The 54,647-nt window shown below is 34.4% G+C and overlaps 2 protein-coding genes across 2 annotated transcripts; both read right to left on the bottom strand.

Moving 5' to 3' along the window:
- Positions 1-369: 369 nt before the first annotated feature.
- Positions 370-34,001, bottom strand: LOC136987174 (legumain-like). Its single transcript, XM_067284863.1, has 13 exons — positions 33,751-34,001; positions 24,158-24,255; positions 22,770-22,851; positions 18,155-18,240; positions 17,917-18,016; positions 17,762-17,827; positions 17,340-17,406; positions 15,015-15,133; positions 12,430-12,519; positions 5,718-5,792; positions 4,981-5,097; positions 4,689-4,853; positions 370-589 (listed from the first exon to the last, which is right to left on the bottom strand). Exons 1-13 carry the CDS (start codon positions 33,904-33,906, stop codon positions 464-466), a joined length of 1,347 nt encoding a protein of 448 aa, XP_067140964.1. The 5' UTR covers positions 33,907-34,001; the 3' UTR covers positions 370-463.
- A 1,182-nt stretch (positions 34,002-35,183) lies between these two features.
- Positions 35,184-40,673, bottom strand: LOC136987168 (potassium voltage-gated channel subfamily B member 2-like). The gene is made up of 4 exons (XM_067284857.1): positions 40,166-40,673; positions 38,293-39,123; positions 37,650-38,228; positions 35,184-35,228 (listed from the first exon to the last, which is right to left on the bottom strand). Exons 1-4 carry the CDS (start codon positions 40,670-40,672, stop codon positions 35,184-35,186), a joined length of 1,962 nt encoding a protein of 653 aa, XP_067140958.1. The 5' UTR covers position 40,673.
- Between the last annotated feature and the right edge of the window lie 13,974 nt (positions 40,674-54,647).

The following is a 54,647-nucleotide window of genomic DNA, read 5'->3' as shown; positions in this document are numbered from 1 at the left end:
TACCTTTTCTTTTTTTTTTTTTTTTTTCTTTTCCTTACGCTTAATCAGTTGTTGCCTTAACTGGGCCCGTAACTTGGTGTTTAACGGAAAGATTAGTAAAGAAAAGCAATTGGACTAGCGTAACCGGTTATGTAACAAAAGAACAAACTGCACAAAGATTACACACAGTCTTGACTCACGGAAGGTCAGCGCTAAAAAGGGAGAGTGAAATCAGGTCACCTACCCCGAGGGGTCAACGGTGCCACCAACTTTTTATTACGTCAGAAGAACATCTACAAAACATCACGATCGTTGATTCCAACATAAACCCATCGACCAATAAGTGTATTTTAGAGCTAAACCGAAAGATTATATTTATCAAAACATACATTTACCATCTTTTCCAGCCATTTTTATTTATAGAAAAATAGAAATCATAAAATCTACATTATGCATTACAGATGACTTTTTCTTGCATTTTCTTTTATTTTATTCCACATACAGGGGGATGAGTGCATACCACATCCATTGCTTCTTCAATTTTACTAAGGGGCACTCCTTCATTACAGATATTTGCCAGTTTGTAGAGATGACGTAAAAGGTATTCATTCTATATAAAATAAATATTTATCAAAATGATATCTTTTACATAGGAAACGACAAATAATATTCCATATTAAATTTACATTAAAATATGTGGGTAATCAGAAACAAAGTTGTGTAGAAAGAACTAGATAATAATTTCACAAAATAATGAGGAAAATAAATATTGAAAACATATATTTATGGCTCCTCATTCAAGTATTGAATATTCTCTTTATGATAAACCTAACAACAAATGTTTCATGATACTAAAATAAGAAAGCTGGCAATTAAGTGCATCATTCCGAGAAAGCCCGTCACTAGTTCACTTTTGTATCTGCCGATGAACTTGATTGCCCAAATTGCCTCAAAAAACTGTTATTTTTTAATGTGAATGAGCTCTAAGAAGGCAATTTTTTGTTATTAATTTAAAAAACTTGAGTTATATTCATAATTTTATTTTTTTTTATATGCAGAACCATGGTGCATGCTATTTGTGGATGATATAGTCCTAGCTAGAGAAGATAAAAAAAACCTTTAGAGGAAATATAAAATGTTAGAGATAGATTAGCAAACAGCCAGAATAGGTATAGGCAGGGTCGATTTTGACTGTTAGCCGCCTGTGTGCTACAGGTATTTGGCGGCCCTATCAATGCTGATTGAGAGTAAATTCATAACCTAATCCTACTGGTATGTTTTAGGATAGTTTCGTATAGTTGACAGGGGTAAAAAGATCCATTAAAATATTTGATATAAGTTATATTTATTTTCATTTTATTCAAATCAAGACACCCTGTAGATAAAGGGTGCTTTTGATCAAAATTACATTTTAACTTCTTCTTCTTCTTCCTCAGCTTTTCCCACTCTATGTAGGGTCGCTGTTTCTGATGAGTCGTCTCCACTGCTCCCTGTCTTGGGCTGCCTCCACATTCAGATGCCTTGCTCTCAAGTCCTCCGCCACAAGATCCATCCACCGTTTCCGCGGCCGTCCCCGCCTCCTCCTCCCCCTCACTGTCATCTGCATAATCCTTCTTCCCACATACTCTTCTTCCCTTCGTATCACATGACCAAACCATTTCAACCTTGCTTCCTGTATCTTTGCTTCTATGTTCGTAACTTTCACAGTCCCCCTCACACATTCATTTCAAATGTGATCCCTTCTCGTAACCCCACACATCCAGCGGAGCATCCTCATCTCCGCCACCTCCATCCTTTTGACATGGGTTTTCCTTAAGCTCACAGTCTCAATAGCATACAGCATAGCTGGTCTCACCACCACCCGATAAACTTTCCCTTTCAACCTAAGCGGCACCCTCTTATCACACAACACACCTGACATATCCCTCCAATTCCTCCAACCAGCCTGAATCCTGCCTGTCACCTCCTTATCCACATCTCCATCCTCCGCCACAGTTGACCCCAGGTACTTAAAGGTATTGACTTTGCGAAATACGTCTCCCCTCAACTCCAGATCACTCTCCCGGGCACCATCCACCTCCCCACTACACATATACACTGTTTTACTCCTGCTCACCCTCAAGCCCCTCCCTTCCAACACACCCAACCACCTTTCCAATTTAACCCTCAGCTCCTCTTTAGTCTCGGCGCACAGAACGATATCATCTGCATTCCTTGTATCCAACTCCTCGTATAAATTCGCATATGCTCCTGCCTTTGCCTGTGCCACTACTCTCTTAGCTTCACGCTTTGCCGTTTTATACGCAAATCTATCTTCCTCAGTACGTGTCCTGTCCCACTTCCGTTTTGCCTCCTTTTTTACCTTAACAACTTGTTGCACACCTTCATTCCACCACCAACCTTCCTTTTGCACCCTAATCTTTCCAGATGTTACACCAAGCACTTCCTCTGCACAGTTCCTGATAGCCTGAGCATTATATGCCCACCAGTCCTGCACCCCCTCCCAATCTTGCGAGATTTGTAGCAGCACCCTCTCCACATAATCCGCCCTCACCCTCTCCTCCCTCAAACGAAACCACTTAATTTTCTTCATCTGTGTATTTCCAATTTTCCTATACATTCTTGACTTCATGTCTATGCACATCAACCGATGTTGCGCCGATACCTGATCTGTTGGTATAGCCTTACAGTTTATCACCGTCACAAGGTGCTCTCTTCTAGTAAGGATATAGTCAATCTGCGAACTATGAGGCCCACTGTTGAAAGTTATCAGATGACTTTCCTGCTTGGTGAAAAACGAATTCACAATCCCCAGGTCGAAAGCCACAGCAAAACCCAATACACTCTCCCCCTCTTGATTGAGTTCCCCAACCCCATGGCCTCCATGAATCCTTTCATAGCCCATGCCCTGAAAATGGCTGTTGCCGGTCCCAAGCCCGGATAAAGGAGGAGGGTTGGTGTCAGGAAGGGCATCCGGCCGTAAAACATCTTGCCAAAACTACATGATGAGTCTCAGAAACTGTGATAGAAAGAGAGCTAGGGCGTACCCTGTAGGCGACGCGCAGCTAGATCGCCCTAAAGCTGCGAAAAGTGGGCAAGGGCTACCTCACCAGGGGCAGATGAGGTTAAGGAAGCAAGCCCTACTTGAGGAAAAGGTGTTGAGAGTGGGAACACTGAATGTGGAAAGTATGACAGGAAGAGGAATGGAGGTGGTGGATATGATGCGGAGAAGGAGGATTGATGTCCTGTGCGTGCAAGAAATGAGGTGGAGGGGAGACAAGGCGAAGGAACTTGGAGATGGATGTAAATTGTTTTATAGCAGTGCAAACAGGAATGGAAGAAATGGGGTTGGAATAGTGGTGGCTGGCAGGTGGAGGAGCGAGGTACTAGAGGTGTACAGGAGAGGTGATAGGATGATGCGAATGAGGCTGAGTTTTGGAGATGATCTACTCGTGGTGTTTAGTGTGTACGCACCCCAGGTAGGATGTGCAACAGAGGAGAAAGAGTGTTTTTGGAATGAATTGGATGAAGAAATGAGGACACTGGAAGGAGGGGAGAGAGTAATTGTGGGAGACGACTTCAATGGGCATCAAAATTACATTTTAACGCTGCCATTAAATAGAATTTACAAATTAAAATGAAATTATTTTAAAGAAATTATTCTTATTTAGTATATAAATACATATATATTGTATGTATGTATAAAAATTAATTTAAATATGAATATTTAAATTAATAACGTTCTTGCGCATCTCTTTGTTTATTTAATTTTCTTTTGGTTCCATCAACAATTAAAACAAAGGTGTAAGTAACACTTTAAGATTAACAGTATATGGGAATAAAGGAGCATTCACAATGAAAATTACGCATTAATGTAAAACTTCACATCTATTTTATTTAATGCAACCTTTCACAATGAGTTATGTAAGCGTAATCTTAAACTTAATCATAAGACATTAACATAAATAAAGTTTGGAGTTTGCAAACTTCAAGTTTTTGTACTTTTTACATGGTTTAAAACAAGAAACAATCGTAGTGGTTAAAATATTAAATTATATTTGAATTTTATATTTTAAAGTTCACTATCGGCTGCACTAATAATTCGGCCGTCTGCACACACACATGCACTGCACACTTATCAGAACAAGTTCTTGGTATAGGATGTCAAAAGTGATAATATACAAATGGAGTGCTACATGATTAAAAAAATACCGTTTACATCAAAAGGGAAAGTTTTACAAGAGAGTTGTTAAGATTGCAATGTTGAACAGATGCTTGCACCAAATAATGGCAAAATCTTGGATTGTGCCATTATTTGGAAAATAAGGACAATCAGTGTTACTTGTAGGATTGCCTTTACCTGATAGTATTAGGAATGGGCATATAAGAGTTAAGAAACATTACAGAGAAGTTTATGGAAAATAAACTTAGATGGCTTGGGCATGTGGCTAGAAGAGGAAAAAATAAATTGATTAGATGAATTAACAACTTAGAAAAGTAGAGATAGGGCAAAGAAAAGTTGAGAATTAGCTGTTACAAAAGATTTAAAGGGTTACATCGAAACTATAGATACTCAATTAAAACAAACAATCTGTAAAAAGTACCATACTTTGAAAGTTAAAAAACATATAGCTAGGCATTCCATAATTATCTAAAAAGGAAATTGCAAAAATCAAAGATCATAATCATATAATTAATGAATATCTTACCTTGTTAATATTAAAGCATTGTTTTCTAAAATATTTAATTGCTTCGTTATAACAGTTATGTTTGATTCCATTTGGTCTCAAATGCATTCGATTGTACGTGTCCTCATCACCAAAAGAAAGATACCAGACAATTTCTTTCACCACATTGTCGGCAAATCTTCGATTCTACGGAAGATATCATATTTTATAATTTTGATCTTATGACAAACAAATATGTTTGTTTAATTACATAAAAAGTTATGTCCAAAATGAAATGTTTAACTGTAATTAACAAAAAACATTAAGTATTTACTTTAAGTAATTTGTAAAGCTGTTTCTTCAGTTCATGTTTTTCTCTTATTGAATTTGTTCTTTCTATTTTCCTTTTTAGAATTTCCACTGGAACTTCATTGCTTGGAACTGCATCAAACTAAACGTAAAAAAATTTCTGAGAATTTAAAATCAAAAGCTGATTATTATTACATAAAACAAATTTTCTTCTCCATTCTTTGCTAAAGCCAGCCAACCTTACTGTGGATCTAGTTGAGTTATAAGCAAATGAAGTTTACATCATATATATGATGTAAACTTGATTTGCTTTTGACTCAAGAATACTGAATTATTATATTAATATCAACTGTTTTTTGAAGATTTAAAATCAAATCTAATTGGGATTCATACTGTTTGATATGACTATCACAATCAGAAATTTTCGTTCTCACTTAAAACGTGCGTATCAATGTCGTCAAAAACATTTGCACGTATTTTGAAAAATTGCCGAATTATAGGTTTTAGAATTTTTAATTCAAGTATACCCAGTTTTGAGTGGTCGTATTATATTTCATTCACACTTCTTATTGTTAGATTTATTAGTTTATTGTAAGACAGGCTGTTCGATCTTGTAAATAAATCAAAAGAAAATTATTACAAGAAAAAAATTTTTTATTTTTGCATAAATTATTTCTTTTTATCAGTTATAAAATGAAATTATATTTAAAATATATTAAATCCAAATTAATACATTTGTATAATTTATAAAGGAATACTTACAGGAATTTTTGGATATGTAATTGGTTTAGCTTGCTTTCTACCTTGGAATTCACTAACAGGCATCTTTGAAATTGTCTAAAATATATAAAACTATTCAATTAATAATAACTTTTTAGTACTATATAAAACTAGATCATTATTAAATTAATTTTCTTTTTTTTAAATAAGCTGTATCTTATAACAATATGAATAAAGTTTTCTTCAAAAATAAAGTTAAAAACTCACGCCAAGGTTTAACTAGCTTCCGGTAAAAGAAAGTTCACTGAATAAAGAAATAAATTCACTAATAAAAATGTTGCAACAATTGAAGGCTTGTGTTCATCTGGGAAGCGCTACTCACAGCTACTACGGAAGCATGCAATGTTTCCACCCTAGATCTACCCAGGGTGTGGGTAGCATTGTATCGGCGTTTAAAGAACGAAATGCGCCTAACATCATATCGCCATCGCGGTGTCAATTCCACGCGTGCGCCGCTTGTGCTGTAGATTTAAGAATTCGAACATGTCAAAATCTTTTTGCATGTTCTTAACGGAATTACCAGATGCCTGTTTTGAATTCAAAAATTCTGTTCTCCTTGGAACATTCTGCACATTCGTTTTATTAAAATCGCTCTTTTCACCTGAAGATGACGTTTATAAACTCGTCAAAAGTGCTTTTGTTAGTGCTAAAGGAACTAATTTAATGCCGAACTCAGTGAATTTTCTTTTACCAAAAGTTTTCTTCATTCAATACAGCCAAAATTATTAATAATAAAAAACAAAAACCAAGTATTTATATGTTAAAAATTAGTAAAGATTCTGTGAATTAAAATGAAAAATGAATTATTTAGAATATTTCTCATCGATGCACTTCAAAACCATTAAAATTAGACTTTCTGACTATCAAAACAATGTTATTATTGAAAGAACAAATACATATCCATCTACATTTGCAAGTTTTAACCAATCTTGTAAACTGGAATAACATTAAAATAATTAACAATACTGCGACATTATATGTACAGTACAATGTGCTAAACTCTGCAAAGTTTGTAAGCATTAATTAATTATCTCAAACTCCAAAAGATGCTAAAAAATTGCTATATATATAGTAACGTTTTAGCATGTTATATGTGATTATGTACATGATTTATTATAATATATATATATAATAAAGATGCTAATATAATATATATATGATACTGGCCAAACTAGTTTATCCTATGTTTTATATCGAGTTTGTTTTCGACACCGTTTCACATAAAACACATAGTTAATTAACAATTAACTTTATTCACTCTCGGATACAACTGACTGGGGTGACGACTGCACAAGAACTCAGCTCCCCGACCACGAAAGTATGTAGGAATTTTCACCCCTGACCTGACACTCAGATCAAGTTACACCCGACCGTTACAACAGATCTTCCCCCTCTAAAACGAAGTCTCGGAGATGTGCAGGTAGTGTCCGTGTTCTAGAGCTCTTTCTAACAGGTGGTCCTTTGTCTTGATGTTGATTATTCTGGGGAGCTGGATGTTGGTTATTCTGAGAAACTGGATGTTGCCTGTTCTGGAGTGGTTGTTCTCTTCGAGCTATCAGTTGATCAATATGTCTCCTTTCTATAGTTCCTTCTGGTGAAGCTATCATGTATGTATATGGTCCGGTCTTCTTTGTCACCTTACCTGGTTTCCACTTCTTTGCGTCTCTATAGCATCTGTAATTGATGTTGTCTCCTATCTGGAATTCTCGTATTCTTGTTTCCTCTATTCTATCCTTATATAGGTGTGGATTTAGTCGATCATAGATGGTACGTAGTCTTCTTCCCATCAACAGTTCTGCTGCCGTTTTACCTGTAGTACTACTAGGTGTTGTGCGTAAGCTAAACAAAAGTCTGGGGAGCAACACTTCAGTTTTTTCTTGGTTGTGATGTAATTTTTCAATTCTCCTCTTTATAGTTTGCACTTGTCTCTCTACTTGTCCGTTGGAAGAGGGATGATATGGAGGGGTAAATATGTGCTGTATCCCATTTTTACGTATAAATTCTTCCATTTCATGGGATTTAAAGCTTTGGTGATTGTCTGATACAATTGTATTTGGTAGTCCATGTGTACTAAATATTCTCCTCAATAATTTCACGGTTTCCTGGGTTGACTGCGTTTGTACTTCTTCTACCTCCACCCACTTCGAATAAGCATCCACTAGAATAAAATATGTATGTCCATAGTGTGGTCCTGCATGATCAATGTGTACTCGGTCCCAGGGTCCCGAGGGTGATGGCCAATGAGTATCCTTAACTGGGGTTGGGTTTGACCTCTGTTCTTGGCATTTTCTACACATCGATACAGTCTCTTCAATTTGGGAGTCCATTTCAGGCCACCAAAAATAGCTTCTGGCTGTTCTTTTCATTCTAGACATACCCTCATGTGTGGAGTGTAACAGGTGTAATAGCTGTGGTTGCAAGGTTCTAGGGATAACTACTCTTTGTCCCCATAAAATGCAACCGTGGTGAATTGAAAGTTCTAGTTTTCGCCTAGAAAAAGGCATAAGTTCTTCTGGACTACTCAGTGGCCATCCGTGTAAGATTGCATGTTCAACTCTTTTTAACACTGAGTCTTTGTTTGTTTCTCTGCTTACTTCCTGAGATGTGATGGGCAATTCTGGCTGTTCAAATATAAGGAATATCTCTCCTGGTTCAGGGATAGTCTTGTCTTCCACAGTAGTTGGTATACGAGATAATGCATCGACATTAGTCATCTCTGCTGACCGACGATGTTCAATCTTATATGAGTATGCTGCTAATCTTAAACACCAACGAATCATTCTGGGTGAGATTAAATCAGGAATTGGTTTAGCAGGGTTCAGAAGGCCCACAACTGGCTTACAATCCGTATATATAGTAAAATTTCGGGCAGCTAGGTAATTATGAAATTTTGTAATGCCAAAGATTATAGCTAATACTTCTCTCTCGAATTGTGAATAATTTCTTTCTGCTGGGTGAAGTGTCCTCGATGCAAAGTATATAGGAGCTTCGGATCCATCTGGTAATATGTGTGAAAGGACTGCTCCCACTCCATATGGTGAAGCATCACAGGATAACACTACTGGTTTATTTAAATTATAATGGATTAATAATGTTTCTGGTGTTAACATCTTTTTTATTTTCACGAATGCTTTGCTGTGTTCTTTTTTCCAGATCCATTGTTTGTTTTTATCAAGGAGTCTATATAAGGGTTCAGCTTCGGTTGCTTTATCTTTCAAAAATCTATCATAGAAGTTTACAAATCCCAAAAATGCTTGTAATTCTTGTTTGTTTTTCGGTTCCGGAACCTGTTGGATCGCCGCAATTTTCTCCGGTGTGGGCCGAACGCCCTGAGCATCTATCAAATATCCTAAAAATTTAAGTTGGTTAGTCTTGAATAGGCATTTGTTTTCGTTTAGTTTTAGTCCAGCTTCTGAAATCCGGTTAAGAATTTTCCTCAACTTTTGATGTAGGGCTTCTTCATTGAGTCCCATGACAAGTATATCATCTATCATCACAATTGTCCCTGGAATACCTCCTACGATCTTTTCCATCTCTCTCTGGCAAATAGCTGGACAACTACTCACTCCAAATGGTAACCTTTTCATTCTGTATAACCCCTTGCATGTGTTGATAGTCAGAATCTCAGACGACTCCTGGTCCACAGGAAATTGGAAGTACGCTTCCTTGAAATCAAGCTTGGCAAATACCTTTCCACCAGATAGTGAAGCAAGTATATCGTTAATGGCCGGCAATGGGTATACATCTACTTTTATTGCCTCTCTGTTTACAGTGCAGCGGTAATCTCCACATAAACGTACACTTCCATCTGGTTTTGCAACGGGTACCACAGGAGTGGCCCACTTAGAAGTTCTAACTGGTTCTATAACTCCTAACTGATGAAGTCGATTCAACTCTTGTTCTACCTTTGTTCTCAATGCAAAAGGAACCTGTCTTGCCCGCATAAAAATAGGCTTAGCTTCTTTATTTATCGCTAAACTGACTGCCTCGCCTCTAAATAGACCCATTTCTGAATTATTGAATAAATGCTGGAATTCTTGTATCAGATCGTCTGCATCATGTTGGTGATAAAGTCCCTCTATTCTGATTCCTAATGGTTCAAACCAATTTCTTCCAACAAGTCCTGGTCCATTTCCTTTAATTACTAACAATGGCAGATTCCTAATTTTTCCTTTAAATTGTACCCTCACCATTGTAGTACCCACTACCTCCAGATTCTGATCAGTCCATGTCTGTAATTTGACTTCTTCCGGCTCTAACTTGTCTCGCTGGATTTTGATTTCTTTTAAGGTCCGTTCGCTCACTACAGTGTACCCAGACCCTGAATCAATTTCCATCAGGATTGGTATATTTTCAATCTTGAGTAAGATTTTTAAGGGTGGTATCTTACTTCCCTGTATTTTGAATAGAGATGTATATTCCTCGACCTGGTTAGACATCAAATTTTTATGTTCCTCAATTCGGTGTACTTTGGCTCTCTGGCTGGATATCTCTTTCCGTGGTGCCCCAATTTGGTTTCTTCCCTGGTTTGCAAATTTTCTTTGTCCACTCTTTTGTTTCGTGATACACGCCTTTTCTATGTGTCCCTTGTTTCTGCAGAAGTTACAGATTACCTGAGCAAATCGGCAATTATTCGGGTTATGACTTCCGGTGCATCGAAAACAGCGTAATATGGCCGGCTGATTCTTTCTCTTGTAGTCCGCCTTTAAGTTATACACTTGGGTGTTGTTTCCGTCTGACCCAAGCTGGCTAACATCGTTAGACGCTGCCTCTGCTGCCAATGCTGCATCCAAAATGGCCTTATAAGTAGTGTCCGTTTTCGCCAATAACACGTGTTGTATTCCTTTATCCCTTAAACCTGCCACTAGCCTATCTCTTAACATACGCTCTAGTGAGGCGCCGAAGTTGCAATTCATTGCAATTTTCCGTAGTTCCGCGACATAGTCGTTGATACTCTCTCCCGGTTTTTGCGACCTCTGGTTAAATTTGAACGATTCGACGATTTCACTAGGTTTCGGGTTAAAATGGCTATCAAGAGCAGTAAGTACTTCATTGAAGTTAACTTGTGTCGTTTCTTTCGGCGCTATGAGTGTGACTACAAGTTCATATAAAGTTTCACCGCATACAGTAAAAAATAAAGCACACTTATCTTGGTCATTTTCAATCTGGTTTGCCTTCAAGCAAAAATTAAAGCGGTCCTTGTAAGTTTTCCACTGGCTGTCCATCTTGAATGGTTCGAAACGAACTCCACTGGTTGATGTTCCTGGGAACGACATTTCTGGCTTTTTATATCGAATTGTAATTTCTGCTGGCAAGTCTGTAAATTATTCCTCGTCGCCAATTTTATATCGAGTTTGTTTTCGACACCGTTTCACATAAAACACATAGTTAATTAACAATTAACTTTATTCCCTCTCGGATACAACTGACTGGGGTGACGACTGCACAAGAACTCAGCTCCCCGACCACGAAAGTATGTAGGAATTTTCACCCCTGACCTGACACTCAGATCAAGTTACACCCGACCGTTACAACACTATGTGTGTCAGGATATACTAGTTTAGACTAGGACAGTCTAGTTTGTCCTAGGCCGAAATGATTTAGAATTATTATTCAAGTATATTAATGGTTAAATAAAATTAAAAGGCAATCAATTAGATGAACAATATTTATTCAAACATAGTCTACTTAATTATAAAAAACAGTATTGATTAGAAGTGACACAACACTTGTACAAAACTATAAAATAAAAATAAGCTAATCAGTACTTATCAGTTTGTATTTTTTTTATTAAGCCGCCATGCACTTTTAAAGGTAATTAACTTTCAAAAATATTTTCAAAAATTCAAACGAAATAATGAAAATAACTTTTAGAGTCAAACTAAAATTAAAAATGAACTTGTTTGTGTTTATTAGTGTAACACATAAAATATTTAATCAGTTAATGTTACCCTAGGTATACAAAATGACGGCTCGTCTCTGATTCCAGCATATGGAAGCAAGGAAACGGTGGGGACGCACATTTTTCTAAACTTAACCTATTCTAATAATTTAGTTGTTAATAATTATGATAATTTATTAGAATAGGTTAGGTTTAGAAAACGTCTGTCCCCACTTTTTCCTTGCTTCTGTATGCTGGAATCAGAGACTAGCCGCCATTTTGTATACCTAGGGTAACATTAACCATTTAATCTTTTATTTATTTTTACAGGGTGAGTTAAAGTGTATGGTACATAGGTAACCCCAATGGCGGTGCTTCCAACCGTTCGTGCTCCCGACGGACTCCTCCCGGAGGGGAGTTGCTGGCAGGCCGTCCGGTGTTTAACGTCACTAGTTATTGATTCACGGTCGTTCTTGAACAAAAGAAAAAAAGGGAGACGTCTACTGAAAATGTAGTTAACCTAACTAAAGCACCGCCATTGGGGTTACCTAGGTACACTTTAACCACAGGGTGTACTGTGGGGGCATTTTGAATTACACAAAATCATTTTTTTTTTACACTGGCACCTATATGTAGTACATAAATCAGTTTAGCCTAAAGTATTTAGGCCAAACTAGATTGTCCTAGGCTAAACTAGTATATCCTGTCATGCATAGGATAAACTAGTTTGGCCTGAAATTGGGTTTGACCGGTAACATATATATATATATATATATATATAACTTTTTCTAAAAAGACAATTATATTACTTACAAGATCTCCAAATTGTTTTACATGACTCGTATTTGTTTCTTCTTTGACAATTCTAAACTGTTTCTCTAAAGATTCTTTTAAAAGAACTTCCTGAAAATACAAACAATATCTAGTGGTAAGTCTGCTGTAGAAAGCACTCGTATAAACTCTTATGTAATAATTTCATAGAATCTTCTGTAAAAACGACAATTTTAGTCAATAATATGTTTTTTTATATATGGTATTTATATTATATAAATATTATAATTTTGTAACAATTTTGAAATTAGAAAAACTTGTATTTCGGAACTGCAATATATTGCTGTTTTGACATTATTGTGTGAGACGAAATATCAATCCATACCAACACTCGCTTTGTTAAAATATTTTTGTTTCACAAACAGGTGAAATAAAAAGATTTTGACAAGGTATTGTCAAATGAATTAATATTGCTTACTACAGAAATAATTTACAAAATTAGGGAAACTAAGTACAATTTTTTGCATTTTTCTATGTAATAAGAAGTCAAATTTGTGAAAATAATTACAGTAGAGCATCAATTATCCGACCCCCAATTAACCGACCGTGTTCTAGTCGGCAAATTCAAATGACCGCTAGTGATGTGGCACTACAATATTTGGTTATGTCTTGGCTACTTTAATATTATTTTTGTTAAATTTTTGCATGTTTTAGCCGGCAGCACTGGCTCGACCATGAAAGGGAGGCTAGTATATTAAACCAGGCCTAATACACTATACTAATAATGTATTTTTTCATACTTTTCGGTTATCCGACCAACCCCAGTCCCCAATTAAGTCGGATAATCAATGCTCTACTGTATATTAAAGCCTTATAATTTTAAATACTATAAACAAACATATTGTAACATGTATTATATATTATAGACTGTTTTACTTTACATTTTCAAGTATGGGCTATTAAAATATTAATTATTTTTTTTTAATATGAAATTTTTATTATTGCTTAAAATTAAAACAATTTATGAATGACTAGTTAATATATGCAGTATACAATTTTTTTCATAATTGAAGACTTGAAATTTTTGAGGTAGTGTGTTAGCAAAGCCTCTTCTATGTGACATACATAATTGCCTTCATTCTCAAAATATGATCAATTCATTCTGATAAAACTTTGCCATTTTCCATTAATTGCAATGAGGAGTCAAGAAATGTAATAAAAAATGGGATCCATGACTTTGTTTTCGAGATACAATGACAATGTCCATGCTTCCTAATATAATTGAGCATGCCTAATGGAATTAACGGACAAAAATATAAAAAAACAGCATTCAGTATGCTTAATGGAAAATAGACACAAAAAACAAATAAAACACAGGAAGAAAGCAAAATTGCTTTGTTGAAAACAATCTTCACTAATGATTACTGGTACATATAAGATTAAATACATCTTCCTCAACTTTCAGATTTACGGTACCAAACGACAAAAGTTAATGAACTAACGTTTTCGATCTTCCACTGAGATCTTCATCAGCTTCATTGACGCTTGCAAAATGCATTCCATTTTTTGTAAAGAAATTGATATTTAAACAATATAAAGAAGCAGCACCATCGATATTACATAGCTGCTACTTATAGAAAATGATTTCTATTTTTCATTATACTTTTTCAGTGTGTTGATATTAAAAATATATACATATATGTGTATAATACAAACTTAAATCAAAGAAATAAGTATGTATGCAAGATGCAAAAGTATCTTCCTATTTCTTTCATTTATAACTTTTACAAATATAGTAAAGAGTACAAGGTAAAAATAGCTTTGAATTCCTTACATAATAAAGTTTTATTTACACTATTTATGAAAAATTAAATGTTGTATAAATTAGTTCTGAATTTTTGGAGAGAGCTATAAATAATATGCTGGAAAGACAAGAATTTATACAATACTTTTAAATATATTTGAAAACTAGCAGGTAGGCCTGGCGTTGCTTGGGCAAAAGTAACGATAGCAAAGATTAAGATTATTACATTATAGTCAACCTTACCCATTTTCACAGAATGCAAGAATTGGGTCCCCCTGTTTCCAGACTAATTAGAGAATTTTTAGATGGATCTAAAAATATGTTTGATTTCCCGCGAAAATGAAAAAAGCTGCATCTGCGTCTTGCACGTTGCTTTCTCTTAACAATTCCATTGTTATGTAACACTTCCATTGTTACTTGACACTTCCATTGTTACTTGACACTTCTATCAACAATGGAAGTGTGAAGCCTTAATCCTGTTCCTCTCCTCCGTGGGGAGGAATTTCGAAAAATCCCTTCTTAGTGTGCATTCTCGTGACGTACCCTAACTGTGTACCAAATTTCATCTTTCAACTCCTAACTGTTTGGGCTCTGCACTGATTATTAATATTATCAACTCGTCTCGATTATATATATAGAATTTACATTTGTTACTAACACTTCTTTAATCTCTGAAGAAATTAGAAAAATGTGTTTCGCAGTGGTAACCCATTTATAAGAATGTTAAAATGGAATCAGAATGATTCTCTTTTAACGTTGTATCATGTATATATGTACAAGAAGTATATACAGTATATTCAACAATACAATTATTAAATCTTACTTTGTCTGAATCTTCCATCCAATTAACACTATACACATCACCCAAATAAGTTACTAGATTTTCATCAAAATAACAAGCATACGAAGATTCATCTTTATTCGCTGCAGTTGTAGCAAAGACTGAAAAATAAAATATTTTAATGTTTAAGCATTAATATATTTTTATAATTACAAGAATGAGTGTGAAATATGTGAAAACATACAGTATATGTAAGAAATGCAGGAAATTCAATCTTATAAATAAAATTAATTTGCCAAATTGTATTTTGTTTCTGAGTTACATAGCTGCTGTAGAAAGCTAATATACCGAGGTATATTATTTTCTGTGATATGGGTATAAAATGAGGACTTCACAAAGAAATTTACAGGAAATTAACACGTTTATTTATATATATACACCGAGAATCAATTTACTTATATCTATATATTACAAAGGTTAATCATACGATTAATTAATTACAAGATTTTCTGTCCTTCCGACAATTGGAGAAAATTAACGCTCAAAAAAATGAGTATGTAACCTCACGATAATTATCCGACGTGTACCTCCGTCTTCCTGGCGCAGAATCGATGACCCTTCTCGTTAACGGTCCTTCCTTTGTCTTCCTGATATCGTGTCCGTCCAAACGTCCGAAGCTCCAGTCGTAGGAAAAAAGGTGCCTTCTCAGTTCGTACATTTCTTTTATACCTCCCTCCATCCGGGGAATTTCTCTATCACGTGACACAGGGTAAACCAATCGGCAGAGCGTAGCTGCATGACGCGATACATGGTGAAAACCCGACACGGTTAACGGAATACAAAAATCACAAAACAATACATAAATCAAACACAATAGTCGCGTAGCACTACACTGCATTTAAGAATAATAATCAGATGATTAATATATATTTGTTACTAAACTAATCATTCAAATAATTTTATTCGAGTTTTAAAAGTCAATTAGTAGCTTTTACAATCTTCACTTGACTATTAAATTATTGATAATTTATATGCTTAATTTTATTTTTCTAAAAACAAATGAATATCTTTACTCAGACCAACTTTTTTTTTTAGAATTTAGCCAAAACTGATATTATTGATATGCACTAGAATATAATAATACTAAACCAATTGCTTGACATATAAAGACTTGATTTATTAAATCAAAAAACACTAATTTTACTGCTTATAATAAATTTAAAGCCCAAACATTTCTCATAGATACAAAAAACCTATGGTTGTATTCCAAATTTAAATACTTGTTGTATTACCTAGTAAAGAGGTGGGGAAAAATTTCGTAAAAAATAACATAATTGATAATTTAGATGAACTATGAAATGTAATAAAATAGAAAATTGTTTTAATATTAAAAGAATTAGAATCTATAAAAATGAATAAATAAATGGAAGTCTTAAATTAAGTATAAAAGACACAAACTGGGAGGAAATGTCACTCCTGCATGATTTTACAAATTCTGTTTTATTGATATATAATCTTTAAATTATATTTAAAAATTTGATGGACTAGATAATTAAGAATATAGTACTAAAAATTCAGATGAATGAATTAAAAAAACTTAACTGACATCCCAATTGATTGTCATACTACATTAAATGTGTCTAGATGTAGTATGTATCAATCCACATTCCACTCCAATATAATGAAAAAGTTAAATTGAAATAGTGTTAATGAAATTCTAAATGAATTTTGTTCGTAAAAGCAATTTCTTTTTGTATGAGTTGCAATGGAATCAGCAATTGAACTAAAACTTGATGAAATATGTAATATTGATAAACAGATATTGAGAATTAATGGAATTGTATGAAAATAATGTAAATGATTACACAACATTTTACAATGCATCAAAAATAATATCAGAAGAAATACAGGATTATATAAATACTCTCAGAGATAGTATAAAATTTCCAAGTGAAACTGAAGATAATATAATGTAATTTACATGTAACTGTAATTACATTACATATTTTTATACTGTAAATATAAAGTATATTATAAAACAATTGTTCTTAAAACAACATAATTTTGTTCTAATATGCCCTTGCATATTAAATACATTGTATTTAAATTAATACTGTCAAGATAATTCTATTACTAATTTTTAGATTATAACCTGGCTGATTCTTTGTGTTAAAATTGTCTTCAAAATAATTTAAATGTAAATTATTTTGAAGAGCTTTCTGAACAGGTATTAATAGATATTTTCCTACATTTTCCTTACATTGGCATAATAATCATGTTAAAACTAAAGCAAAATTTCTGTTTTAATAAATAATGTTCAAACTAATAATGTGCAGAGGTGATTAATATGTTTATTTTTATGCTCACCATTAATATCTTTAGGTAAATCAATAAACATTGACCCTGATTCACAAGCTTCTATGTAAAGCACCATCTAAAATCAATGTACAAACAATTTAAACTTTAATTTTTATAAATTGGTTTTAACAAAATAACTTTCAGAAAAGATTAAATGCATTAGTTAATTAAAAGAAGATTAAAGCAAAGTGTTAATAATTATGTTTATTAGATAAAAAGCAAGTTCACAATATTCATAATACACAATAATTAAGTTATTATGTATACAAAATGAAGTGATATCATGCATTTTTCTTAGAATTATAAAAAACAATTTAGGTTTAAAGTTGAGTAGCGTACTTAATAAATTATTTGGATTCAAATATATTGAATAATGAATCATTCTTAGCAAACAATTAACTTTTAATTGATTTTATTATGCAAAATCTCACCTTTGAAAATTTTTTAGCAGCATTATACTTTTTTAAAAATGAAACTAGTTGATCATTTGTAATGTCCTGAAAAGTTTCAAAAATTAATTTGATTTTAAAATCGATTTACAAAAGTTAAAAAATCAATTTGTGAAATAATTTTCTAAATAACCTACCCCATTGTCATAGTCATTTTCTCCATCATAACCAGGAAAACAAATTAAACCATATCCTCCATGATCAGCAAAATAAACAAATACATGGTCATTAGGATTACTGAAATGTATTCAAACTATTTATGTATAACTTTTTAGATATGTAACAATAAAAATTATTGCTTTATTTCAAGTAAAATTCATTATTTTGATGATCTGTAAATTAAACTTTTTTCCAATTCATATAAAATTGAAATACCTTTTAATAACCTTTCCCGAACCGACATTTTTCAAAGCTGTTTCATTTCCCCATAAAATGTTGAAAAAATTTTTTGGTAGAACATCCTTTAAAAATGTAAAAAACCAAAATTATAATCAAATAATAAAGTACAATAATAATAACACACTAGGAACTATAAACAATTCCAGTACAATTTTAACACAAGTAAAGTGTGTACTTGTATCTAACATGCACAGCTGTTCCAATAGAAGTATACAAGATTCTTACCCTAACAACAGTGGAACATCTGATAAAAACCATATCAACCAACACATGCAACCCTTAGCATATCATTGTAGATTATAATCACAACATGAGCCTGTCTAACGGAAACTGTTAATTTTCAAACACTATCCTACTATCTATAAGATACTCGGGAATGGAAAAGACAACATCAGCAGACACAGTTTCAAGGATATACAGGAAAACAGTGAAAGACAACTGTTTCAGTTATGACTTGGGAGTGCATTGGTTCCACCACACAATCCCTCTGAATTAGACTTGCTGAAGAAAAACACGATATTGATAAAAAAACACTCTATTGTCCTAGTCCTAGCACTCTGAGAATAATGTACAGTATATAATCCAACTCAACAAGACTACCCTTATCAGATGTTCTCAGCAATATGACCACATTAGAAGGCCCTCAAGATATTCAAATGTAATAAAAAAGGATTTCAAAGAATTAACATTTATCCTACATGCCTGGCAACCTCTATGTGACAACCAAGGGCAAGATGCATGCACTTCAAAACATTAAATTAAGATCTGTCCAATCCTACACCAGCTCAGAGTGTTATGAAATTGTTACTCATTAACAGATTTTTACATGTATTATTACTGTAAATCATTGTGTACTTTTATTTCATTTTATTTGTATTAATGCCTCATACTAATTCATATTTTGTACTACAATTCTTTTTTCAAATTTCATAATTGTTCCTTTTCCTTGCACTTTATTTTAGAATGTCAATCTGATGATGATTTCTTGAAAAGATCAAAAACAATCTTCAACATTTTATTTGCATTAAAATTATACTGGAATTATTTATTGTTCCTTAGTGTGTTATTATTCTTGTATATGTTTGTTCCAGTCTTCCATGGAGTCTGAACTTTATTAAATAATAAAGTTTTCAAAGCATTGTAAATAAATAATTTTATTTAATTTTATAATTCCTATTTCTCTGAAAACTGCACTTGGTCATAAACCTCAGTACTACTAATCAAACTTTTAAAATGCCATTTAAGAGAACCAAATAAATTTGGAAAAGGTTTGAGTAGTAGTGCCATGGTTTATAATTCCTTATAATTTAATTCTTAAAAACAATTGAGTATTCTTCAAGAAGTGCTATATTTTAATTTACACTATTTGTTATTTCTGATAGCAAATCTCTTCATCTTCAGAACAATAAATTAAATCTATATATATATTAATGAATGTGTTTATGTTTGTCCACTCTAGAGATTAAAGAAAGGTGTCTACAGGGATGCAGAGGGAACTAACAGGTGTAACTTTTTGTGAGAAAGCTTATCGTGTGATCAAAATTTCCAAAATGATACTTGTATAAGCTAAATGTACTAATATATGATTGATACCATCCCCTTCCAAAATATAGAACCAATGCATTCTATTACATTCCAACTTGAAATTATTTCCACAAATTGTTGTGTATTCCTTCTCCACCACAATTCAATGTCCTTTTGAGGTCACTTTTGAGACTGACAGCGAGTTATGTTGAAAACTATGAGTGCCTCAGTAGTTATAGTATGTCCTTGACACTTTGCCTGCAATTCATCACTTTTGATTTCCTTTAAAACTTTGCCATTAGCAACATAGTCACTTCATTATCCAATGGCAAAATGTTCTAATTCTTGTTTTACAATATGATTACTTACTCCTGAATCCAGAACAAAGATAATACTACTTGAATTGCATTTCTGGTTACAGATGTTTACTGCATATAGTGAAATTTGCTTCTCTTTACCACAGATTTGTTGTTTGTCACTTTGAACTCCAAATCGTATTCTTTGTCCTGGCCTGTGTAAGATATGCACGTGGTGAGTGATTCACAATGGAATATAACACAAAATTATGTTCTCGTCACCCGTGTTTATTTACTTTGCAGGATTCCTTTACACTTCCGACACTCCTCGTTTTTACAATAATAACCCTTTCCACATATAATTCCGGCAGATGCTCGGATAGGATCGTTATGCGACCTCGCGACAAAAGAATATTCAGCGCGTTACAAAATATAAGGACTAAGACTAATTACTTAAAACTACTTATATGACTAAAAAAGATAGGGAAGAAAAGATAGACAATAGGATAGTTGGAAGTATGATAGAAAAGAATGGGTACCCAAAGTGTCGACGATCTTGGGGTGATGGTTGCGAATACTAGATTGATAATTTTCAGTGTTGTTGATTTTGGACGTCTCTCCAATCCTCCCAATAAAGTTTTTCGAAGTTCCTATATCAGAATATACTTCGGATTTCTCACGAACGTTGGCTTAGGCTTACCGTCCTTTGTCCTCCAGTTGATGCTAGAACAACCTGGAGGTCTTCACAATATGTCCTGTCCCTTCGACGTCTCAGTCAAAAAGTGACCTCTCCTCCTCCACTTAGCCCCCAGGCTACCACCTCTTCTTTGTATTCTAATTAGGTAACCCCCATTTGAACAGGGAAGGGTTAGGGAAGACAGAAGTTTCTAGAAAAAGATGGACAAAAGAACTAACGAAGAGGAAGAAAATGGACTAAATACTAAGAGTAATATATACAAAAATATACAAAATAAGGCGCACGGCCACGCCTGTAATGAAAATGCATTAGGCATTGTGCCTGAAAATATGATTTACTCTTAGATATGTAGCAGCAGCCTCTGCTGTTTGCCTTGAAACTTTGTTGTTTTCCATGTATGAGTTATTTTCTTAATGGGATTTTAATTTTATTTCCTTGTCTAGTAGTCTTTCTTTGACAAAATTCATTTTGACTTCTGCCACTGTTTCCAAAGCTGTCACCATCGCATCATACTTGGAGGGCAGGGAAAATAATGAATGACACACACGATCACCTTCTTCAATATGGAATCCAATATTTTTAAGATCTCTTATGACTGCATTAATCTTTAGAAAATGGTCTTCCAGGCTTTCATTCTTTCCCAAGTGTAAGTTCAACAGTCCTCCACAATGATAATTTAGTGAATGAGCTAGTCCTGACGAGTACATCTTTCAGAGCTAGTAATTGAGCTTTTGCAGTTTGTACAATACTGAATTTATATCCAAATACTTATCAGAGATTACTTTATTATTACTGACTGTGCCTTGGCATCTTGCACCATATATTTCTTCTTTTCAGCTTTTGCATCTGGTGGATCACTATAAATCATGTCCTTACACTGTTCTCTTTTTAGACTAGATATAATTGTAAACTTTTAGTTGTCGAAATTATTTTCTTCTAATTCTAGCACAACTGTTGCAACTCCCATTATTTTTAACTATTATATTAAATAAAGTTACACTAGATAAAATTTAAGAAACTTAATGGAAGCTCTGGGTCCATAACCTGTTAAAAGTACAGAAAGATTATGCAATGTACATTGCTCTACCAAAACACTGTGTTTAATATAGGAACAAATATAGAAAGGACAGCATAAGCCTTCTGTTCTATAAAACATGGAAGAATGTGGTAAACAGAGCACAGGAAGAAAAAAAAATGCACTTTGGTTGTTGAGTGGAACACAGTGTGAAATTCCACAATGGCAACACCAAAGGCCACAGACAATTGCTTATCAAACATTCTTCTATTATAACATTTTGTTAACATCAAATAGTGGTCCTGTGGAGGAGTTATAGCTCTTGGATCCACTTCCTGGTTTACATCCAACATTTGCTGTTCTTTGAAATCTGGCCAAAATTCTCAGCCTGGATATCATGCTGTACAGCATATTCAGAATTCCAGACAACTACCTATGCAACTGACCTGCTTCTAGCTTTCAATAACTCTTCCTTTTATAAAATTGTCTATGTCGCAATATGGTGGCATTATCATTGTCAGTATCATGGACTAAAACAGTAACAAACTGTCCTAGATGGTTAAACTGCAACAAAAGCAATACCATGCTATTATATCTATACAACCTGCATAAACTAGTGTTTTTTAATGAAACATTCAGCCATTATCCTGGATATTTTTATAGTCTGGAAACATTCATACAAATTTTCTGGTGTTTATTTTATGCTCTATCTATGAATTGGGCAATAATAATTATTTTAGGACGTAAATATATAAACATATATTCATGTAGGCTACATATAGGCTCTATATATTTATATATAGCCTATATGTCACTGTATACATCCAAATTATAACAATAAATTTACTGAATATAACAAGCAAAATTATTATATTTAAATCTTGTTTCTTAATAACTTTACAAATTCTGATCATATTTACTTCTTGTTTTTCATTCTCAGTAATTTTTGTTTTTAAAATACATTTATTATTTCATATAATTTTATTTTGGCACAGTAACTGTCATTATTTTATTATTTAAATTAAATAATTAAATTTTCATTGATTTGTAAAATCTTACATCTTTTGTATAATCCAATGGTACACCTTTGTAAACATTTGGTCCATTAAGGTGATTTATTATAACTCCGGGATTTGGATTGCTAAAACAGAATAATTTTTAAAATAAATCTTTGCTAAAGGAATTAGTTTTTAATATGTTACTTAGATATTTAATAAACCGTAAAATTTTACAACACAATCATAAAAAAAAATCTATAAATGAAAATAAATCTTTAATTTAATTAGAACATCTATTTTAAAAAAATGGTTAATGTTACCTATGGTTCCAAGATGGCGGCTCGTCTCTGATTCCAGCAAATAGAAGGGATGCACATTCTAACCTAACCTAACCTATTCTAATAAATTACCATAATTATTAGCAACAAAATAATTAGAATAGGTTAGGTTAGGTTAGAACGTGCGTCCCCACTGTTTCCTTGCTGGAATCAGAGATGAGCCGCCATCTTGGAACCATAGGTAACATTATGCAGTTTAAGAGTCCAAAAAAGGTGCTATTCCAGCATTATATGCTAAAATCTGTGATTAAATTTTAAGTGACCTTCATTCATGGACAAATCTTCAAAGTATGTCTTGCTGCATGATGTATGATACTTCAAATGGCATACCTGAGAATATGTCATGCAATTCTATGCATGACTCATGCATAAAACTGCATGACATATTCTCATGTATGATACTGATTGCATGATAAATTTTTCCCTTAAGATTTTCAATATTTTATGGATGAATAGCATATTCACTCTTCATCCATGCTACCATTTATATCAAAATAGCATTAATCAAATTCAGTTGTACCTCATACTTGACTGAACAATCATGACCCATTAGAACAAATATTCGGTTAATAACAAATATTTTGATTTAAATTTTGTCATCTGTAAAAGTTTTCTATGATTTCATTTTAATTTTAAATTAGTTATAAAATGAAACCTTAGGATTAAGGCAAAGAAGAGCATGTACTGTACCCCAAATGCCCCAATGTACGGGCACCCAAAATGTAGAGCAGGGGTGGCCAACAAGTCGATCGCGATTGACCGGTTGATCGCCAAGCCAATTTTGGTCGATCACTAGTGATGTCTTGACTTAATGTATTATATTTGTAACCGAACGCAACTGTGTGCATGCAGTTATGACTCGACTCACAAGCAGTGAGTGCACTTCGTACTGAAACAGTGTGTAAACATAGTATGTATTTCACACTTCCCCCTCCCCACTTAGACTATGCCTATGACAACAAGTCGATTGCGACACATTTTTACGATAAAAAGTAGATCTTATGTGCACAAAAGTTGGCCACCTCTGATGTAGAGCATGCAAATAACTTCAAACTAGTATGCATAGACTTTGTTATCATTTTATATATTGATTAAAAAGATTACAACTTACATTGAACTGTATGCTATGTCATTATACATCATGACAACAATCTGTTCATCAGGAATACCATGATTATGTAAAACTTGATATGCATGACAAACATCTGCCTGAAATCATTAAAAATAACTTTTATTATATTAAAGAAAGAAAATGGAAAAATTATTTTAAATTTTGAACATTGATATCCTTATTTATAAATAAACATGTTTTTTTCATAAAAAAATAAATCTAGCATTATACCAAAAGAAAAATAAATTTTCCAAGATTTAAAGACTTCTTGGAAATTGTTATAAAACTAAGTGTTTAGTATGTGAAGATCGCGAATGTGGTATACAAAGAAACTGGTATAAATATTTACAACAGGATCTTTTATTCGCGTATATAGATACAGGAAGGGTTGTGGGATGCCAGCTATAATATCTCTATCTCTAACACAGGTAGTATTAGTACGGAACCCGACAAAAATATAATGATATAAGCCTCAGGTCTCGTGACGACTATTCCGATACATAGATAATTATTTTACAAAGGGCGATTACAAACGTATATAGACCTTAATTCTAAACTTATAATTAATTACAACTAATGAAGAATGATAGAAGAATTTATGACAATAAAATAACTGATAGGAGAAGAAAAAAAAAAGAATGGGTACCCAACTATTTTGGTGCTAATGCAATGAGGTGCACATAACGGTACATATAACGGTGTAGATGACGAATCTCTTCTTAATCACGAGAAAAAAAAACAGTCAACACTTTCACTACACATAAAGTTCTCTTTGTCTTCACCCACGTGGTCTCGAAGACGTATTCGGGAGCTTTCTCGTTCTCGTCTTTCCTCCTTCAGCTCTGACTCAAAAGTGACTCTTTGTCTTGGTTCTACCCCTCAGGGCTGCGTACAGTCCTATTGTCCATAATGGGGTCAATTATTGTTAAGCCGTTAAGCACCGGTCAGGGAAGGGTTCCAGGAAGTAAAGATAATATGAATAGGAAAGAGAAGGAAAAATATATTCTAAGTTAAAATAAAATATAACTATATATTATACAAATGGCATTTAGCCACATATGCCCCCCACGAAACAGTCAGTTACCGTAGTGTAACCTCCGGTAATCGACTTTTTTGTTACGAAGATGGTAACTGTGGGTGGGGCCAGGCTTGTCACTACCTCCCTTACAAAGGTGTTGATAATCGTCCAAAGTTGTATCTTCAGATTGTTCTTTTTGCTGGTGATCTTGAACTGGAGCGGTTGGAGTATACCGGAGGTAGGCCAAAGGAACATCGTAGTCCTCTGTCTCACTATCCTCTACGTCACTAACAAGAGGGGTTGTCTTGTCATTTCTTTTCAAATTATGTGACTTTACAGGAAAAAAACATGGTTTCAACCTGTCCGAATGGACAGCAAACTTTTCACGGCGCGCGTTACCCTCTAGTTCAACTGTGACGGGTCCTAAGATACGAGAAATTCTAAAAGGTCCCAAGTATTTGGGAGAGAACTTTCCATGTTTCTTTGTAGTGCTTTTTCTCAACAACCATACCCTCTGTCCTGCTGCCCAGGTGCTATAACTACGGCCATAATTTATGCGTTCTCTATTAAGGGAATTCTTTTGCTTGCCATACGCGAAAGCGTTGTCACGTATAATATTCAAACGGTCAATCCATTTGTTTTTCTGGTTTTCATCCCCATTGATCATAGTATCATTACTAGGGAAGGTCCAAGGTAACCGGGGGTCGTAGCCATATAAGAGGAAGGACGGAGCCTCTCTAGTGGAAGCGTGAGTTGTATTATTATAGGCAAAGGTCGCAGGGTTAACGAATAAGTCCCAATCCTTATTGTTGCCGCCCGATATGCGGGAGATGACGCTACAAATGGACTTGTTGAACCTCTCACACACCGAATTTGAGCATGGACGATAAGCAGTCGTCATGTTATGCTTGGTGTGCAAAAGCTCACAAGTCTCACGGAAAATCCTAGAAGTGAAATTACTGCCCCTATCGGATATGATGACCTCTGGGCAACCGTAACGGCACACAATGTGATTGAATATAGCGTCACTAATAGATTGGGCTGATTGATCCTTTATAGGGACCACCTCTGCGTACCTAGTAAATATGTCGATGATAGTGAAGAGGTACCTATTCCCCTGTGGAGTCACACGAAGGGGGCCAACGATATCAATGGCTACTTTTTGGAAGGGAAACTCTGCCGTTTCAGTCTGTTGAAAAGGGGCACGATGCCGATGCAAATTAAATTTTTGACAGGTTATACACTCTTGAATAAAATGGCGGACTAAAGTGCGAACATTACGGATATAATAATGGCGATCAATTAGGTTGGCAGTTCGCTCTACACCAAAATGACCTGCGACATCCGAGTTATGAAAGGCCTTAATAACTTCGCTAACCATATTAGGGCCGACACAAGGTCGCCTCCAATGACGTAACCTGTATTGATCAGGCTTAACGTGAACCAATACGTTGCCTTCTAACTGAAATTCAGGTTGGATGCCATCGAAAGAATCCACGGGTTCGAGTGTACAAATTTTTTTTAGATTCTCCTTCATTTTAGAGAAAAACTTATCCTGATCCTGAGACTCGACGACCCTCTCCCAGAAACTACGATCCTTAGCGCTCACATTACAATCTTGTGTATATCCAAACTCTCCAATGGGAATCTCAGGGCGCGAAAGCCAGTCAGCAACCGGGTTTAAATTTCCCTTGATATGACATATATTATAACTATAATCAGATAATTCGATTGACCAACGCATCAATCTCTTGTTGTGATTTTGCATTGTTTTGATATAAGTTAACGGCTTGTGGTCGGAATAAATATTTACTTCATGGCCTAGGATGATTGGTTTAAAATGTCGTAGGGCTAGTATAATGGACAGACACTCCTTTTCAATTGTCGAATATCTGAGCTCTGCCCCATGAAACTTTTTGCCGAAGTAACCGATCGGGGCAAATTTTTTTATTCTCATCTGTCCCAGAACAGCGCCAGCACATAGCTCCGAGGCGTCGGTATATATATGGAAGGGTTCAGAGAAATCAGGGTGAACAAGAACAGGGGGTTGAGTTAATAAAAGTTTGAATTTTTGAAAGCTATTGTCACAATGATCATCCCATTTGAACTTTATACCCTTCTTAGTTAAATTGGTAAGGGGTGTTGCGATCTCTGCGAAATTTGGAATGAAGGCGCGGAAAAACCCAACCATCCCCAGGAAACTCCTAACTCCCTTTACATTTACAGGTGGGTTGACATTAAGAATGGCACTTACATTTTTTTTGTCAGGGAGGATGCCGTCACGTCTAATTATGTGACCTAAGTACGAGACCTCTTCTAATATGAATTTGCTTTTACTGGGGTGTAATTTCAAATTAGCGCAGTCCAAGATGCTTAATATCTTATCAATAAGGGTAAGGTGTTCTTCAATAGTTTTTGAAAAAAGGACGACGTCATCTTGAAAGACGAAGCAATTTATTCCAATAAATTGGCCGAGGAGCTTAGTCATAACATACTGAAAATACCGGCCGCTGTTTTTTGCTCCCTGGGGTAAACGGCACATTTGATACTTTCCCCAGGGAGTGGAAAAAGCAAATATAGGCCTCGCAGAGGGGTGAAGGGGGATCTGAAAGTAACCAGATTTTAGGTCGAGGACAGAGAAGTATTGGTTGCCATGAAGCTTGCTAAGAATTTCATCCACTCTGGACAGGGGAAATTCCTGGGGGCGAGTTACTTCATTGATACGTCTCAAATCTAGAGTCATACGCAATTCCCCGTTATCTTTCTCCACGACATGGATTGGGGAGTTCCATTCTGAAGTGCTTTCCTCAATGATCCCTGCTTCGACATAAGAGGATATTAACCTTTTGAGCTCCTTTAAATAGCATTCTGGGATCCTATATTGACGGACGTTTATGGGGACTGGGGTCTCGATAATGGGTAGATGTTCAAAATCTTTCGTGCCTTTTAACTCAGATATATCGGAAGCGAAGCAGTGGGGATGTTTCTTAAATATGTCAATAATTTTGGTTCTAACATCTTCGGTAAGCCCTTCTAAATTTGGTAATTTAACAGATACAGAGTTGGAACAGTTCAGTGAGTTACTAGAGGTGTTTAATCGTTGGGAGGACTCCTTCCTAAAAGCATCGTTAACCCTTTCCAGTAGTTCAGGGAGTTTAGATATAATGTCAACCCCCAATATGCCTTCATACTCCAAGTTCTCAGGAAACCTTATATAAGCGATATCTATAGGGCAAGTAATACACAAGAATTTTATTTTAGTATGAAGGAGGTATTCGCAACTATTCACCGCACCGCTAATACCCCTAACCCCGAAATTAGCGCTCTCAATGCTCAGGCCCTCTAATATTCTTCTAGGAATGGCCTCAACTATAGTCAGATCACATAAAGAATTTTCGGCACCAGTATCGACTAAGAACCTTACCTTCCTTCCGAGACTGGAGCCCTCAATTATGGGTAAACCCTTTTTGGAAATTATGACATCAGGGGTCAGATTAATTTCGGAATAGAGAGTATGGTCCTGACCTTCACCATACTCCTTGTTCAGTTTAAATAAATTACGCTTATTTCGGGTAGGACAATTCCGGGCGATATGGTCATGTTCACCACATATGAAGCAAGCACGGCGCTCGCTACGATTAGTATTTCCTTTTTGCGTTTGAATTAATCGGTTTACAGAATCAGCTAACAACTTAACTTCCTCTTCCAGGTTCCTTATACGATCTATTTCGTGCCCTTTTTCCTCTCCCGGTATATCTTCTTCACTACCTTGATTGTTAGGAGGATGTTGGGAAGCGATGTTGATGTTCCTCTTGTCAGCTGAATTACTACACTCAGCCTCGATCTGCTCCTCGTTTTCTGCGAAGTCAAACGCTTCCTCTAATGTTTTAGGATTGCGCCTCAAAACATTGGGTTTGATTCGATTACTCAGTCCTTTCACGAATCTTTCCAAGATAACATTGTCCCTCAAAGTTGCCATATTGTTATTTACTTTAATTGTCCTGGAGAACAACGTTTTAACGCGAATTACATAGTCCGTAACTGACTCGTTAACACCTTGTCTAATGCTCATAATTTGATCGATTACATTCCTTTCTTTAGGGGCCTTCCTTTCGAAACATTTTACAAGATCGCGTTTAATATCGTTAAATGAACCTGGGTATTGTTCGAGGAGGCAAAAAAATGTATTTAGGGGTTCCCCTTTCAGTTTTGCCTGGAGGACAGCTATCTTAACGTCGTCGTTCCACTCGGCCAGACGTGATATGTTTTCCACTGTCTGAAAGAATTGTTGGATGTTAACGGAGTCATTCTGGGAGTTCGAGAACGTGGGGATCATCCCCAGAAACCCAGTAACCACAAGAGGAGGATTGGATGTGGTCATATTGTTTGATGTAGTTGTCTCGACAGGACAGTTGGTCGCCATAATACCACAGACCTTTTTACAATAGCAAAAAATAATACAAAGTCACAGATCGGGCTACTGACCGAATAAATCACCGTCAGGATAGAGATAAGTTCACAGTCGAATTGGACCATTAATACTGGCATCCTGTCGCGGACGCCATTGTGAGGATCGCGAATGTGGTATACAAAGAAACTGGTATAAATATTTACAACAGGATCTTTTATTCGCGTATATAGATACAGGAAGGGTTGTGGGATGCCAGCTATAATATCTCTATCTCTAACACAGGTAGTATTAGTACGGAACCCGACAAAAATATAATGATATAAGCCTCAGGTCTCGTGACGACTATTCCGATACATAGATAATTATTTTACAAAGGGCGATTACAAACGTATATAGACCTTAATTCTAAACTTATAATTAATTACAACTAATGAAGAATGATAGAAGAATTTATGACAATAAAATAACTGATAGGAGAAGAAAAAAAAAGGAATGGGTACCCAACTATTTTGGTGCTAATGCAATGAGGTGCACATAACGGTACATATAACGGTGTAGATGACGAATCTCTTCTTAATCACGAGAAAAAAAAACAGTCAACACTTTCACTACACATAAAGTTCTCTTTGTCTTCACCCACGTGGTCTCGAAGACGTATTCGGGAGCTTTCTCGTTCTCGTCTTTCCTCCTTCAGCTCTGACTCAAAAGTGACTCTTTGTCTTGGTTCTACCCCTCAGGGCTGCGTACAGTCCTATTGTCCATAATGGGGTCAATTATTGTTAAGCCGTTAAGCACCGGTCAGGGAAGGGTTCCAGGAAGTAAAGATAATATGAATAGGAAAGAGAAGGAAAAATATATTCTAAGTTAAAATAAAATATAACTATATATTATACAAATGGCATTTAGCCACAAGTATAACAGGTTATAGTTGCAGTTGTTGATAATTACAATTATATCAATAATATACCCGTAATCATTATCATCATACTGACATACCCAGTGGTGCATCATAGCTTCGTGGGACCCAGATGAATGTGAATTAGGGTGCTCCCGTGTACGGCATTGACTTCGGGCATCTTTCTTCAGAAGAATGTTTTGGGGGAAATATTTTCTTATAAAAGATTGATTTGTGCTTTGCCTTGTTGGCTGGAGTCCCAGGCAATTGCCATTTTGCCAATACAGGGAAATTGTGGATAATGTGCAACTGAACATACCTCTATATTAAAGTTTGTTATTCAAAAAACAACAATAATAATTATTATTATTATATAATATTACAGTATATACATACACATTAGAGAGTAGTGATCACTTATTGTAATCACAGATATTGTTATCAGTCATTTAATATTATAAGAATTGAAGGATTGCTGCAAACAGAAGGTAGCTCCAGTTTTTATGTGTTTTGAGTCATACATCCTATTTTGAGCAAAGAAAAAAACTCTGAATTGGAGCAAGGAGGTATCCTCAAGCATTAGTTCCCGAGTTATCCAACAGATGGGACTGACTGTCTTTCTTGCCCCAGGAGCTTCTTTGCGCTAAATGACTGAGATAGTGTATTGGCACGAATGTTACAGTCTGGAACAGTGGTTTCTAACAGTGGTTCAGGGCCGGATTTACATAAGGGCATTTGGAGCCTGTGCCCAGGGCCCCCACAAAATAGGGGCCCCCACAAAACTAAAAAAAATTATGTTTAAACATAATTTTTTTTCTATTACCGCAACATAATTCTGTTGCCCTCATGATTAGGCCACACGCCTAGTGTGGCCTAATCATGAGGGCAACAGGCAGAGAAAATCAAACCCGGAAAAAACCTATGAAACATCGGAAAATTTCGGGAAAAAATTTCACATAGGTATTTTTCAGTTAAATTAAAATAATTAGTTTTACACAATAAAATATATGAATGTTTACAATAACCTTATTTTTAAATGAAATTTACAACTCCCTAGTTGAAATCTAATTGAAAGTACAGCATTTTGTGTAAATTCTCTAAATCATCAAATTTGCCTACTCTTAAAGGGGAGCCTCCACCGTATTTGTGCCCAGGGGCCTCTGATTGTTAAATCTGGCACTGCTAGTCTCTAGCACGAGGTCTCACACAAAACTGGGGACGTAGACAAAGGATATCTTTCGCGTGCAGTAGACCAGGCTCAGCACCATCTATCGGCGGTCAGGCAACCCATAACCGACACTCACATGTCACAGGTAAGGTGTACAAAATTGCACGTGTAAAAGAGTTACTGATCCTGATCGTAAATGCATTGGTAAAGTGATGAAGATGAGAAGCTATTGTACATCTAGGCTACTTGATGCTTTTAATAAACTTGGATGTAAGCCAGCTCAAGATGTGTATTTGGTGGCTTATAGGCCTAACTATAAATCCAGTTCAAAGGAGGAAAAAAAAACAGACAAGGAAAACCCAGGGCATTTTCAACAATGTATGGTGTTTGGATTGATAAGAAAAAAGTATGACTTTGCAAACAAGCATTTGCCTCTCTGCACAGCATTTCCTGCAAAGAGATTGCAAATCATTATTCTCGCAATAAAACTATCATATCGAACCAAGATGATCGAGAAAAACACAATTCTAGACCAAATTGACCCGAAGAAACGATGGAAAAAGTCCATGACCACATTGACAGCTTTCCAACAAGAGAATTTCATTTCAGCCAGAAAGACAATGTTGAAAGAAAGTATTTGCTTGCTGATTTAAATATAACTAAAATGCATCATCTGTATTTGAAAAAGGACCCAGAATCTCCCGTTTCATGTGATTTCTTCTTCCGGTATTTCAAGATGAATTTCAACCTCTTATTAAATCACCCTAAGTCGGATAAATCACGAAAGTGCGACAATCTTGAAAAAAGACTTCGCTTCCCGGCCATTACTGAGGAGAGATGCAAGAAGTTGGATGTCATGAAGAAACTACATCAAGCTAAGGCGTAGTCATTCTTTGACAACACCAAATGACAAGAAAGCATTAGCTGAAGGAAATCATGACGTTGAAATGATGTGTTTTGATTATCAACAAAATATGCCATTGCCCAAAGTGACATCGGGTGATGAATTTTGCAAGAGACAGTATTGATTCTATAACCTCGGTGTCTTATCAGAGAAGTCAAACCAACATAATGTAATGGATGTCAAAGTTTATTTAGAACCACATTTCGTTTTGTGCGGTGTATTGCAGGCAAGTTTCACAACGTCTTTGTATTTGGCCTTGAGTGATAGGGAGTAGTATCGACTACTCCCTACCACTCAAAACCATAATACGACAATAATCGTTACTAATATTGATTCGGTTTAGTCCAAACGGCTTCCTGGAATGAATTAAATTCGAAGTACGAGACACTACTGTATACAGTAGGCCTATATACAGGAATATGAACGTAGAGTAATTCAAATGAAGAAACGTATCAAATGCTTCTCCATACAAATAACCCATTTTCACGAAAACAGAGGAAACAAGTAAATACACAAAAGTGAAAAAGATCATTTCAAAAGACCCTCATGCCTGTGAAAAAGTAACAATTCAGTTTATTCCAAGCCTGTTTGTTCAACTGTTCGATAAGATTATGAATGAAAACCGATAAACTTCCTAGAATAGAAACTTTGGGCAAAGAGAGAAATCAATTTCTTAGATAAAACTCGCCTATATGTTGAAAACTGTTAGGTTTAATTTAAGAAAATGTGAGAATTTAAAAAAATCTCTCTTGTGCTGTAAATCAAAAACAACCGTTTTTCAGGATAACTCAAGGTTAATTAATATACTGTATACTAAGAGACTTTTATTTAGGTATTCCTTTTACATTTTTCAATTACAACATTATTAGTATAACTGATAATATAAAGATGGATTTTGAAATAAACTTACTTCGCTATTATACGAATAAAACTATTCAAAGTACGAGCATCAGAAAACAAAAAAATAAGATAAGAATTAACCGCTTTAAATATAATATAAACACATGGTATAGTGTCATCTTATAAACAGTGTGGTTGGATCTTTAGATATGAACACAGTATAAACAAATTAATATGATTCTGAGCAGAGTAAGGTACCTTCGGGTACAGTACTTTTCCCTGCTCAGAATCAGATTAATAATGTATTTAACTATATCTTTATATAAAGCGCATTTAACATAACTACAATAAACTCACTTGATGTCTATAATTGTCCCAAGTATTGGAGCCAGCCACAAGAAGAGCCCATAATTTTCCACCCTCGGGGACAGAAGATGCGAAACTTCTTACTTCTTCGGGTGTCAAAGAAACAACGACTTTAATCAATAGAATAAAGAACAGAGATCGCATCATTTTTCCTTTGTTCTCAAAAGAAAAACTCTACTAATCATAATGTACAATCGGTTTATATATAAATTGTTTAAGTAGATAAAATCATTGTGCAAGAGCCGACAGCCAATAACATTTTGTTATTAATCAATATTTATCACAGATGTGTTAGTGTCTCATGTGATTATGAATACCACGTGAACAGGCAAATCATCGGTTATAAGTCATCCCTTTCACGTGCTATATTTAACACAATTGTATCAATCACATGTCGAGTAGAAAGAGTAAACAAATAGAACTATTCTATACAAGATCTTGTATAGAAGATTTTTAATCTCAATTTTACATTTTTATCTACAAGTTTCTTATAAGCTAAATATAAAAGGTCAAATATATTTTTCTATCGAATGATCGGCAATACAAGGAACAATACTTAGGAATCGAATAAAACTATTAGGAAGAATGTAAAATGACGATGGTGATAAGTGGTGATAATATTACAATTTCCTGTGCAATATACATTTATTAACTTGTACAACTTCATCTTGAGGCGATAAGGTTGGGCATGGAGGCATACAAGTCTGCTATGTGTTAAATTATGGCAACGCAATACTTGGGCGATCTCTCTAAGGGAATGCCTTTTTAAGAGACGGGAGCCCTACTCAGGTATTACAGACGTGGAGAAAACCCGGAAAACACCATCTGGCCAACCCGTTGGCGAGGCGCGAATCCACGACCGTGTTCAATGGTTTTATCCACTCGGCCACTGGTGGGCTATTCTTCCGGGACCGTGAGGAGAATGTAGACTTTACGAAATCTAGACACGCCAGTCTCCAGTCTCCCCTCCCCCTTTTCACTCTGTGATAAACAGCAATTGTAGGCAAAAATAACCAAGCTTTTAATACGATTGACGTTTATCCTTCTTACTTTTTGGCCGGGCAATACTCGTCATATCTGCTAATTATCACTAAAAAAAAACAAATAATTATGAAATCGAATATACAAAAGAGTAATGTTTCATAGTTGTTGATTCCATACCGGAACTGCCTAGAATTACAATAAACAGTATTCCACCATGTAGAATATATCGAATAAATTTTATTTTAATTAATTTAAAATTTCTTGCATAATAAAGTTGGATATATTGAAACACAAACACGCATTTTGTGTATTTTATTACAATAAAAAATCAAACAGTTAAAAATGTATCAGGATATTTCTTGTCTTTCGAAAACTTGGGAGACGTATTTCCTTGATTAATTTATGCAAAAATATCCCTCCCGTGTAGTGTTAAATAATTTCTAAACTTTCTCGATAGTGTGTCCACTCTTGGTTTTATAATCCACCTAAAATGTAAAATTTTACATTATTATATGTCATTATAACATAGATTATCTAATTATAATATAATAATGAGCATCAGATATGAAATTTAAGAACATTATAACACTTATTATTGTTTTATAAAGTTGGTGTCAATCATAGCAAAGCAAACATTACAAAAAATATGAAAACTGAGAAGGGTACAAAGTAAAAAGGATACATAATTGGACAAATAACTAGTTTTGTTTTTGTTTTAATATAATAATAATAAGCATAATCCCTAGAAAATTTATAAGTACTTGGAAAGGAATTGTCTGTTATACAAAGGCCTACGAATTTTTGATGCTTAGATGCCATAAGTAGGCCTACTTCATCCACCTTGATGCCCTGCGATACGAAATTGTGTCTTGTCACACATCCAGATTTGAACTGGTTAATCATATTCATTTCGAATAAACCACATCTACGATAGGAATGACCAACACAGACAAGAGCAAATTTTTACTCTAAATACGTGTAACAAACAAATCACGATGACAATTGAATTTTACATTGATAATATTACACTTTACTTTCCGATTATCTAGCAAACAAATTTGTCAGTAACCGAATGGATGAAACCACTGAACCACTGATTGTTGGTTGTGGGTTCACGCCTCGTCAATGGGCTAGCCATTTGGAATTTTCTGGATTTTCTTCATCTAAGCACCAGATTCTCGTAGAAAACTCTCCCAATGCATTGCATATTCCATCAATCCAATTCAATCCGACTCAAATTTATGAAATTTTATATACGAAATATTTTAGTTTATTGCCTTGACGAGCAGTAAGCGAGCGCAGGCTTCTGGGATGATTTTTGCTGTTTCGTGTCCGAGTTTTTAAAAAACGTTCCCACGTTAGATTTTGATAAGTTTAATGTTACAATGCTCAGTCGAACCCTGGCATATGTATAAATTACTTTTTGAAAAATATAATTAACTCTCAGATAAGATATAATAAAAAAACGCTTAATCTTTGGCGCTTAAAAACAAAGACGTATTTTTACTTTTTTGGGTGCTTTTATTCTAATATAAAGCCAGACAGTTGCTTTATATTTTTACAAAGTTTGGTAAATTTCGGTTGAACTATGGAAAAGTTATCCGAGTTCTCTGTATTTATGTTTTTAATCATTGAAAATGACATGGTACTTACAGGAAGAGCCTGAATTGGATTTTCATGTTGGTCGTATTCCTTTCCAATGTTATATTTTCTTGATGTTTCTTCCAATACAAGTTGTTCTTTTACTACAGTCACTTTTTCGTCTTCTCCCATATAATATTTCATGAATATCGGTACCAGTGACGAAATCATTATAATTACAATCATAGAAGCGAAACCTGCATAAATTGACACTATAATTCTAGAAATCTCCGTAGGTGGTTGAAAATTTCCATATCCCATTTTAACTACCGTAAACAGTGAATACCAAATTGCATCATAATAATTGTTGATAGGTTTGGTACCATTGAAGATCCTAACACTTGTAATTTTACCTATATCTACTATCACGTGTGCCAATAAGAAACACATAATGGCCGAAATGATCAGAATCATAATGATATCTTTATGCCCTTCGATAAATATCAAGACGAAATATTTAACAATAGAAAAATACCGACAAATCTTTATAGGACGTAGAATTATAGAGATAGAAATTACGTATCTAAATACTACGAATTGATTAAATTTTTCGGCAAAATATAAGTGAAATATCGTTGCAAGAGCACAGAAAATTTCGAGATTACTTAATGGAGAAATCATAAAATCTCGTCTTTTTGGTGCCACTAATAATCTGATAATGTATTCGAAAATAAAAAATACAGAGCAGAAAAGAATCATTTTTCTAGTCAAAGAATCTTGTAAACTTTGATTTTTTAAATAAATTTCGTTGTTCCACAGTATTATTATCATATCAAACACGAAGACAGCAACAGAAATAATGGCATAAACCTGCAAAAAAGAAAGGAAATAACGTTAAAAATATTTGTGAAATGGCGTGGAAAACAAGGAGGATATAATACCGTACAGTGATTTATTATTAAAAGAAATGAGCTTAATTATCCCTAGAATAATCGGTTAATGTTACCCTTGGTGCCAAGATGGCGGCTCGTCTCCGATTCCAGCAAGGAGACAGTGGGACGCACGTTCTAACCTAACCTAACCTATTCTAATAATTTGGTTACTAATAATTATGGTAATTTATTAGAATAGGTTAGGTTAGGTTAGAACGTGCGTCCCACTGTTTCCTTGCTGGAATCGGAGACGAGCCGCCATCTTGGCACCAAGGGTAACATTAACCGAATAATCATATTGTTTTTGGCCCGAATGTATACTTTTATTCACTAATAAAAGTATACATTTCTATACGAAATCTCTGAAAATTATCGTATTATACTGTACTTTACCTTTCCTTTATTCCCGTTATTTGGATCAGTCATCAATATCCATAACCTATTATATAAAATAAGTTTCTCTTTCTGAATCTCTTTCACAATTTTCTTCTTTCTAATCATAAAAATATTCGAATAACTTTTAGCATTAAAATAGGCAAATCGACAACATGGTTGCAAATACGTTTCATCAACATTCCAGTATTCCAACTCCTCTTGAATTCCAAGAATGCAATCTTCTCTTATATGCAGCTTCTTTGTGTGATAAAAGTTAAGAATGACATCGAAAAATCTCGGATTTCTATAAAATATTACTTCTTGCTTTTCTTTAATGAAACCATCGCAGTGCTTTAAGATTTCTTGAACACTCGATGAATTGTAGATCAATCCTAAGCGCGAATCCGGTAGAAGATTTAAACTTTTACATAATATTTCGTATCGAACATTTCCTACATTTATAATCATACGATTTATTAATTTAAATTCTTCGTCTATTTTATAATAAGGTTTAAGAATCTGTTGGATAATGCTGTCCTTCTTGAAATGTTCTTCGTACTTTAAATCACGATACGAATCCATATAATCTAATTGTTCCTATGATGTTATTATTAGTGTCAGTGAATATTTAGTTAGAAATTTAATTATTATTGCCGCTTACCTCTTCAATTTCCCATAAAAACAGATGATTTTCAACGATTCTTAGAAGTTGTTGCACGCAACACATCATCTCTTCGGTCTTAAATTTGGCATATCTTTCTTTGTTTCGGCTAACACGTAATTCTCTTCTTAAGATATTTCTTAAATAAATATCGTTCTGTGTCAAATTATAATTTTTGACTCCAATAAATATGTAAAAATTAATGATCACGTAACTAACGGCAGCCACTAATACCCCTAATAATTTGCTTGATACAGCCGCGGGTAGTTGAGTTCCGAAGTTAATTCCACTTAAAGCTGCATTAATCGACCACATGTGTCCCAAAATTGATCTATCCGCCGAATTATTTATCTCGTAAACTTCAAAAATATACATAAATGTTGCAAATACAGGCACCGCTATAATTTGTAATGTGACTGCCGAAAGTATTTCCCATCTGCTTCTGTAGACGGTGAAGATAGTACTTTCGATCTTATTCGAGTAACGCATTAACTTCAATAATTTAAACATTATGGTAACAATGTCTAAGATGTGTGTGTTTATTTTCCAATTGTAATTTAATAACAAATTGATGAGACGAGCTGATGTAAAGATGACGACATAAGGAAGAAACGATAAGAGATCCAAGATATTTGCTACAGAAGACACGAATTTCCATTTATTTTTAGCCACAATTAGTCTCGTTACGTAATCCATCGTAAATATTAGAGTTATTATGACATCGACTCTTTGTAGTATTCGATTATGTATTATGTGTTTGATTGTAATTACGTGATAGATGAATACAAAGACGTAGAAGTAACATAATATTCTGATAAAACGGTTATATGTCTGAAAAATGTACGAAGTGAATTAAGTATTGTGTTTCGTATGTATTAAAAATGACTTACAATTAATAATATTTAAATGCACTAAAACCTCGATTATCCGTGCAACGATTAAGCGAGGTTCCGGACTCGAAAGGATTTTACCGGTTTAAATTGGAAAATTGACAAAGAATGGTTTATTTGTGTGAAGTTTCTAATGCTATTCGGTAGATTAGAATCGCACAATTAGTCAACAACAAAGGGGAGATAAAGATGAAACAAGGATAAAATATATAAAACAAATACTCCTTTACAATTAAAGGGAGTTTTTGAGGTATTTCTCGGAAAATAAAATATTTTAAAAAGTTTTGATAAAACTCAATATATTTCGGGTTATTGGCCCATGTTCAGGACAGGGCTGCGGAGTCGGGTGTTTTTTTTTTACTGACTCATCAGCCTTGCTTAAAACTATTGTATATAATAAATGATGCTAAAATTATTGTATTTATGCACGATTAAAATACACTAATATATTTTTAAAAAAAAGAGGTTTGAAAATGCTACCATGTATTCGTGATTTTTTTCTATTCCTGTCCCTTTATCCGTGTTTTCTGTCATCCCAGTCCATCGGTCCATATTACTACAAGCCTTTACCGTCTACCGAATCGGATAATCGGGGTTCTATTATATCTTGATAGCAACCTATAATAGAGGCTTGGCCAAACCCTGTCCGGGAGGTCCAATATACTCGAGTTCATGCTATAGAAAAATTTCCGAGACAATTGGAAATCGAACCCGGATCACAAGAGCGCTAGGCTCAAAAGGCATAGCCGCTTCAGCCACGTCTTTTGAATTATTTTAAAATATTAATTTGCGATTAATGTGAAATTTGCTATAATTATTAGCAAACAGAACGTATTCTTAGTTCTTAAAATATTATAATAAAAATTCATTACATTTTGTCCGAATGCAAGGAGCGTAACGATTAAACCAGTTCAATTAAACGAATCCTCACATTGGCAATAAAATAAATGAATAAATAAAGAGTTATTTTTAAAAAAAAGCACCTTTCCAATTTTAGATAACATCGGCATTTCCAATATCTCCCATATTTTATGTCTAATCTCACCCCAATCGGAATCGCCGAAATCCTCATCGATTATTTTATCCATAATTTTTCCTTGTAATTTTAAATCTTTTTGGGCCTTTCCTCGTTTCGTTACAAATCTATGGTAACAGTAATAATCCAAATTGCTTTCGCTCAGCCACCAATAATTTAGGATATGTTGAAAATCGAAAGAGCACATTCTCTCGTCTAAATGAAGCGTGTCGTTGTAGTAACAGTCGAGGATTTCTCCGAATAAGTTGCAACGATAATTGAAGAAGAATTCTCTCTTCTTATCGTCGTAATGGTCGAATATTTTATTAGCATCTTCCCACGTCTTCACCGAATGAAGTTGCCCTAATCGAGAATTAGGTAGTGTTTTCAAAATGCGGAAAGGGCAACTGTATTTCGAACCACCAACGTTAAGAATAACTTTATCCTCGTCTTTTAGCATAAATAAATTTGGCATAATTGTAAGCGAGTAATCCTACTAGAAATTAACAATTGTTCGATTTATAACAATAATTATTTGAGTAATAATTGACAACATAACTGTTTTTTTTTTTTTTAGCCTTTCTGCTCTGTGGAAAATAATAGGACGTATAATTGGGATTAATACGAACAATATTAATACAGTAAGAAAGATACAATAGTTTAATCATTCTCCATTGAATTTTTCTGCATTCTGTCGTATAATTCTTTCAAGATACGTTGTTCAGTTGGAGTCATTAAACCTCTAAATAATAAAAAAAATAATAATTTTGTAGCCATTTTTAAATAATGTTTCTGTACTTCGTAATAGGAAATAATAGAAAATAACGAAAACTAACCTCTGTACGGTAGAAAGAGAAATTTTAAAGTCGTTTTCCTGTAATTTTTGATACGTTTCCCACGCGTTTTTAGCAGAATTGGGAATATCCAGAGGAATTTTTTCTAACATTTCAATGAAGTTCTCTGGCAACGATTCATTTCTTGGTGGAGGCTTCAACTCTACATCTTCTACTATCTCTTTAGCCATTCGGATCTAAAAATTATCTATGTAACTTTTATAACATACAATAAACACTTATTATTCTGAATTTATTCAAATCAAATGTTTTATAAGTATTAAATTATAAAGATTTTTTTATTATTATGGCTTTGGAGATCGTGGCTGCATAAGCAACCGGACAATTCTATGAGAGTTCTATCCAAAAACTTGTGCCACGATGAGAGAAATGTTTGGCTTTTCTTAAGAACTACGTAGAATAATAGGATATAAATTGGGCTCTCAAATGTATATTTTGAAATTTTGAAATAACGATCAGTTGTTTTAGAAAAATGCAGCCGGAAAGGATTATGGTAACCATAGTAAAGATGAACTATTGATATATACAAGGCCATTGCCACATTCTTCAACTAAATCAAAGGTTTAAAACGTCTGATTTGGTTGATGTTTTACGTATATTTTAAAAATTTTTCCACCAGATGAGCGCTACGAGAAGTTTTTTTTTCTCATTCGTCATGGGTATGACAAGGCCCACAATTGGGTAGCCGAGTGGCGAAAGACGAAGCCCGTTCTTCATTGTCGTATTGATATATTAGCAATGGCAATGGCCTTCTTGAAATCTCGATACATCATTTAAAAAACATACTCACAAATATTTATATATAAAATTACCTCGTTCTGTGACGTGGAATTTATCGTATTCTGATGAATTTCTATAAATATATATTAGTCATAATATAGTGAATGTAAAATTGACTTAAAATTAGATAAAATTAACATTGTTTTACCATCTGAAAGTGATATTCTGGGAATTAAGACATCTGTGCGATGCTTGTTGATCGGTTGTGCAATTCTGTAAAATATTCAGAAATAATTTTCAATAGTGTTTTCTTTAATAATTTGATTGATTTTAAACTAATTTACGATAATAATTTAAATTTTATTACTTTTAATAGATACATTTTTGTTAACCAAAATAGCAAACCGAAGCGTATCGAATTTCAATAATATGAATATTACATTACTTGTCTGTGAATTATTAAAGTGTAGGAATATTGAAGAAAAGTAAGAATATAAAAGTGATAAACTTACTCCAGTTCTATTTCAGTCTGTAAGTTTCTTATAGCCATTTTGTTTGAATTATCTGAATATGGATTTACAGGAAATTGTGTTTTCTAGGAAATAAAAATAGCAATCTTATAAATCATGTATGTTTGAATCTGACAGAGAGTTCTTTGTATTTTTCATTATTAAATCAGGCTAATCCGGCTTACGTGGTATTTATAATTAATTATAGTTAACAAAGTAGTACAGAAGTGTTTTGTGCAATACATGTTTCGTACGCTGTGCACCATTGTTACATCACGTTCAATTGTTGACCGCAGTGTATCCCCTGAAATGTTGAGTACGAGGTGTGATGTGCTTTTTTAAAGATCTGCCAAAGTTGTTATGATGTTGAGATTGCCCCAAAGTCAAAAATCTCACGGATTCGGGTCTAGAAACCATGCAGCCAACACGCAGGATTTCGTATCCATTTGTTCAAATTTCGCGATAATTTTTCGTACTCGATAGCAATATATTATTATTAAATTACACGATACATTTTTCTGAAAAAGCTTTATAATAAAAAATATAAGCTACCTCCATTTTACTTCTTTTCAATTCATTTAATGGTTCTTCATTGAGATATTTTATATCTTCTGCTTTCTGGCTTTGTTTACATGCTGAAAGTAAGTCATTGAATAATTATTAGTTTCAATTGGAAAGAATATAATTATATTAGAAGTATACCTGCATATAAAGTAAAACATTGAAAGTGTCAAAATCTGGTAATTTCGAGGGTTTTTCTTTAATTTTGCTCCATTTTTTCCATGTCCATATTAATGGTTAACTGTTTAAATAACGTTTGCTTCCTCCCACCTTAAACAGAACCTTCCATTATTGACATTGACATTGTATTTGTGTTCCTTGTGTGGCATTGTGAGGTTTCTTTGTGTAACCCTTTTTGACTCCTAACTTCAGTTGTGTTTGATCCCTACAGTCAACGTTGCCCTTGTTTTTATGTATATTTTTAAAATAATAATTAAAATAACTCAAATTACCTTTCGACATTTTCGTCTTTTTCTTATTTAACTTTTTAACTGCGGATGACGGTCTTCTTAACACTGGTGAGAGTGACATTGGACTTATTATTTCTTTTACTTTGTTTTCGTTCTTGTTTTCCTGCTCGACGTCACTCACGCTTACTTCCGATATCATGGTGACGATGTCAATTAAATTGTCAGAATCGTGAGAGGGATTTCTATAGTTCGTAATGGTTTACAAAACGTATTATGGATTGGTTTTACGGGTAAAATTAGAAAACATAAAGCTTATTTCTCTTACTTCGGCTTCGGTTCTCCTTCTAGATTTTCCTTTTCTAGATTAGATTTTTTCTTTTTGCATTTCTTCCTTGTCCGTTTTTTATTTTTATACCTATTTTTCTGTAATATTGAAGGTCCCCTTCTTCTTTTAACAGATTTTAATTCTGTTGTATCTACGTTACTTTTTTCATGAAATTCATTCGAATCTGTATTTGGTATTTCCGAATCCGATGCTTCTAAACCTTTCAGAAGATTTCTTTTTATAGCATTTATGTTGATAAATCTCTTACTTTGTTTCATAAACATCCTCAAAAATAGAAAAAAAAATACATATATACTGTATGTACATGTTCATTTTTCGTGTGAATAAATTTAATTTTTAAATGTGCATAATTTAATAATAATTTTATAAAGTATATTTTTCTCCATTCATACTGAATTGATCAATATTTCGATTTGGATAGAACCACACATTAATAATATTATCCGCAATCTTTTTTTCCATTGAAGCTTTGTAAATAGACATTTCAAGAATCTAAAAATAAATAAATCAATCAATTATTTCGTTATCAGTGCAGATAGAGCGGAGCCTTCTAATCAATGGTATTGGAACCATTTGACGGGAACCCGTAACCCTCAACAACCGGCACACCCATTGTGGGCCTGACCGAGCTCACTATGGACCCAGTTTGGTTTGTTCGTATACGGCAACGTGGCGATCTGCCTAGGTAAAACGGTCTTTTATATGGCCCGTTGGCGGGGTGTGAACCCGTGACAGACAAGTTTTCAATGGTTTTATCCTCTCGGCACACGATGGGCCTGGAAAAAAAGGCTCTCTTAATACCCTTAGGGCAGAAAGAGCAAAGAAAGAGGAGAATTATGGTCTAATCTCACCTTTCACAGGCTTTATTTATTTCTATAACATCCACACATAAACACACATTAAACACTATATATATGCGTGTGTGCTCTATATAATAAATATATATTAAAATTCTAAATATTATCTCACTGACTTACCTTCGTTAAATTAGGTTGGTAGTATTCTGTAGGAAGATTGATCATACTATAGTTTGACGACTAGAAACACGTGACTTAGTGTTGAAAGTATTATTGGTTACTAATCAAATATGCATGTGATGATTCTGAGTAGTATATACATAACTAACTACTAAACTAAAAACAGTTACAGTCTCAAAATAACACGGTAATCGATCTTTATTTTTTTTAAATTAAATTCTTTTAAATATAAACTGTGTATCACCGACCGAGAGAGGTGAGATGGGACCTGGCACCGGGCGGCACACAAAATTGGAGACAAATCTTCTCCTAAAGACGAAAATGCACGAATTGATTTTAATTTATATCGTTTCCGTGTCGTGTTTTTATATAAAAGAGTAAATTTCAAGGTCGGGGACGAAGAGGATTCTGCTAGTTCCTTTCTGAACTTCATTATTATTGTTATCCGATCGATATTTTAATATAATATTGCGTGATAAAGACAAGTGCAAACATAATTATTTTCATCCCAAGGTCAAAGAAAAAGGAAATACTGTACATTTTTTTATTCACTTAAAAAGAAATTTTAATTTTTTGTATCTCAAAATGTATTTTTTTAAACGAATTATTCAGTTTAGACAATGTAAAATATTAAATATTACACCAAAGGTAGAAAATAATTATACCGAATATTAAGATTAGAAGGTTAGAAGTACGAAATAATTATTTAGTGTTTCCCTTTTAAAATTGTATATTATTTTATAAGACATTTGCAAATTTTTGCCAATAGATGAGATACATATCAGCAAATCGAATGTGGATAAAAATTAATTAATTTATAAAAACACAATCGATACTTTGGGGTGGGGTGGGGTGGGATGTACGACATTATCTAAATTAGCAGTATTTGAACGTAACTGCCGAGTTTTGTAGCAATTGGTCGAACGGCCTAGAAGTGTATAGCGAACAAACAAACAAACATCCTAATGTATATATACATCAATTAATACACGTTCGATATAATGCACAATATGGGAATGCGATGGTCTGATAGTGCCAATTATCTGTTATATCCAAGGCTGTGAGGGTCAACTGTCAACAAAAACTGAACTTCATATGAGATATATTAAGAGACGTAAACATTCCATATTAAGATAAACACGGGGGAAACAAGCAGGTTTATAAACAATACCATGTGATGGTCACTACAAGAAATTATATGGCTTTTTAAGAACTGGTAAAACAATGACAGAAAAATGCCGAAAAATTAGAAAATGCAACCGGTATTAGTTAACACAGCAATCCTTTTTATTCTCGTGTTGTACAAATGCTTTGGTTTGGTTTTATTTGTATATAACAACACGATCTACCGAAGGAGATCGTTTATTGGAAACTGGTCCCTATTTAGAAATTAGTGAAGTGAAGAAACTCCACGCCGGGTAGACCGTTGGCCGGGACCCACTATCAACTACCAGTGTTTAGTAGTTTTATCCACTTGCCAGCTGGTGGGCAAATTGTACGAATTAGAACATTCAATTTCTGACCCATTCACCGTACTCAGAGGTTTCTCCTGAAGGTTTCTATTTATTTATTCAAAAATTTGGGAAGAATTCCCGAATAAATCGCATTTCTATAAAAAGCACTTCATTTCGTCAAAGGATACCAACGTTTCCACAAAGGCATAATTTATTTAGTAATTTGTAATTATGTATACAATACAGTAGTAATTATTTTGATTAAAAACAAACGAGTCATTTGAACTTTTAATATTTTAAAAGAAATTAAATAAAATATATCAGAATTTCCGTTTATTTCTTAAAATATAATGGCTTTTACTTCAGTTCAGATTCCGAAAGCTCTGAAACGAAAAAGAAATCTAATAAAAGGTTTATTCTATACAATTTACAATTATAAACGATTTTAAATAGAATTTTATTATTTCACTTCTACGTAGTGTAATCGTAATGTTAAAATAAGTCGGTTAATGTTACCTATGGTTCCAAAATGGCGGCTCGTCTCTGATTCCAGTAAACAGAAGAAAGAAAACAGTGGGGATGCACATTCTAACCTATTCTAATGAATTATCATAATTATTACCAACCAAATTATTAGAGAAGGTTAGATTAGGTTAGAACGTGCTTCCCCACTGTTTTCTTTCTTCTGTTTACTGGAATCAGAGACGAGCCGCCATTTTGGAACCATAGGTAACATTAATCAATACGTCATAAATTTTTGTCATAATTCTTCAGAAAAAGTCTCATAGAATTTTTTACAGAAGTAAACAGTAAACTATGTTTTTTCAATGGGTGGTGAATGAGATAAAGTTGTCAACTTGTCCTTCTAATGGAATCTAAACTGGTTTGGAATGAAACTTTCGAAGTTTTTGTGAATGATTCGTAAGACCCCATACGTCGGCCCATATATCCTTATTGTGAGTCTGACAAAATGAGTAGAAAAAGGGTCCTTTTATGCCCGAAGAATCAATGATATTTTATTAAAATAATTATTTAAAAAACGAGCGCACGTACTCAAGTCTTCATTATTTAACGTAACCTTTATTAGTTGTCCTTTGACTCTCAATTTCAGTCTTTTCCACAGACTGTTTCTTTGTGAAGGAGGTGGAAATAAACCGGGTGGTCTGTAAACGTATCTTATTTTGTTCCATATTTCTTTTATTTCAGATCTTTGTTCTCGTTTCCATTCTTCCAGCGCTTGTTTAAAGTTATTTATATCATCGTCAGTTAATTGTTTGTTACGAGGGAGTAACGGTTTTCCGTTACTTTTTGTAACGGAAAACTTCTTATTCAAATTGATATACGCTTTATAAAAGTGTCTCAAGTCATAAATTAATTCGTCGTTTGTTGTGTATTTGTAAATACCATTTAATACTTGAACACTGTGACGTCTGGTGCTACTAGTATGTGGCAAATCAGTTTCTGATTCAGTATTGCTGATTAATGTACTGGAAGAATTGGATGGACATGACTCTTCGTCTATAGATTCGCATGTATTCTCCTCGGTTTGATTAACAAATATACTTTTTTCTATTTCGTGTTCTATGTTTTCGTCCTGTACTGTTGTATGTTCTGATAATTGCTTGTTTATTGTATCTTCTGAAATGTCCTCTTTTCCGTTTTTCGAAGTCTTACCTCCCATTTTAACTTCAATATAATTGTTATAAAGTTGAATAATCATTTACATTTTCTTTAATTGTTAATGAATTATTTTAATAATTGTTACATCATAAAAACAATGGAAGATGTGATGATCAACTGAAAACTGAACTTTATACGACGTATATTAAGAGACAAACAGTCTGTATTAAGATAAATACGAGGGAAACAAGCAGATTCACAAACAACAGTTGCCACACTTTCACAGTACTTAGCATACATTCCGTGCGATAAGAATCGCAGTCTCAAATACAGTATAACCTCCGAATAGCGGACACTATCGGGACCGAGACATTTGTCCGCTATTTAAAACTAAATATAATGGATGTCCTATTTGAAAGGTCTAGAGATTGTAAAAGTCCGTTAAGTAGAGGTGTCTGCTATTCTGGAGTGTCCATTAACGGACACTCCAGAATAGAGGACTACGGTTTTTACTGTACTATATTTTATCCCGACAGATGCCTCGAAACATACAGATCCGGTCTGTTTTTTCCAATGTTAACATTTATAAAATGGAAATCGGTAGGACACATACTGTATATGCTACAGTTAGATTACTCCAAGAGTTTTTCGTGGGTAATCCATTTCTGTTTCTCGCCACCCGGCCGACTCCATTGTGGGTCTCGCTCAACACAAAATATGTATGAAATAAAGGATTTCTACTATCCACAGTGTGGAGAGTCAAAAATGTAAAAAATAGTATATTATGTAATTAGTTTATAATATAGGCGATTATGGCATGAATGGAAGTTTGGCACACGAGCGGAGCGAGTGGGCCAATTCTCGAATGCCATAATCACTAATTATAAACGAATTGTCATATGGTATTTGTGGTTAGACTACACCTATAACACTATACTTATGGAACTCAAAACCACAGTGTTTGTGGCACGGATGCCACAAACACAGTGTTTATACATGATTTTCAGTTCCATAAGTATAGTGTTATAGGTGTTAGACAACCACAAAGTCTATTATGTATTTTTTTAAATCCAATAATATGTAGAAACATATTAAATAGCCTAATTTCAGTTACGTTTTCCATTGGAATTTGTTTGAACTTTATACTATTCGTATTTCTGTTCAACAATGATAATACAAACAAATAGAAAACTGATAAAAATGTGTGTATCAGTAAGCTGCGAATGATAAAATTGGATAAATATCTTTGTATATATAATTAGTATAATCACAAACACAGTATCATAAGCAGACGATGATATGAATTAAGATTAATCATTTTAAATTACAAAACGTTTCACATTTGGGTTGCAATAGGATAAATTCTCATCAACGATTACTTGTAATCATAGGTAAACAGTAATTGATATAAAATAACATCAGGAAAATTTTTAAATAATTTTATGTAAGAATCAAATATAAAAAGAAAATGTGAATTTATACATTAATCAAATTGAAGACAAATCTGCCCAAGAGGGACCACCATTTATTTTGCGCTCCAGACTAAAAACATACACATATGGCGACAGGCCTTCCTTTTTAGGCTTCATGTCGCCAAAGGTAAAAAAGTCCTTTAAAAAACACAAACATCCAGTTAAAACTAGGAGTCGGTGACGTCTCCTCTTCAACCATCTAGCCAGTGGGTGTTTCCGCTTTTTTTATCTGCTGGAACCAGCGCTGGAAAATGCAAATTTTAAAGCTGCACCCTGGCGTCGGTATTTTAAAATTTCTTTTTGTCGATTTTTCCGACCGATGGCGAGATTATTATTAATCAAATTGAAGACATTTGTCCGCTATTTAGAACTAAATATAATGGATGTCCTATTTGAAAGGTCTAGAGATTGTAAAAGTCCGTTAAGTAGAGGTGTCTGCTATTCTGGAACTCTTTTTAAAGGTAAAAAAGGACTTTTTTACCTTTGGCGACATGAAGCCTAAAAAGGAAGGCCTGTCGCCATATGTGTATGTTTTTAGTCTGGAGCGCAAAATAAATGGTGGTCCCTCTTGGGCAGACTTGTCTTCAATTTGATTAATAATAATCTCGCTATCGGTCGGAAAAATCGACAAAAATGAATTTATACAGTTTATTTTTTTTTTACTCTTTCCATTCTGTAGATACTAACAGGGCCTTAATGATAACTTACTCATCAAGGCTCAATTTCTCACCGATCCTTCGCCCCATTGTGGGCAAAGCCATTAAACTCTAGTACGAACCCCTTTCGTACAAAATCTATAGTAAATTTATTGATTAAAATAAATTTTCGTTATTGCATTGATTACCCGTAACTTTCCAGCTGTTATGAAATTTTATTTAAAAATTAACTTTTTTATTATTAATTATAATAAATAAAATTATGCGTGGCGCCATCTGTTTTAAGATTTTGTTATAAAAAATCTTTTTATATTATATTATTATTATAAAACTGCAAAATGCTTGATTTTGAGGGTTGTTATGAGTTCTGTACATCATACTTTTTCGCTAGCAATAGAGTCGTGCTGGTCATCTATCTAACACCTTTCAGAAGCGAATTTTTGAATTGAAATAACGTAATTTTCAACGCAAACCGGAAGTTCATATATAGTCATTCGGGTCTCCTGTCCCCAATCTTTTCACATCTGTTATCGACGTTCATCTATCTAACTCCGTCTTCGAGATTAAGGAAAGACAGGCGGTAAGACTGACGACAGTGAGAATTTATCGGTCTACAATTTTTCAAATTGTAGCCGAATAACGAGTAAAATCTTCATTAAGTCTGACCTTTCTGAAGATGACATATGACCCCCTCGAACTTTTATTTCAATTGTACTCACTGATACGTTTTTATAAAGTGACTTTCTTTATTGTGGGGGAAAGGTATAGGGGAAAAGGTATAGAGGCCACAACTACAGTTCTGCACACAGAAGCCGGACCCTAATAACGCTCCCCCACATTTCAGGCATAATCTTTCGTCAGTTTGACATATGCTCAATTTCTTCCATGATATCGACTCCAAGTGATAAACATAATATTCCACTGAATATTACTCGGGTTCATAATGGAATTTATTACGTATTTGGCGTAAACCAAAGAAGAGATATTCAGCCAAACTTTATATTTAAGTGAATATTTGACTGAGCATCAATAATAATATAGCCTACATTAAAACAGTGCCCCATGTATAATTGGTCCTTAGCAGCGAATTCACAATAGTGAAAGAAGCATCTTCTTATTTCATAACATCAATTGGAACACAACACTCAATGAATAATGTAAAAAGAGAATTGAATTTTATTTTTAAACCACGTTAAATGAAAATCGTGTGGAAAAATCCACTTAAAAATAAAACTGTGACTGTTAGTGAATGAAATATTTGCTAGACAGTGCATCAACAGCTAATATTCATGTTCCTGCTTGAAACTACGGTGTTTGTTCTCCTGTATTCGCCATCAAATAAATTATTTGTATTTGTTCACATCTCTTCAATTCATTCAAACAAGTTCGTTTCGGAAGAAATCTTCAGTCAGAATGGACAGTTGACATTATTGCTCCATTTATTCTCCCTGTTAATTATATCAAGGTCGACAGTATTGTATTTTTATACAATACAGTTATGTATTATGAGACCGTAAAAAAATTTTTTTTAATATCAACAAACTAAAGTGTGAATATTAGATAAAATATTATAGAAAAGAGCAGTTTTATACATGATTATAGCAAATCTATAGGCTATAAATGAATCATAAAAAATATTAATATAGACACGAAGTTTGGTAAATGATTGTATTGTTGCGATTTCAATAATGCGAACAAAGTTAGTATTTTCTAACAATATTTACGAAAGTTAATAATTCTTGAGGTGCTTTCAAGTCGGAATCGTCGATATAAACGATGAATCTAAACGATACGTTAATGGTAATTTTACCGTTATTTATTTTAATGTATGCTCCTCTGGGGCAGAACTCCAGAATAAGTGCAAAAAAGAAACTCACGAGTGAAGCAAACTGGTTGACCCTCGGTTCCGCAACTGAGAAACGGGTTGCTTACCATCAAGATTTACCCAGCATGATGTCTTCACCACAGTTTAAAAAATACGGTGGTGTGGTTGTTCCCCAAACTAAGTCAAAAATTGAAGGATTGGACTGGCTCGTGAGACCGACCCGATTTCCGAAACAGCAAAAAAGCAAAGAATTTCAAATGGACACGGATAAAGATCACGAATTTGAGCGTAAGCAAGATGTAACGGGACAGAACATTTTAAAAAGTTCAAGAATTGAACTTCCGAAGCCATCTTCATTTATAGAAAATTACCAAAAATACAAAAAGTCCTATTTTATGAGAAAATATGCAAGTAAAAAGCTCGAGCAAGAGAAAGAAAAGGATCGTGTGGAAAAACCGAATGAAAATGTATGGTTTTCGAAGATTCGTTTTAAAAATCGTCTTAACCGGATGTTAATTGGTCCAATCAGACAGAAAGGCGATGAAAAGAAAATATCAGAAAATAGAACTAGTTTGCAAGTGAGAAAAAAGCTTACCGAGCAAGAAATGAAAATCGTAACGAAAAAAATCGGCCGTGCCGTTTCCTCGGTACTGGTTGCATTCGTTATAGTATCGTTGGCATTTCTACTTGTTACTGCGTTCGTGCACGTTTTCTCTAGAATATTTCATGGAAAACCGTCTAAACGAGAAACGTACGAAGAACCTCGACGATCAAAACCCATCTTCTTCGTCGATATCGACTCGTCTCTGCACGATGAGAGCGAATCCGAATCGTTTATTCGCGTCAGTTCGGACGAGGTTCGTAATCAAACTGTATTGACATTGGAAGAAACACTGGAAGACGAAGGTTTTGAAGAGACATCTCCCCTTTTGTCTCCCAAATCAACATCCCCAAAATCTGAAAAAGATAAATATCATTCGTCTTCTTCGAATGGAGCCGAAACTGTACAGATGACGGCCAAAACTAAAAGTCCCGCTTCCGGTAGCGTAGAAACCAGATATAGCTCTGCATCTTATGCCAGAGACTCGGTTCAGAAACAGGAAGAAACCCAATTAGATAACAACGACAAACACCAAAATAGAAACAGTTCATACGAAGAGAAGATTTATAATTTTCATAAATCTTCCGAGGAGTTATCCGAAGTGGAAGAAATATCGCGCGCTTTCTCGAAGACGAACGAGGAAGCCGATACATTGCGGGACACGGAAACACTGGAAGTCGATAATTCCAGTAAGGAAAGTGGGTCAGAACAGCGCCCAATTAACAAGTTTTCATTAAACAATCAAACACAAGATCTGTATACGGTTCATACTATTGAACATACGAACTTGTCACCGTCTCTTCAAGTGAAGAAAGAAAGCTGCGAGAACTCGAACCACGTTACTCATGCCGGAGATGCGTACAACAGGTCGTCTGTGGATCGTGGTGTAAACTTCAAAGATTATTTTAACAGAAAGTATATCGTCTTAAGTGGACCGACTGGCAAACGATCCGAGAAATTTCGAACGGAGCTTCGCGCAATTTTGGACAAAGCGAGCGAAAATTTAATGGAGGAAAAAGAAGATTTCGTGAAGGAACGAATTGATTCACGAAATCGAAACAAAGATTTTGTCTCCGAGAATAATAAACCGAATTGTCCAGTAAGAAGACAAAATGCAGACATTACAATAGGCGAAGTCGAGAATTTTAATTTTAGTTTCTCTCGCGAAAAAGAAAAGTTTACTCGTTTCGTGGATCTCGTAGACACGGATGACATTTGGGAGTAGAAGCGCACTTAACCGAAGACAAAATTCATTTATTAACTCTTAAATACATTAATTTCGTGTTAATTTGTAAATACATTATTAAAGCCTAATTGATTATTTTGATCGAGTTAAATTTAAAATAAACTTTTGTGTTGTCTTTTTAAAACAGATAAAATCACTCCCCTTTGTACATAGTTCTAGTAATTCTAAGCTTTCGAATAATCCTCAGGAATTTTTCGGGGGGTGGTCCGTTCGGATATGTCGGGCCCCGTCCCTCACCACCCGGTCGCCCCATTGTGGGCCTGGCCGAACCCATAATGGGCCTACTAAAAGAGGCCCTCTTAGTGCCCACAGGGCGGAAAGAGTTAAGAAAAAAAAAAAAAAAGCTTTCTAGCTGCCAAGAGGCACGTTTCTGTGCTCGTCACGAGTACGACTGAGACTGAGCCCACCGTGGAGATGGCAGGGAGGCATGGACGTAGCCAGGAAGGGGCATGGGTGGGCACGGCCTCCCCCAGTTAACCTGGTGCCCCTCTCCAGAAAATTATGGCCTGGCCCCCACGCAGTTAACCTGGTGCCCCTCCCCAGAAAATTACAGCATCTACTAGGCCCCCCATAACAAAATCCTGGCTACGCTAATGCAGGGAGGCCCAACATATCACTCCCATAACGCTGTCGAATCTGCCCATCCCAAATTACATAATCGTATCATCCCTTTAATTCTATTGATAAGTAAGAAATAGCAGTGTTTCTCGACCATTTTAAGCCCAACAAGGAGTGATACAAAATCAGAATTAAGTTCATTTACAAACAATAAAAGATTGTGCCTTAATTGAAATAACCTTGTTAGTACTTTGCCTGTGGAAAGCCAGCAAGTTTCAGAATGTTGCAGATGTTGTGTATACCAAAAATAATCTATTATTTAACGGTGGAGCCTTAATCAAATTAACTAGCTTTACAGCATTGTCTAGTACAGTTTTAAATTGTGGTAGGATTCCTCTGGAAACTAATGCTTCCATATGCATGCTGGAGGTTAACACCTCCAGCATGCATATGGAAGGCCAGTGGATACCAGTGGGGGCATTGTTCGGATGAAGCTTGCGCCCAGATAGGCAGGCCTAGTGGAATCGTTTCTAAGGTCAAGGAAATAGCTGCGGATATCAACTGGAGACATTGTTTCATACGATTGTAAGAAAGTATTTTGCATGTAACTCACCATGGAAGTCAATTGAATAGAAGAAGCA

Source organism: Centruroides vittatus, unplaced genomic scaffold (assembly GCF_030686945.1).
Source record: "Centruroides vittatus isolate TY-2023 unplaced genomic scaffold, ASM3068694v2 scaffold_1478, whole genome shotgun sequence".
NCBI lineage: Eukaryota > Metazoa > Arthropoda > Arachnida > Scorpiones > Buthidae > Centruroides > Centruroides vittatus.
This window is presented reverse-complemented; position numbering and strand designations above follow the sequence as displayed.

Bases quoted from the DNA above. Each gene is read 5' to 3' on its own strand.
- LOC136987174 (XM_067284863.1), bottom strand. From the start codon at position 33,906: ATGATGCGATCTCTGTTCTTTATTCTATTGATTAAAGTCGTTGTTTCT. The intron at 12,520-15,014 runs GTAAGATTTAAT...TTGTATTTTCAG, and splicing joins GGATGGAAGATTCAGACAAA to GAAGTTCTTTTAAAAGAATC. The intron at 590-4,688 runs GTAAGATATTCA...TATTTTATATAG, and splicing joins AATGCTTTAATATTAACAAG to AATGAATACCTTTTACGTCA.
- LOC136987168 (XM_067284857.1), bottom strand. From the start codon at position 40,672: ATGCCAAATTTATTTATGCTAAAAGACGAGGATAAAGTTATTCTTAAC. The intron at 39,124-40,165 runs GTGCTTTTTTTT...TACATTTTTCAG, and splicing joins TGTTATCTAAAATTGGAAAG to ACATATAACCGTTTTATCAG. The intron at 35,229-37,649 runs GTAAAGTACAGT...TTTACATTTTAG, and splicing joins ATAACGGGAATAAAGGAAAG to GTGGATTATAAAACCAAGAG.